At 35.3% G+C, this 72,089-nt stretch overlaps 1 long non-coding RNA gene across 3 annotated transcripts; it reads left to right on the top strand.

Moving 5' to 3' along the window:
• Window positions 1-29,847: 29,847 nt before the first annotated feature.
• LOC149808042 (uncharacterized) lies at window positions 29,848-69,154 on the top strand. 3 transcript variants are annotated; one of them, XR_016418445.1, is made up of 3 exons: window positions 29,848-29,998; window positions 52,315-52,353; window positions 68,614-69,154. It is a non-coding gene; the product is annotated as an uncharacterized LOC149808042 (long non-coding RNA). The 3 variants fall into 3 exon arrangements; XR_016418427.1 differs by lacking the exon at window positions 29,848-29,998 and adding an exon at window positions 30,388-31,325; XR_016418452.1 differs by lacking the exon at window positions 29,848-29,998 and adding an exon at window positions 33,386-33,513.
• Window positions 69,155-72,089: the final 2,935 nt, after the last annotated feature.

Here is a 72,089-nt window from a genome sequence, read left to right as displayed (position 1 = left end):
AAACGCCTATGTGTCTATTTACTCAAAGAGCGCATCATAAACAAGAAAGTTTCAAAAATAAAACGGTTATGTTGACACTTCATGCCCCATCCCAGCACATACAGATTGTTAAGGCATTTGGAGGTGACACCTGTGTTCTGAAGATGTGTTCTGTTGAGTGTGCTTCCCTTTTCTCCCTTTAGCTGTATTTTAAGCTAATATGTATACAATTAATAAAGGTACACATTTGGTCAGGGTTGATCTCTTTCTGTTCTATCAAGCGTTTTGAAGTCAAGTTGTCCCAATAAGCTCGAAGTGAGACTGTACTAAACGATTGTGGAATTTCAAATGACAAGTGACTGTATGTTGTGTGTTTGCACGTTTTTTTTGTTTAATACTGTTTTGATTAGCTGGCTCTGTTAGTTTTGTTACTAAACTAAATGACTTTTTATCTTTTCAACTGTCTTCGATGGAATGATTTTCTCTTGGTTGTTATCTTAGCTCTAATTCATTTTCGAGATTTTGCACGTCACTGAGTTTGCAATACTTCACTTAAAGTTACACTCATATTGATAGAAATACATATTAGGTCATGAAACGATACGTTTAAATGTGTACAGCTCTAGTTATCCCAAAGGATATGTTTAAATGTGTACAGGTTTAGCTATCTCAAAGGATATGCTTATAAATGTACAGTTCTAGTTATCCCAAAGGGATATACTTAAATGTGTACAGCTCTTTTATCGCAAAGGGAATGTTTAAATGTGTACAGCTCTAGCTGTCCCAAAGGATATGTTTAAATGTGTACAGCTCTAATTATCCCAACGGATATGCTTAAATATGTACAGTTCTAGTTATCCCAAAGGATATACTTAAATAAGTACAGCTTAAGTTATTCCAAAGGATATATTTAAATGTGTACAGTTCTATATGTTTAAATGTATACAGCTCTAGTTATCCAAAATGATATATTAAATATGTACAGCTCTAGTTATCCCAAAGGATATGTTTAAATGTGTACAGTTCTAGTTATCCCAAAGGATATGCTTAAATGTGTACAGCTCTAGTTATCCCAAAGGATATATTTAAATGTGTATAGCTCTATATGTTTAAATGTGTACAACTCTAGTCATCCTAAAAGATATATTAAATGTGTACAGCTCAAGTTATCCCAAATGATAAGTTTAAATGTGTACAGCTCTAGTTATCCCAAAGGATATGGTTAAATATGTACCAGCTCCATCTGTTATATATTCTGTAGACTCCATTATATCACATTTTTTTTAACAAAAGAAGCAAGTAAATTGTTGCCAATCTCATTCATTTATTATCTAATTTGCATTTCATTGCCTTCTATCAGAATTTGATTGATTAAAGTGATAGATAACCCGTTGTAGCTTTTTCTGATTCATCTGATTTGCAATCTTTCATGTTTCTCACTGAATTTTTTTTATGGGTTGTATTCAACATTTCACCGTTTTATTCAATAATTCACCGTTTTACATGCATGTTTCACTATCATCTCTTATTATGGCAGTGTTGTCTAATGTTGTAAAGCGCTTAGAGCTTTGAAAGATTAGGCACTATACAAAGTCCTTATTATTATTATTATTATTATTATTATTGTCATTAACGATATTTTATTGTCCATTGACAGCAGCCTATCTATTGCATTGTCCATTGATAACAGCCTACCTATTTTATTGTCCATTGACTGCAGCCTACCTTTTTATTGTCCATTGACAGCATCCTACCTATTTTATCTTTTATCCACTGACAGCAGCTTTCTGCTTCACCAGTTGTTTCATTATTAACTAGTCTTTTCTTACCTTTCTTTTTGTTTAACTCTGCCGAGTGTTTGTATGGATCACCTGGTACTCGGTGTCCTAGAGGAGAATGAAGATGCTTTTTCCTTATCTTTTTGTAAAAATCTTGTTTGACACATACATGGTGATGGTATATCAGACTCCCACATAACGTGATAATAAGTATTCATCGATAATAAAACACTTTTGCAAGGCCCCCGTATAATCACAGCCATCCCCAATTTAGAGAAAGCGTTCGAGATTAATGATATATTTTTTATTGGTCTTTAATGTTTTTGTTGATAAAGTCGTTCATATTTTTTATTGAAGTAATCCGATTCCAATCGAATTCCTTTGACAGGAAGAACAATTTCCTGAGATAGTTTGTTTTATCTGTTTGAAATTATATTGATTTGTCGTGCGTCTAACTGTAATATAAATATGGCAGTCTATTATTATTATCAACTAAAATTTGTTTATCGTGATGAATTGAAAAAGCAACCTTTGTCATCGTGATGCTATATATCACGTGACGATAAGACTCATGTTATTTTCTAAGAGCATTCCTCGTGGCTGAATACTCAATATTTGTATGTATAAATCTAAGATTCGTTTTAATTACGCATTTTTATTATCTTTTTCTTTTCGTGATCAGTCTTAAATGAATTAAGTTTTTATCTTTGTTTTGCAGAATCGTTTAATAGGGGCATATACTAGTTCATTTTGTAGAAAACGCTGGGCATCATTTTTATTCATTTCTGTGATACCAGATATGTTGTAATCTGAATTGTTGCTACTGTCATAGAATTTAATGTTGACTTTTTATTCTTTATGAAAATCATCAGTTTCAACACGGATACCTAGCGAATATGCGTCGGTCATAATAAGTCACATTTTCTGATTTCAGTTTTAAGTAGCTGGATTCGTATACAAATCATTTTGATATCTCCATGACCGTAAAATTGCCATTAATAGGCAGAATATGTGCTATCCTTTCTTTTTTTTCATGCTAAATAAACCAAATCCGCACCTGTTAGTGTTCCTATTGTAAATGAAAGATCATTTTTGCATTTGACAATTTTTATTTTTAGTTCGATATATACGAACTTTTGTTAATTTATTCATATTCTCCGTGTCTCCGGTTCATATTTGTTAATCAATTTAAAATTTAAGTCCCTGAAATCTCTTTAAATAAATCTCTCAAATGGATTTAAATAAGTCTCTCAAAATCGATTTAAATAAATCTCTCTCTCAAAATCAATTTAAAAAAGTCTCTCTCAAAATTGTTCGCATCTTTTTGTCTCAAAATAATTTTGAGGTCAATAAAAGACTTAAGCCACGGTAGTACCTATTCAAAATTCTATGCAATTTTGTTATTTTTTCTCGTATTCGTACACCCCCACACCCCCGTAAGTGTCCTTAGTGTATAACCTACTTGCTATTTGTATATTTTTAAGGTTCTGTGCTTAGGGTAAGTACAGAATGAGATAAATCTAAATCAGAACCAATATAATAAGGTACAGGAACAAGTTTGTTGTGTTCTTTGTACACACCTTTCTAAACTTCTTCTTTAATTTATTCGTCATTATTGTCCAGATAAAAAATCGTTCTCTTTAAACGACTGTTTGATCTTCTATGTTCTCTCTACGGACTGTAAAGTCCTTACTAAATAATGTGTATTGTTTTATTGTTACTTCCTGATCAGGGTCGTGTTTAACTCCTTCTTTGATAAAGAGGTGGCATTCATACCCAGACAAACTTTGAATAAAGAGTTAGGCATTTGTAATTTAAACTGCATTAGTTATATGATGGACCTTTATATTAAGCTGCTAAGTAGTCATGATTTTATATTTTGTTTTAAATTGTTTTGGTTTTTGTGTGTGTCTAAAGCGACGTAATTTGCCTCTACGGAGTCTTGTTCTCTGCCTGCGTTTCAGGAGCCAGGTTGTTTCTACTTGGGGGTTGGGTTTGAGGGTTGAAACAAGAATGTATGTTCCATCGTATAAGATTAATTTTCTCGAGATTTACTGAATATAGTTACAAAATTGCAGTAAGAGATATGAATTGTAATAAGTACATTACGCCAACATGCTTACGTAATTACGACAGGCTATTTTTTTAACCCAGTAAAGAAGAAAGAGAAAGATACCCAAAAAATATGTTTATATAAAGAACTAGAAAGGCAGTTGTAGGTGTGACACTTGGATTAAATTTAGTTGATATATGGAGAAAGTTATATATGGAAAAGTAAAGCTGTACATGGAGACAGTAAAATCCTACGAGCAGGCATGATTGCATGTCTTTGGGATTTGAATTATATACAAAGCAATTTGAATAGCGTAAGGAACAAAAGGTAACACAATGCTTTGTCATTTTGGAATATAGGAATGATCTTTATAAACTCACATCTCCGTTAAAACAAAATGGGTCGACAATAAATTGAAGGAATAATGACATCGGTTGGATTACTGCCCATCCTTAATACATCAAATAAGTTTTCAAATCCAGAATAAGTTGGCATTACCGCAGCATTTTAAAAAACCATTTGTAAGGATTTCTGTATTCATTTTTATAAGGGTGAATTATTAGCTCCTCAAGGGAAGGAATAATAATGTATGTTTCAAAAGACATAAAGAATAATTTAATACTAAAGTATTTGCGACATATGTCTTTATCTAATACTACCTATAACCTCTCCTACGCAACTATTTCGAACAGAATTAAGAAATTTCCATCAACATTTATACACCCATATAATTCGATCTGTGGTTGATATATATGAGAGAATATAAGATTAAAGTGGACTAGCGGGAGCAGTCTAAACTGGTGCCCAATCAAAGTGGACAAGATGACAACTGCCTGAGAGAAATGTCACATGGACACACCATTGGTGAATCCAGTTCCAGCTTATGTCCGTGTACGATCTGCTCCCATCGCCAGCAAAACTGTACGAATATAACCTGACAGATGATCTCATGTGTCTTTTATTCCAAAAACCCCAAACTTTACTCCATCATATTTTATCGTCATGACAGGTTACATTGGCCTACGGGTGATACAGATGGAGACGTGAAAAGGTCTAGGCAGAGACAGTAGATATATTGGAGAATGAACGACAGAAAGCCCAAAGCCCACAGAGGCCAGGTCTCCGATTTTTATCCAGTTTATTAAAGAGGGGCAAAAGAAACCTGCAACAAAAATAAGGCCGGAATATTCCAAAAGCCAAGTCATGGGTGATGAGAGCAGACTTGGAGGAAAAAAACTAATATTTCCGGACGATGTATATACATCACTTTGTCCAGACATCGCGATATGTTCAGAGACTGCAGGGAGGATCATTGTAGTGGAATGAACGTTCCATGGGAAGAACGAACGATAGAGTCATAAGAAATGAAGACGGAAAAGTACCAGGGACCGTCAAACAGCTGAAGTCAATCATGGAATCTTCTCTGAAAAAAATAATGCATGGGATTTCCTGCACAGTCGACTTGGAGGATGCTCAGTGCACTAGGAATAAAAAGAAAAGCGACAAAAAGATCACTGCAAATACCGGATAAGGCAGCACAGCATCCATCTGGATATGAATGAGGGGTGACGAAAAGAACTGGCACCCAATACAGACGGGCTGTGTCTCATCAACACTGTTGACTCGCCATATGGAGAGTGTACCGAAATAAGTGGCAATAACTTGCTTTCCCTCCTACGTTTCTCTCATTCACTCATTATATATATATATATATATATATATATATATATATATATATATATATATATATATATATATATATATATATATATATATATATATATATATATATATATATATATATATATATATATAATTTTTTTTCAACTTATTGTTTAAACAGATGGTTGTATCAAAACACTTTAAGGGGATCTGTGGTAAGGCACCCGACTTATGGCTGCATTTGTTATTTAAAATATTGTTTTAAAATAAAAACTTCGACCCCCCCCCCCCGCCAAGAATAAACACTGAAATGATATAGGGCGTGGTAGGTGTATGACGGAGCAAAGATCCAACGCATCTTAAGGTAAATAATTTCATATATATACAAATTAAATAACAGTTAATAATGGCATAAAATATATCAAAAGTGTCATATTCTATATTATAGTACTGCTTGGTAATATTTCAGTTTTAGATATTGTTGTTCTCATAGGTTTGGAAAGAAGAAGATTCATTTTTATATTAACAGCTTTAAAGGCCTAGTATTAAAAATGTTCATACGTTTAGTGATATTTGCAAATTTAGTCCTTCATCGGTCGGCCTAATGTAATAATAAAGCACGCGAACTCTAGGTAAATTTGCATACGAATCAAATGGAATTAGGCATTAATTGTATCACTGCAATCTTACAATAAACAGATAAACAACAGAGTTCTAACATTTTACATCATAGTAAACGTGTTACATTTTTCTTTGTACTGATTATTTTATACATAGTACGATTATAAGGTCAATCAAACACCCCCACTCCTGAAATCGGTTGTTGTTGTGGGGTTTAACGCCATTTTTCAGCACACGATAGTCTATACATAGCGGCCAGTATTAATGGTAGAGGAACAACCCGGGAAAACCCCGGAAAAAAAACACCGACCCACGAGAAGCTACCAGCAAGCTTTCTCACATACCAATATTGGCCGAATCCAAGACTCGAACCCAGGCAGACAGAGGTGAGATGGCAGTGATCCGTAACGGAGAGCGCTTTAGACCACTCGGCCACTCGGGGACCCTCTGAAACGTTTTAAATCTCGTTCATGCAGTCTGTGTTACGAAGAAGGATTGGGCATAGTGTTCAAATTTAGATTCTAACCAAAACTGAAGACCGAAATGAATTGAATAAATAAATTAACCTCACACACTATTTGTATTTAAAACAATAGCCTTATACGTCAGACTACCTCAGCATTATACTCTGAAAAAGCTATCTGCGCAGCCTAGATTACTTGATGGATCCGAAACTAATGATCTCATAAGTTGTGCCTAATGACAAATTTATGAATAACACATGGCTTAAAAGGCCTTCAATATTTATCTCCAATGACTTGTATTGACCCAAACAGTGATCTTTGACATTTCAATTTATCTTCCCACATTTGACCGTACAGAATAGAGTGCAAACTTGAACATGGGAAGCCGTTTAGCTATACCAGTAATCCATATGGCTGTATGGCTGTACCAGTAATCAGTATGGCTATACCAGTAATCAGTATGGCTATACCAGTAATCCATATGGCTATACCAGTAATCCATATGGCTTTACCAGTAATCAGTATGGCTATACCAGTAATCAGTATGGCTATACCAGTAATCCATATGGCTTTAACAGTAATCAGTATGGCTATACCAGTAATCCATATGGCTGTACCAGTACTCCATATGGCTGTACCAGTAATCAGTATGGCTATACCAGTAATCCGTATACCTGTACCAGTAATCCATATGGCTGTAGGCTGTACCAGTAATCAGTATGGCTATACCAGTAATCCATATGGCTGTACCAGTAATCCATATGGCTGATTTTCAAGTATTTGGTGAAGAAGGTTTCCTGTGTTGACATTAAATTGTAACGAATCAAATGTAAATGGAGGTGGCCGAAATCGGTTTATTAGATTTGTACTAGTTTTCACTTCCGATCAACAGGTTTAATTGTGAACCTGGTGAAATGATTCCTTTCATGTGCCTTGATGGGTAACATATTTGACTCAATGGTGTACAGTCTGCTTTTTATTTCAAAAACATGACGATGAGTTTGATTGTATGTTTTTTTGTGCTTTATTTCAAGAACAAAATAACATACGAATGCAAATTTTAAAAAATAAATTATTTCCACAGACTATTAGCATATAAATGTTGGAGCTGAATAAAGAAATAGAGCTTAGATTTTTGCATTCTTCTAAAAGAATTTTATCTCGATGAAGAATGCCATACATTGATGAAAATATAACGTAAATGTCTTTATCTATATAATAAAAAGTATTTTTTTGCCAGTCGAATCTCATTTAAAAAATCAAACGGAAGTCTTAAGTCCAAGATTTCTAAATCTAAATGAAATATTTTATCCCAAAAATCCTTCCTCCTAATTAAATTGCACTAGAAACCATGGAATTCTTTTTCTTTCTGTTGATGAATTGTGTAATTGTTATTCATTGGTAGACCTTATCAGCTCAGGAACCGTTGCAAAATTATGACACAAAATAACTTTAAGTACCAACAGAAACTGCTAACTATTGACACGGAACTGGAAATTTTACACCCCATGTTTGTAATACCAGGACACTGAAATGGAATATGGCATTTCTTCCGGCATTTTCAGCACCGTTATTAAACAACATTACTCTACATGTCTGCTCATTAAGCTAATTAGTCGATCTAATTATAAATGTATTAACCATCATAAATGTTGGCCTTGAAAACATTGTTTGAGCGGATTTAGCTGAAATCTGGAAGTGGTATTTTCATTTTTGACTTGCTCAAATGTATAAACATTTATTTCCAGCATCGACAAGCTTTCGTTTTGTGACGTCAGAGCCATAACAAAATTTCCTGATGCTTATAACGAAAACCGATGTAAGGAACAAATTTGGAAGGTTTCTAAAGTTTCCTGACATACTTATTAGTATCACCATTTGATGCTGAATTTGCTTAATAAAAAAATTAATTTGTATCGAGTATGAGATCTAGTAATTAGGGGCGGAACGATAATTTAAAAATAAACTGTAGCAAAGAAATAAAATAATTGATATAACTATATTAACCAACAAGAAAATTTGTTTTTACTCCTATCATCCAAAAGAAATAGAAAAAAAACTATTTGACAAACAAATCATAATAAATAAATGATAAATAAATAAATGATATAGATTTTGGCTATTTTGGTTTTTGCTTCAATCCTGTTTGCAGTCGACCAGGACCAGGTATATAGTTTTATGACGATACTCTTTGTCCATTATCAAGGAAAAGGTACAACTACTCAGTTTGGTATAGAAATGCTCGGTTTGGAGTAGAAATGTTCGGTTTGGTATAAAAATGCCCAGTTAGGTATAGAAATGCTCGGTTTGGTATAGAAATGGCCGGTTTGGTATAGAAATGCTCGGTTTGGCATAGAAATGGCCGGTTTGGTATAGAAATGCTCGGTTTGGTATAGTAATAGCCGATTTGTGCTATAGAATGCTCAGCTTGGTACAGAAATGCTCGGTTTGGTATAGAAATGGCCCGTTTGGTACAGAAATGGTCAGTTTGGTATAGAACTGTCCGGTTTGGTGTAGAAATGCCGGGTTATGTATAGAAAAGCTCGGATTGGTATAGAAATACTGTGCTTGGTGTGGACATGCCCCGTTTGGTGTAGAAATGATGGAGTTAGTATAGAAAAGCTCGGTTTGGAATAGAAATGCCGGGTTTGGTACAGAAATATCTGGTTTTGTATAGAAATGGTCGGTTTGGTAGAGAAATACTCTGTTTGATGGAAAATATTTTTATTGATCCCTTGACATCTTTAAATAAGACACATAGCGATGTTATGTAAGATTAGTCCCGCAAACTGAGTGAATTAGCAACCGATCGATAATTTTCCTCATTTATCTAGCCATATACTATGTTCACCTTATGGCGGCCACTTTTGAATAATCATCATATAACATGAAATCAATCAATATTTTGTTAGATTGACTGTTCGATCGCAAAAAGGGCGCATGAAATGCAGGTGAACTCAGGGACAAGTTAAGCGGAAGATTACATGTTATAATACCTTTTAACAGATTTAAGATTCTTTGTGATATATGTTTATGAACTATATTGTTAACATATACATCGAAGACTTAAACATAGTTAGGATTAAATTTGGCAACAGTTTCAATGATTTTTTGGAAAGTTTAGGAAAAAAATTATGTCCTATTTATGGTTTTATCATTGAAGTGCGACAATTTTTAGCATTGTTTGCCTGCAACTATATTTGTAATGCAACGACATAACCAAATATTATAAATTGTTCAATGTTTTCCAATTGTATGAAGGGAGTTTCGTTTCCAATGTTTGGTTGATCTTCAAAGTCGCGTGCAAAGTTGTGCTGTGGTAAAGCAAACCTTGACCCTTATCTTTAAAAATCTTTTTTGTGTACAAAAGACTTGAAATCATCATTGTAAATTTGTCATACAAAATTTTCTTGGATAAACTGTCGGATGGATGGGCTAATAACCACTGTTATGTATATTTTAGTTTAACCCCTTGTACATGATTTTCCAATACCCACTGTTATGCATATCTATTCTTTCTCATTCCTGGTACATGATTATATATATAAAAAAAATTTTTTTTATTCATCACTGTCAATTGTAGTGATTATCTTTAGCTGGAGTTCCTGTCTACTTAGGTCCTATTTTAAGATATTAAAGGAGGCAGGATCTACACAGATACTTACAAACGTACTAATAATAAAATTATGACTAAATATGCTTACGAGATTCGGGCCTTTTCTCAAATGGACAGATCGGTCAAGTGATATGTTAGAAGAATTAAGTTAATTCCCATTGGATAGTATAAATCCAAGGAGTTCTTCCATATGTTGGAAATTTGTCATCTAGTTTATAGTGATAATACGCGTATTTTTGCTTCTCGCCATATAAAAGTAGTTCATACTGTCACTTATCTTGTTTCTTGTGTTTCAGTAGTAACATCAAGTCTGCAGACGTATATTATTAAGCACTTAGATATTTTTTTTAGAGAAAAACCATTTGTTTGGACTGTTCAGTGGCAACAGAAAGCGTTCATTAGACTATAATATAATTCAGGAACTATTGTGAATTATCCATAATGATATATCAATATTAGGTTACTAAATTCTTCAATAATTTGGATGAAGCTTTTTTTTCATTATTCCACTACTCGTGCGAAGGAAGAAAAAAACACATTCGAATTATATGAGATATTCATAGATACTAAATTTAATGATTTACATCAGCCTTCTTAAAACATGTGACTTTTAAATGTTGATGTTGCAATGAGAGCTAATATTCATACATGGTGTAGGCATTCGACGATGAATAACTTTTGTTATGTATATCTATAACTTTTGTTATGTATATCTATAATTTTTTGTAATCTTTATTCATGGCTGTAAACTGCAGTGATTATCTATAGCTGGATTCGGTGTACGTACACAGGGTCTATTTTAATATGTTAAAGAACGTAAAACTGCATAACATCTATAAATAGATGCTTGCGTATGTGTTGACAGTTACTAATAAAATATTTTTAGTACATATATTTAAAAGTTTAGGGCTTTTCTCCCATTGGACAGGTCGGTCACGTAGTATCTTAGAAGAATTATGTTAGTTCCCAGTGGATTGGTAAAATCATGTGAGTTCTTTTATGATGTTGAAAAATTGCGATTAGTCCCGTAGCAGTAGTGTCAATATCAGTGTTTTAACTTTTCGCCTGTATATAAGTAACTCAGGTTGGGCAGTTAGAGATTGTAGTTGTCATTTGTAAACAACATATTACATAGCTAATTTTTGGCTATATTTATATGTTATATTTTAAGATAATATTCATTTGTGAACAACATGTTTACTTGAATTTGAGGTAGAACATTAATGTTTCCCTTGGAAATTCTATGGCCTACCTGATTTTTGTCAATATGTTTGCTAACAGTTAAACATAGGGACCTGACATTGTTCACGAATTTGTTGAAAATTTAAATTGAAAATTACCTTCACCTTAATCATCTTATTGTGCTTTAGTTTTTTATTTAATATAAGGTTCTGAAGTACAAAATTGTTAACATTGTAATATTATTCTTTGTGGAATCAGTTTTATTTGTATTTAGATATAATTTGAGAGGAATGTTTAGTTCAAATTATTCCTTGCAATCTTGCAATTACAAAGTACTAATTGACACTTTGGACTTAAACAATATTTTGTGCAAACATTCAAAGACATTTTGGATTATATCATAGGGATACAATATTGGAATTCATTCTGTAGAGTCTCTACGTTTGGACTTATGACAGAATCACCTGGAGTTTAGTTCACAATAGTATAAGTTCCTACTAAATTTTCATTTTGTAACTTATCTGCTGAATTTTGGTAAACTTGTAGGATTTGGATTTTCTGTTACTTTAAGGCCGTAGAGGCTTAACAATACGTTAATAACATGAATTAAACATCGGACGTTTTATTAAAGATATTGTACAACACTCTGAAAAATCCACGTGTCGTAGGTAAGTAAGCCAAGGCTTAGATATATACTGTGCAGGTGTGTCATATGTCTTTCTTAATTGCTTACATGGTTATTTACTCTTTAACTTTGATTTTTTTTTGAAAACGTTTGCATAAGACATATGTATTAATATAAACATCAATCACAGGCAAGTTCATATTTCTTTTCTTTTCTAACAGAACATAGTTTGTGGACCAATAAGTGACCCTTTTTCATACACTCAATTTGCTAAATACACATTCAAATTTGGAGCAATTCCAGGGTAAATTTCACAGAATAACAATAATTAAATACATTCAATTTGGTACAGAAAGCTCGTTAGTTTACAATACCTTCAAAAACTCTATGTTTATGATTTCATTGCAAGAAATAATTGATGCATTGAATTTAAAGGTGATGATTTAGGCATATGTTTTTTTTTAAACACGTAAATTCGGTTTCTTTCTAGCATCCGGTGTAGATTTTCAAATCATTTGGATATTTTCATAAGAAAATTCTAAACAATATTGTTCTGTTTTTCTTCTGGTTTTTTTTCTACTCGAACAGTCGCAAGAAAAATATAAACAAGGATACAATTCCCTGTTTATGTCCCGTGATGAAAAGTCTCAACAATATTGTAAGAAGGTGCATTTTTTAAAAATTTGCGTTATCGTCAAACAGCTTCTGCTGTATGCAATTCCACTACATATATGTTGCATATGTCTGTCAGTTTTATCCTAAGATTTACGGACCGAATTTATTCCTCAAAAATATTAATTGACAAATTGAACGTTCCCCCACTTGAACTTCATCTTTAAAAGAAAATTGAGAAGACCATATTTTTAAACTCAGAAACTGAAATGATTTTGTGTGAGTTGAGGCTCTTAGATGATTTACATTCGGAATGTCTCTTCTGTTGTCAGTGATACAACTATGAACGCAATCTACGGATGCACGGTTCAAAGGTGCTTGTTCTCCAATTTCTCCAAACGAGGGGGTATTTCTAACATGTATTGAATCTTAACATGACTCTCTGAGTTTTTGTTGCCGTTGTGGATTTAAAAAAAAAACAAAAAAACTTTCAATACAAGATCTCAGCGTCAAAGTACCTGGTCTCTCCCTTCCTGTCATGTTTGGTGTCGTTTTGCACAACAGCTTCATGTGAAAACTCATTGTCAAACATTCTCTCCAAAACATTGTCTTTAACCCTAACTAACTCTAATTTCTCGCCGGTTAAAGACATGAAATATCCATAAAGTGCCCCTCGCTACTTAACGCTCCCCCCCCCCATTATCCCTAATGACAAAAGTAGCCACTTTCAGCCATTAGTTTTAAGCTGTGTGGGTGATACGTAAAAGTTAGGCGTGCGTACGGAATTACAGCCGAACATCCAAATCGAACGTCATATCAATCGCGTAATATTAGATTGATATGTGATAAAATTACTTCCAATATAATGCCTCACTCTATTCAAGGAAAGTATAGCAATCGACTCCCCTTCATTTATGACGATATTATAACAAAAGTCATACTTGACGTATCCGCTAATATAACCTTAACAAATACTATTTACTTTAAACACTGACAATGAGTTAAAAAGGATACTTGATACTATGTCTATAAAACACTGACAATGAGTTAAAAAGGATACTTGATACTATGTACAAACAACACTGACAATGGGTTAAAAAGGATACTTGATACTATGTACAAACAACACTGACAATGAGTCAAAAAGGATACTTGATGCTATGTGCAAAACCACTGAAAATGACTTAAAAAGAATACTTGATACAATGTACAAAAAATACTGACAATGAGTTAGAAAGGATACTTGATGCTATGTACAAACAACACTGACAATGAGTTAAGATGGATACTTGATGCTATGTACAAACAACACTAACAATGAGTTAAAAAGAATACTTGATACTATGTACAAACAACAGTCACAATGAGTTAAAAAGGATACTTGATACTATGTACAAAAACACTGACAATGAATTTAAAAGGATACTTGATGCTATGTACAAACAACACTGACAATGAATTTAAAAGAATACTTGATACTATGTACAAACAACAGTGACAATGAGTTAAAAAGGATACTTGATGCTATGCACAAACAACACTGACAATGAGTCAAAAAGGCTACTTGATATTATGTACAAACAACACTGATAATGAGTTAAGAAGGATGCTTGGTGCTATGTACAAACAACACTGACAATGAGTTAAAAAGGATACTTGATAATATGTGCAAAAAAAACTGACTATGAGTTAAAAAGGATACTTGATGCTATGTACAAACAACAGTGACAATGAGTTTAAAAGGATACTTAATGCTATTTACAAACAACACTGACAAAGAGTTAAGAAGGATACTTGATGCTATGTACAAACAACACTAACAATGAGTTAAAAAGAATACTTGATACGATGTACAAACAACAGTGACAATGAGTTAAAAAGGATACTTGATGCTATGTAACAAAACACTGACAATGAATTTAAAAGGATCCTTGATGCTATGTACAAACAACAGTGACAATGAGTTAAAAAGGATAATTGATGCTATGTACAAACAACAGTGACAATGAGTTAAAAAGGATACTTGATGCTATGTACAAACAACAGTGACAATGAGTTAAAAAGAATACTTGATACTATGTACAAACAACAGTGACAATGAGTTAAAAAGGATACTTGATGCTATGCACAAACAACACTGACAATGAGTTAAAAAGGCTACTTGATACTATGTACAAACAACACTGACAATGAGTTAAGAAGGATGCTTGGTGCTATGTACAAACAACACTGACAATGAGTTAAAAAGGATGCTTGATAATATGTGCAAAAAAAACCACTGACCATGAGTTAAAAAGGATACTTGATGCTATGTACAAACAACAGTGACAATGAGTTTAAAAGGATACTTGACGCTATTTACAAACAACACTGACAAAGAGTTAAGAAGGATACTTGATGCTATGTACAAACAACACTGAGAATGAGTTAAAAAGGATATTTGATGCTATGTACAAACAACACTGACGGTGAGTTAAAAAGGATACTTGATACTATGTACAAAAACACTGACAATGAATTTAAAAGGATACTTGATGCTATGTACAAACAACACTGACAATGAGTTAAAAAGGATACTTGATGCTATGTACAAACAACAGTGACAATGAGTTAAAAAGAATACTTGATACTATGTACAAACAACAGTGACAATGAGTTAAAAAGGATACTTGATGCTATGCACAAACAACACTGACAATGAGTTAAAAAGGCTACTTGATACTATGTACAAACAACACTGACAATGAGTTAAGAAGGATACTTGATGATATGTACAAACAACAGTGACAATGAGTTAAAAAGAATACTTGATACTATGTACAAACAACAGTGACAATGAGTTAAGAAGGATACATGATGCTATGTACAAACAACACTGACAATGAGTTAAGAAGGATAGTTGGTGCTATGTACAAAGAACACTGAAGCTGATCATGAAAAGTATTCTAAAGCAGCAGTAGGAAAAAAATATGTGTTACTTTGGAAGGACAATCAAATATGTTGTATTCACAGGGGAATAAAATGAACAGTTTCATGAAGCAAAGACATAAAAATTTTATGAACCATAGAAACATGTGGAGATTAGTAATATCACAGTCAATAATTTGTTCCTTATCCCCGTTTGTATTATCTTGTTTCTAATGCACAGGTATTGATTCAGAACTTGGAGACTAAAGCCATAACGTTGTGGTCGCTTTTAACTTAGAATTTTACAACATCAATAAATGGATTGCATGATGACAAAATGTGTAATATATAACAAAAACTGATTAATTGATGATACTTTTTAATATATAGAGTTGCAGAAATAAAAACAAATTATTATAACTTGCGAATTGGCATGCTATCAAATATTTTCTAACGTTATACAAATACGACATTAAAATCCAAAATCTATCAACTATCCTCTAACGTTATGCAAATACGAGTAGAAAATCTAAAATCTATCAGATATCCTCTAATGTTATACAAATACGACATTAAAACCCCAAATATATCACATATTCTCTAATGTAATAGAAATGTGACATAACATTTCAAAATATATCAGATATCTTCTAACGTTATATAAATACAAGATAACATTCCAAAATCTATCAAATATTCATTAACTTTATACAAATGCAACATTAAAAGCCAAAATCTATTGCGACATAACAAATCCAAATTCTATCAACTTTTCTCTAACTTCCCTACCGTTGAGAATAACCATTTGAAAGTGTGTTAATTGTTTCCACTAAATATATATTGTCAACATATTAATTTAATGGAACTTTATGAAAGGTTAAAGTTGTAAATGGTGAGCGGGCCATATGTTGGTGACCTAGTTCATTTTCTTTTTTTTTCTCAATTTGAAAACCAGTTTAAAGTGGATTTATTATTACGTTTTCATATGTTACGACTCAAGGTATTAAAATAAGTAACAGAAAGCAATCAAACTAACAATTCCCGTAAACAGAAGATATTTTCTTTTCCTACGTTAATACCGATATATTTCATCGTGAACTACCGAAAACGCGATATTAAAATATCACGTCTTTGGTTCTTCACGATGAAACATATCGATGCCAGCAGTTCGTATATATCGCTGTTGGTACCGCAAAGTGAAATCACCATATCGGATATTAAGGTAGGAAAAGAAAATTGTATTTTTATTATATACCAAACCTGCTCCAGAATAGAAGTTTACAAGATTTAAGTAACTCCTCTTCGGCACAACACACTCACCCCCACCCCCTTTCGTAAATTTACCTCTTTCATAGGCTGATCATATAAATATACGTGACATAAGAAATGAGAAGGATTGGCTTGACATAATCTGTCGCAGTAAATTATATTTTTGTCATTTTAAAAAATATTTGACCCTGATGCATGCACACAGCGGGTTTGTCTTTTTTGTCAAGGAAGTAAGGAGAAATAACTTTAGAGTGACGCGAACGTCGTCTGGTTAACTTCTTTACCAAATATTAATTTCCATGTCTGATATGTTAGGTAGTTGCTATTTTTTGTTCTAGCTCACAAAGTACTTATTTTTGTTGCCGGAGGTACAATTTTTGCAGGCACACACAAGCAAGAGTCGCATGGCATGATGGGAAATCTTAAATTTTCACATTTTAAAATATAGGAATGAAAAAAAAAAGTATTTCGCAAACAAGTCTCCATATTTTCGCACTTAAGTATATAATAAAATTTCTTTCTTTCTCTACAACAGAAAGTTAAAGTTGTAAAAAAATCCCAAATTATCTTTATTGTTCTATCACAAATCCAAAAAACAGAATGTTCTGAATGAATTAAAAAAGTCATGACTGCTCTGATGTACGGGAATGGTGTAATCCAGAATGTCTTTGAATGAGTTCACAATAATCCAAAAAATAGTGTAATAGTTCTAAAATCAATGGACACTTTAGTAATTGCAATTAATGTTTTTAAATAAATAATTCTTATCGAATTATATCTGATGTCAATAACACAACTGCAAATTGTGATCAAGCATTCCCACGAACTGATGTAGATCAGGAACGAATAATTTGTTTGTCAAGTCTCTATTTATATACATTTCCACTTTACATATAACGTGATAGAATGTAAAGATTTCTAACGGAAAAACCCACCCTAATTGTAAATAACACTGACCTTGAATTCTTGCAACGTAAACAAGTTCTTTACAACTTTACACCATGAACAAAAATTACCTATGTACGCATTCTCTTTACATCTTACAACCACAGACAAGAGTTAAGCACACACTATAAATACGATTTACATAACATATCTTCGACGGTCCATTATTTGGAAAGCATTTGCAAGTTATACATTTTAATTTCACTACAAAGTGTTGAAATTAGAGGCGTTGTAAAGTGATGCGATAAAAGCCCAGGCCACATTTAAATGAAATTTAACCATAATTGCTTGACGTTTTTAATGATGACGCAAGTATTGCTAACAAACCATGACTTCTTTAACGGAAACAAAATAAATTCGGGAAATTTTACTACTGCATGGTTTTGGGTCAAAAAGATAAAAAGCCTTCAGAAATTATTTTTTAAGAGAATAATGTTTTTGGGCGTTATTTGTTGTGTGATTCGGCTACTCACTTTTTTACCACGCAGCGAAAACAAACCGCATCGATCAACATTCCACAAAGTAGACGAACCATCGCGTGAAGCGAATTATATTCGAAACTTGACACTCATTCAAGATGAGTTGTGATTCATTCCCCTTCATTGAATAATGGATTAATCACTTATCAGAAATCATGATTATAAATTTTTCGTACAAAAATATAACCAATGAATAACTTCTGTTTGGTCTGCTTAACAGAAGATTATGCAGATATCGACTTCATTTAAGACTTCTACAAATGTATCACTTGTCAAAAATTATGTAACCGCTCCGGTGGCCTAGTGGTTAGAGCATCCGCTTCGGATGCAGGAGGTCGTGGGTTCTATACCCGGCGGAGTCGTACCACACACACTTCAAATCAAAAAGTTATGTCGTCGGTAAAGTTATTAGATTCTATGCAATATAATGACTTATGGAAGACACATGAAAAAGTACAGATATATACAGTGCAACAACTACAAGACAATGTTTCATTATTTTTTTTATTAAGTCTAGACAGCTAAAACAAAACAAGATATTGGCAGATTATGGGCGTCATTTTATATCTACTGGATCGAAGTTCATCGAACGAGATGTATTATGTCAGCAAATATAGCTTATATTTAAAAGATTTAAATATTATTTTGGATTCGTTTCTTTCAAATAAACGACATTGGGCAATCTACTGAACAGCCATTCACATAGACATTTTTAACCTTATGTTCCAGACCAAACATGGAAAAAATATATTTTCAATAGTGAACTGTACAATGTCGCAAATGCAAACAGAAAATTACAAAGTCAGAATTAATTGTGCACCTCTTTTGTATTAATTTCTACCTCTGTTTCGTTTACGTTCCTGTGATCTTCTTCATCCGTGAATTGTTTCTGTTTGTTTTCCTTCCTTCTTTCTTGTTATTTTTTTTTTCAGTGTGTCTTACACGGAGTCATTGTAGCTATGATCTTATATTAAACAACCACCTGTCTTATGGGGTCAATGTTATTACTTTCCTAAGAAACGACAATGAATCTCTGTGGAAATTAATTTATAGTTGATCGTGCAGCCACCCTCATCTTGTCCAAGTCAAACCATACATGATCTGAACCATTCAATGTATTCAATACCTCCAAATATTACCTACAGAGGTATGAAAGTACACCATGTCATGAAAGACCATATTTACAAACCTTTACCTAGAATCTATTTACATCGATCGATCGATCGAGATTGGTTGATGTATATCAATCACTCAACATTCTATCGCCTGATGCTAGAACAGAGACTGACTTAAAACCATTGCAATCGGATCTATAATTTGTTGCTTGATGGAAATTTGTCTGTATCATATTAGTAATTCCATATTACCGTCATGATAGAGATTCAGTTTCGCTTCAAATCAACTAGAGAAAGACAAGAAAAATGAGTGCAATAGTCAAACCTGAAGCGAAATGTTAGACATTAGAATAAAGAAAAAATCCTGAAAATAATATCCAAAAAGTGCGTCGTGAAGGAGGCGATCTGCTTATTGAATCTTTTTTTTTAAATAGTAGTTTTTGTTTCAAGTCGACAAATGATTGCTTTACAACAGTTCTAATCTACCCACACAATATCGCTGGGAAGACAGAAATTCCATCTATTACACACTGCAAAAAAAAGCTCAATATCTGTCTATAAATAAATTCAGGTGCATAATTACCTGGAGAATACTTTATGACGTGTGTATCTTTATTAGGGTAGGTATGGACAGCATCACTGAAGAGTAATCGGTGCAATCTAATCCAAAACTAGGCACGGTAATCAAGGTGTAGGCGTTGTGTTTAATTTATATACTTTGTTATCTATTTATAGGGCATTTGATTGACAGGTCAGGTTAAAAATGTTTTAGGAATCAGACATTCATTAACAAACTTGTAATCTTGGAACTTAATAATCTGTATCAGTCTGATATATCTCTCCTACTTTGATTCCTCATGATAATGCAAACCTCACGTAATGCAGTAGACTTGAAACTCCCCCGTTTCCCTGAAGGATGAAATTTTTCTTGAATACATGATCCTTGTTCTCACTTCTGCAGAGTTATCTCTACACGTAGATTTTGTGACTAATCTAATTCACATTGGCGTTTTGTTGAATTTTAGAAGAGAGAAAACACAGATCTCAACCGTCAAGTGAGGAACAATGGATAAAACATTTGCAATAAGTACAGTATATCGAACATGTTACCGCTGATTGAATTCACTCATCATCTTTAACTGTCTCCAGATGGTGCTATGTACTTTTGCATAGACTGATTCTTGGATTTACAAAGCTCGTGGCCAAATCTTATGAATCATGTGACCATTAGGTCCATAAAGCGCAGTCTTTCTGTAGTCCTGATACACAGGTAACTTCTTTCCAAACCGTCAATAATAATAATAAAAGTAATATATATAACAAACAATTACAGAATTTTCGAGAAAAAAAATGTAAAAGAAAGATTAAAAAGTAATTATACCTTAATTTCTCAAAGTATTTGTTTCACTAAATATATATTATGGACAATCAATTATAACCTCCATGGACGTAGGTAGATCATATTTTATCAGCCAGGTAAGGCCAATTTAATGAAGCCTGCTTACAATGACGTGGTAAAAGTTGAGGTCCCTGAGGAAAGAAAAAAGTATTGTAGTGTCTGTTGTTCAATTTGAGGGAAAGTGACAATTTTTAAAACTGTTTATCATTGGAATAACTAGGATAAAATCACATGAAATTTACGTTTCTTACTACAAATGGAAAATACTTTAGAAATGTATTTTTTTTAATTGTATATATCTAATTTTTTAAAGTTCTAATCATCATAAGGTATGTGGCAAGGAAAATAATTACACAAAACTCATGACCAGTGGTCAAAGTGTTATTATTATAATTCCTCAAAATTTAAGCGAAATTGGAATTAAAGACAAAACATGTGAAATTCCCCCAAAAACGTTGTTGCGAGATTTAAATATATCAAACGAAAATGAAAAGTTATTTTTAAAAAATTCGGACCCCGTCTCCCGAAAGGAGGAATGGATTCACTTTAGTGACATATTTGGCAACAGAAGAATGGACTTACTTTTGGTGACATTTGACAATAGAAGAATGGACTTACTTTTGGTGACATTTGACAATAGAAGAATGGACTTACTTTTGGTTATATACTAAGCAATAGAAGAATGGACTTACTTTTACTTTTGGGGACATATATGGCAATAGAAGAATGTACTTACTTTTGGGGACATATATGGCAATAGAAGAATGTACTTACTTTTGGGGACATATATGGCAATAGAAGAATGGACTTACTTTTGGTGACATTTGACAATAGAAGAATGGACTTACTTTTGGTGACATTTGACAATAGAAGAATGGACTTACTTTTGGTTATATACTAAGCAATAGAAGAATGGACTTACTTTTACTTTTGGGGACATATATGGCAATAGAAAAATGTACTTACTTTTGGGGACATATATGGCAATAGAAGAATGTACTTACTTTTGGGGACATATATGGCAGTAGTAGAATGGACTTACTATAGGGGACACATAGGGCAATATAAGAATGGACTTACTTTTGGTGACATTTGACAATAGAAGAATGGACTTACTTTTGGTTATATACTAAACAATAGAAGAATGAACTTACTTTTGGGGACATATATGGCAATAGAAGAATGGATTTACTTTTGGGGACAAAATAGTCAGTGGAAGAATGTACTTTTATTGGCGATTGCAATGTGTTGATATGAGTATGTAGATATAAGAATTAATTCGCATATCAAAGTTGTCTTACATGTTGCCTCAATAAATATGTAATTTTGTTGTCATGTCAACAAATGCAATCGGTAACTCATCTTACTGAAATACTGACGTGGTCTTGATCACGCGTGCAACAAAAATATCCGATCATGTCGACAACTTGATGCTTTCATAAAGGATATAATATATGGCGCAGGCAAACAAACCAAGAACAATATCTTATTTATCCTCAGCTTAGTCATGTTACTCTAGTACCTGATTTAACCATGTATGACATACAACCATGTTACTCTAGTACCTGATTTAACCATGTATGACATACAACCATGCTACTCTAGTACCTGATTTAACCATGTATGGCATACAACCATGTTACTCTAGTACCTGATTTAACCATGTATGACATACAACCATGTTACTCTAGTACCTGATTTAACCATGTATGACATACAACCAACTGCGTACGGCCTAGACCCATATCCTCCATGACATTACATGCCGGCTGATCAACGTTTACGCTCTTCGTTGGAAATCAGGAAAAAAACACAAAAAAAAACAACGAAATATTGTCCATGTCCGGACGACTGATCTGCATCTATGATGTTCGCAATTTAGCGGTCGATATAAGCAATTAAATATTGTAATCAATTTCAGAAAAGCAAATATAGCCTATAACGCAAAACGGAAATAAAACATTAACATTTAGAAAAACCAGTCGGATATTGCCGAGTCAACAATTCACTACAAAGACACAATTGCATGACAGAATTTCATAATGATAAAGTAAATCTAATTAATTTTATTTCTGCATTCGATTTAATTGACAAGAGATGACATGTACTTTTTCAAGAGATATATGAAATCTGCGCACGGGGAATGAAAGCTTTATTATTCAGTTATTATTAGCCCTTTTCTAGACTGAAATTAAACTTATTGAGGTAAGAACAACACATTCGATTTTTTCTGAGCAAGAAATAGTCATGAGAAGGGATTGGTCTCTGAAGTCACGTGCGGCACGGGGTGAAATGAGATCGGCATGTGTGTGTGTGTGTGTGTGTGTGAGATTGGGATTTTTAGCGTAGCTTTAAAAAAATTTCAGTCAATTGTTACGATGTCTGCAGTGTGGCAGTTTATAGTGATGTCTAGATCTGAGGCATCATGCTGCAGACATGTAGCATGATGTCCCACCCAGTCACATTATTCTGACACCAGGCCGACCAGTCATAACACTAACCTCTTAATGCTGAGCGTCTAGCGAGGTAGCTGTTAGTACCATTTTTGCAAGTCTTTGGTATGACTCGGCCGGGGTTCGAACCAACGACCTCCCGCTTCCGAGGCGGAAGCAGATCGGAATGTAACATTCACGCTGATTCTTTGCACTGTTTGTCAAAAACGTATATTTTTTCTTTGCATAATAATCTGTCATTGTTTCTCTTTGACCACAATGCCTATCTCAGAAATGTGTGAAAATCTGGTCGAGACTCCAAGCATGGGACTACTAATTGTCTCTGCACAAAATTAATATGATGAATTTGATAGTCACACAACTTGATTGTGTCCATACATACTCGAAATTAAATAGGACAGAAATTTCCATGCCGTAAACTATCCATCAGTTGCCGCGAAATCATTGTAGAAAAAGGACGAATGGCGTTAAGCCTCACGCTAAAGTAGATTCAGCAGGAATTCCATTAGTGCCTCCTTTATTTCTCAGCTCTATCACTTTTGGTTCGTTGTTGTTATTGTTGTTGTAGGGTTTAATGCCATTTTTCAGCACACGATAGGCTTTACATGGCGGCCAGTATTAATGGTGGAGGAAGAAACCCATTGGCCGATTCCGAGACTCGAACCCACGCAGACAGAGGTGAGCTGGCAGTGATCTATAACGGGGAGCGCTTTAAACCACTCGGTCACTCGAGGCCCCTCTTTTGGTTCGTGGAATCACGTGCAGTTGCAAATCGGTGTTATCTTTACTTAATCGGATACCGTGAGATTAACAACGAAACCAGTAATTTCCATACAAGCAGAAAAGTTACTATAAAAGCCTTATTGTTTCAAAATGGTTTAAAATCTAGTTTTATGTAATTTTAAATGTCGGATCTCATTTGTAGCCCATTTGTTTTTTTATTTTTTATTTTATTGAAATGCCACGTGACACAAACTTAGACTGAACCTTGTCGTACTATTCATATCCGCCACGGATGTATCTTTTAATGTCAATTTCTCCTTGACCGGTGAGTAATAATAGTAAGCCCAATCGATATCCCGATTCTAGAGTGAGCAAAGTAGACTGGTGAAGTGCTTCCTATATGTTCATAAATATTATGATCAATCCGTTACGAGGTTACAGTCAAACACAGTTTATGCTGTGTCCATCATAAATTGAAGTGACAAAGTTCAAAACATTTGGTCGAAGCAAGCACCAAAGTCGCAATGCAAATGATCTACACTCGTAGTATGTCACTTAAAAGACTTACAATTGTAAATGTTCGAATTATTTGACTCGGAGAGAGAGAGAGAGAGAGAGAGAGAGAGAGAGAGCACAAATTGACAAACGTATTGAGTACTTTTGCATGATGACAACCCCTTACTATGAATTCGGTCTTTAAATTGCAACATTGAGTCAAGTTAACTGGTGTGTCGTTTATTCAGTATTAAGTTCAATTCGTTGTAGTATAAGTAGAATACGCAAAGTACGTAAGGGTGTAGTGCTGATTCGCATGACTACCACTATGGAGGGGGATTGTGTGTGTGTGAGTGATTTAAATTTTTAACGTAGCTTTAACAATTTTTCAGTCATATCGCTAATATATCTACAGTGTGGTAGTTTAAAGTGATGCATAGATCCTAAGTTTCAAAATCATATATCAACTATATCTTTAAACTTGCATATCTGCACACTGTTAAATGTGTACTAGTTTGTATTTCATCCTGACTGTGTGATAATTGTTTCCCAGCTTTAGATACTGAGGTGGACCTCAGATTATGCCGACAAATATTTCGACGAAACCCTGGTTTGAACTGCAAATAACACCGACTGAGGTATAGAGCTCACTGATCTGCAAGTGTTAGTCTGTATCAGCGAGGGATGACCTTGTCATTCATTATTGATCGTCTATCTGTCTGTCTGTGTTGTAGTATCTGCAGCTTGAAACGTACGTATATTATCATGATTTAAATATGATGTGCCAAGGGTTTAATATAGTAGTTACTAACGGTAACTCTTTCAATATTTTCTCAGATTTCATTGCTTAACACTGTTGGACCTTGTAGTAATATGTAACTATGTATGCATAGTGTGTATGTGTATTTGTGTGCGTGTGTGTGTGTGTGCGCGCGCGCGCGCGTGTGTGTGTGTGTGTGTGTGTGTGTGTGATTTGGATTTTTAACGTACTTTAAAAAAAATCAGTCACATCTGCAGTTTATCAGTTTATAGTGATGTCTAGCACTGGGGCATCATGCCGCAGACATGTAGCATGATGTCACACCCATTAACATTATCCTGACACCAGGCCGACCAGTCCTAACACTAACCTCTTAATGCTGAGCGGCAAGCGAGGCAGCTATTAGTACCATTTTTGTAAGTCTTCGGTATGACTCGGCGAGGGATCGAACCCACAACCTCCTGCATCCGAGGCTGACGCTCTAACCACTAGGCCACCGGAGCGGTTATGGAGGGGGATTACGCCATAATTATACGCGTGTATTTCCCAATCTTCCTTGATGCATTATTGTAAATGGCTGCTTGCAAGTGCTACTTTTATAATTCTATCAATGTATATTGTATTTTCTTTATGCAAATTGGACGTGGCAGTTTGCAAGTGCTACTTTCCGTCTGCATTATTGTAAATGACTGCTTGCAAGTGCTAAATTCATTATTCTAGTCATGAATTTTTTATTTTTCATTGATCCAAGCTGTTAATGGTTGCTTGCAAGTTTTTCTATCTACTTTCCTTCTGCGTCATTGTATCTTGCGATTTGCCAACTACTGAATTGATTCTGTAGTTTGTCGTATGACAAACGCTGTCATTTATTACAAGTTTTGTATATTCTGTATATCAACTTTACAATTACATCATTCCAACTTCTGTTTTCATACAGATTTGGCCTTGCAACAATGTAAATACTAAGTTTTATCAGTATCGTCTTTGTTGTCCAACTCGTGTCGCCATCTGTTGTCATAATGGCATACTAGAGATTAAATTTCTAAAGTTTTACCTTTACCAGAAACAATGAATGTTCCCCACGGAGCTTTACGACATTCATTTTGTGTCGATAACTCTTTTAGTCCCTTTTTAAGGTGTACGTTCGCAACAAAGTTTTAATCGTTCTCTAAAACCATTTGCTTTCTCGAAGATCTAAGTGATTTATAGCACATTACGAAAACAAAAATGCATACAGTACAGCAAAGTGGTCCATCTTTTTCAACCCCAGTTTTGACGCACTTAAGTATTTACCTTCACCGTTTAAGAAATCTACTTCTTAGTGATATCGCTCATTACTTTGGAAACATTAGTTATTTTAGTATGGATCAGAAATGACAGTTGTATATTCCCTCGTACTCTTTCTTCTTAACGAGCTTTCATCAGACGAACCCATCCATCTTTTCCTGTGATACGAGGCAGAAGACAAGTATGTTTCTAACAAACTGTGAGCCGAAACCATGGCGTAGAATCAATGGGCCCCTCAGGAAAAGACGGTCATAAAGTTTACGCCCGGGTCATTGTCAGAGGTACAAATAGTTGATTTTGTTACGGTATATTACTAACAAAGATTTAATAGGAACTTGCCAAATACATCCTTACGTTTATCTTCCAACAAAGATTTAACATGAACGTGCCAAATACAATTCAAAATATATTCAAAAATTAAGATGTGCAGAGGTTGCAAGTTCATCTGAGAGATTCATTGTTCCACAAAATTTACGATTATGAAATAACAATTAAAATATTGCCCGCATACCTTTAATCCATACTAGCAAACGATAGACTCCCCGTCTTGCAAATAAAAAAATGGCAAGGATAAGAACATGAAGGTCAATATTATATAATACCATGAATTACTGTAGAAACTAACAAAAGGAAATTTTAATTTGGTAAAAAGTATAAACATCGCAAATCATCGTCCAGAATTCAATATTTTGTTTTCCTCTGGAAAGAAGCTGGTTGCACATATTAGTAGAACTCTGTTTGTTATAATAGAAAGGCTTGAAACTCTGGTACATATCCACGTGGAAGGTAATGAAGTCCCGACACTCTGGGACATATACACACGGAAGGCAATGAGGTCCCGGCACTCTGGGACATATACACATAGAAGGTAATGAGGTTCCGACACTCTGGGACATATCCACATAGAAGGTAATGAGGTTCCGACACTCTGGGACATATCCACATGGAAGGTAATGAGGTCCCGACACCCTGGGACATATCCACATGGAAGGTAATGAGGTTCCGACAATCTGGGACATATCCACATGGAAGGTAATGAGGTCCCGACACTCTGGGACATATTCACATGGAAGGTAATGAGGTCCCGACACTCTGGGACATATACACACGGAAGGTAATGTGTGAGTGTGATTAGGATTTTTGACGTAGCTTTAACGATTTTTCAGTCATATCGCTACGATGTCTGCAGTGTGGCAGTTTATAGTGATGTCTAGCACTGGGGCATCATGCCGCAGACATGAAGCATGATGTCCCATCTAGTCACATTATCCTGACACAAAGGCCAACCAGTCCTAACACTAACCTCTTAATTTATGAGCGTCTAGCTAGGCAGCTGTTAGTACCATTTTTGTAAGTTTTGGTATGACTCGGCCAGGGTTCGAACCCACGACCTCCCGCTTTCGAGGCGGACGCTCTAACCATTAGGCCACCGGAACGGGAAGGTAATGAGGTCCCGACATATTTGTCTAATGCGATTGTCCCTGGAATCTATATATCATCTCAGTACTTGTAAACAATGCAAGTTTTTGTCAGCCATGATCATCAAGACTATATTAAGTTAAACGCCATCTCATCAGAGAACAAAATTTCTTTCAAAGTGCTTTATATATTTACCATTGAAATTTCCAAGAAAGTTTCAGGAATGAAAGCCCACTAAAATGCAGAAGACACACTTCTGCTAGGGTAAGTTATTGAGTATTGAAAACTATTGGACCCGATGTCATGTGACTTAGGATGTCCGACCTTGCGAACTAGGTCCCGATATTTCTTAACACTTGGTCAATAACCTTTTATATTATGTACTTATAAACATACATACAGAGGCGTAGCTGGGGGGATGGGGCAGGGGGGTACATATGTCCCCGGGCGCCAAGGTACAGGGGCGCCAAAATGAGGCTTACAACGTTACATTATAATAAGTAAACAAGGGTAATATTCAAAAATGTGATTAAACGGGGAGGGGGCTGGGGCGCCAATTTTATAGTTCGTCCCCGGGCGCAAAATATCATAGCTACGCCTCTGCATACATATTAATCATTCTGTGATGTTATAAAACTAATATTATTGAAAAAAATATTTCAAAGTTTAATCGACTATTTTAGACGTCGTTCATTTAAGGAATGAAGCCTGAACACTATAGTAATACACGTTGTCTTACTGTTATGGAGACACGCGCGTACATGGGGTAATTATCTTTGGGCACTGAACAAAACTAAGTGTGTTAAAGAGGATAGAATGTTATGTAGCCAAAGAAAAATAATGAAATATACAACAACAACAACAACAACAAAAGAAGACGTAATACACGAAGGAAATTTGAAGATACCATTATGAAAAAACGAGCCAGAGAAATTAAATTTACAGTTATAGTTTTGATTTTCTCATTGTGGCGGGTAAATTTGAAAGTTTAGTGTGCGTCATGTCAGGGTCCATTGTGGTCCATCGGTTTGGATAATACCTGAAATAGGATATAGATATCACTTTGGAGTCGTTTGTTTTTTAATAAATACTTTGCGCAGAAAAAAACATTGAGATTCAGAGTGAATACAAGTGAAATATTTTACGTGAAAGAGAACTTCTTGTCTGATACATTGTATCAAAGTCAGTTTGACACGCACACGCTCGCTCTTTCATAGTAATAGCAGCAACTAGCGATCACTAGCATTCCATTTCAATATATATATATATATATATATATATATATATATATATATATATATATATATATATATATATATATATATATATATATATATATATATATATATATATATTCTTGCAATTTAACTCTTTGAATGTATTCAGCGTTTCTTTATTCCTTTTGTATTATAGATATTTTTTATTTCGATGAGAGAGCTAATGATTAATTATTTTACAGCTCTGGTGTCAAGTAGAAAGGGTGACAGTCTTTGTCGGTATCTGTTGGTCATCAGATTTATCATGTGGTGAGCGTTCCGTGGTTCGGACGCCAGTTTTATTTAGCTGTTGCCAGAAGTAGTTCATCGAATGCGGTCACGTTTTTACCATATAAGGAAACGGTGTTTATGATATAGAAATAGCACAATTCAAATAAACAAATAATTTCTACGATTTATTGAACAATTTTACACGTCGTTAATTCAGTGAACGAAACATGAAAACAACACAGCAATGCACGTAACTTTACTAGCAGCGCGCGTATATGGTTATCCTTATTCAACACTAAGTTAAAACGCATGTCATGTAGTCAAAGAAATATTACAAAATATTGCTAGTAAGAAAAATGAATGACAATTGAAGAAACAATTATGAAAAGATAAACCAGTAAAATTAAGTCTACGTTATCGTTGTGATTGCCTTAGTACTGTTATGATGATGACGAGTAAATTTGAAAGTTCAGTGTGCGTCATAATTGTTGCCAGGGTATTGTGGTCCATCGGTCTTGGATAATACTTCATAGACGGATGTAGATTTATTTTGGAGTCGCTTGTTATTCATTCAGTTCCGCGTACGGGATAAAACATTGCTGTTCAGAGTGGATACAAGTGCACTGTTTACGTGAAAGAGAACTTGTTGACTGATATATCGTGTTAAGGTCAGCCTGACTCTCCGTCTCTGTCTCTGTCTCTCTCTCTCTCTCTCTCTCTCTTGTACTAACAGCCACAGCTAGCGATTATTAGCCGTCCATTTTATTACTTTTATATCATATTTAATTTTTATTTTTCTCTTTGCAACTTAAATCTTTGGAAGTATTCCGAGTGTCTTTATTTAATTTCGATGAGAGATAAGAGCTAAATCTACTGATCCTTTAAAGGAAAGCTTTACGGTTTTTCTCGGCATATGGTGGCCATCAGATGTATGACGTGGTCAGTGTTACACGTTTCCGTCGCCATATTTAGCAGTTGCTAGAAGTAGTTCAAAGAAAGCCGGTACGTGTTTACCATATAAAAATGCGGTGAACATTTTTATTTTAAAAACAGTCAGTACCGATGGATATCGACCGGTAGCTAGAGCGTGAAACTAATGGGACTATTTATGAAGCATCATATAATGTCGCATATTGTTCAATGCCCTTATTTCTCACTGAGGTTAACAGTAAGCCAAAGTTATTTATCACATGTTTACGGAACCAGAGACAGCTCAGATAATACCTATACTGCTTATGCCATTGATTTAGGTCAAGATAATCTTGTGTATTCTAGACAGACTAAAGTGCGCATGGCTGATCGACTCACTGCATCTGTCTGACATATGTTATTTATGGGAACGACAAGAAACAATACCAAGAACTCGCAAAGTGTGTCAGATATTGTAATGGTACAAAACTGTGAAGAGATAATTTAGCAGTACATTCTGTCGTGGTCAGCGTGACACGTAAACATTAAGATTGGTGTATGAACTGGGCACGCAATAAATTGCTGATTGCGAGCGGTGGGATCTAATTATCTGGGGCATGGATTTAATTTTAATTAGACTCTGTTCACATCGGTCAGACACATGGAAGAGACCAACGTTAACGTAAGGTCAATAACGGAAAATGACGAGATTTGAGACAAAGCAGAAAGAATTTTATGAAAACTTGGGCCATTTGAAACAGCTGTCATAAAATGAATTTTTATCAAAATAGTTTTTAATAAATGCAGACAATGTATTATTCTGACCTCGATGGAAGTGATGAAAATTTTGGCGGTAAGAGAAACTAATCATGATTGGCTATGCTAAAGGAGGAGGTTTGGGTTCCAAGACGGAATTCAGGCTTTTAAGAAATTCCCGTCGCGAATTTAGTGAAAGTTTCTTAGGCAAGCAAGAATTAGTAAAAAGTAATTTTCTCGTTAAATTGACTAAGGGACGCGTGTCGGAAAGTGAGGGACACGAAAGGTTTCAACTTCATAGAAAGGTGCGAGCCTCAAATACATCACAAGGTTAGTCTCAGCTGCATACAAGATATGTTCATTGATGTAAGTTTGTAATTTTATTTGTTGAATGTATTCATTTTAAATCAATATATATAAAAATTCCTTGAGTTCCGAAGTAATTATTTCCATGCATTTTGTCTCAAATGTTATTTGACTTATGTATTATATGAAAGAGTTTGGGGTTTAGAGATTTTGTATGGAACATCAAGCATCTAGTGTCGTAATTTATCTCATTACTATGATACGCATTGTGCAAATTAATGTATTTGTCTTAAATGATTTGTATCACGTATGCTGACAATTGATTTTTCTATGTCTGGAAATATATGTCAGTGAATCGCTAATTAGCAATGTCACATAATTTGGACAAAGAGTGAAGTCCATTTATGCGTTGTGTAATTAAGTTGTGAATTCTTTTCAACTGAGATTAGAGGGTGTTAGCATTAGGAGCTTGTGTCGACAGGCATAGTTCAGCTGGTAATTGATAGCCACAGCGGGACAGTGATACCTATCTTAAAGGTCTATTTATGTAATGGTTGTTCTCAGGAATCCGAGGAGCAGCTAGAAAAGCCATTAAGTTATAGTAATAGATCCGTGAGTGTGTATTAGGTGGCGAACTGCCCATATTAACTTTGTTATGTTGAATTGTAATAAGGCAATATCTGATATAAAGAGTGAGAATATTATTTGATCCCAGGAGAAGAAACAAAAACTTGTCACGTATTTAGGCTGGGTATTGGCTCTATAATGCACCGTGGAACGATCACAGTCTACAACCAAGACGATTGGTGACCCGAAGAAGAAGAAGAAGAAGAAAAAGAAGAGAGAGAGAGAGAGAGAGAGAGAGAGAGAGAGAGAGAATTGAAATATGGCAACACCGACCTTTCACCAATAGAGATTAAGAAAGGACCGTAAGCACCAGGTGATGCTGACATGCCGGCAATTTGAGCTCAGTCAGTAATTCGATTATATGATACCGTTTGTTTTATCGGTATAGCAGAACGGCTAATTGAGTTTCGCATAAGTTTTGTAGCTCTATTTTTAAGAGAAAGTGAATCACTCTAATGTCATGTTCAAATGCATTTTTTTAAAATTATATATTGTTATATTATACATACGGTTTCTTGTGCTGTTCTATTCCATATCTCTGTTCCGATCTCTGTTATTCCATCCATTAATTTCATATTTTATTCTATTGTTTTCTCGATCCGGGCAGTAACACCGTGGTCGATCATTTTCCTAGATAGCGATAACCAGAGCACCATAGGGAGTGTGTGCGTGGGGGGTATCTCACACATCATCGTACCACATCGTGACAGATATGCAGCCCTATTTTATACAAAACCATGACTATTTCAACACTACGTCTAACAGAAGTAGTACAATTTACTTAATGCTGCTGGGAAAAATTTGACATTTATTGTTCTTATGTAAGGAGCAAATGTTAAAGGAGCACGTGTTTATTTTTCAGAGCTGTATAACAGAGATATTGTTAACTCTAGATTGCGTTTTAGTGACAATCAATATTCAGCTGTTGTTGGATTTTCATTGCATCAGAGTGCCAGAGGTGCAATCGTTAATATGAAATGAGTATGTGCTTATGTGGTTGATACTGCGGCTGCCAATCTTGCTCTGAAATGTTTTCGGGACTCTTTTCTGCATATTTTATGAATGGATCTAGGAATTTAAACTGCTATAGATTTCGATTCAAAGAGAATTCATTTTGAATCGCTGAAAAATCACGAGGCAAAATTTGTAATAGTAATTTAAGTCAAGCCTAGCAAAGGCGTATTTGCCCAGGATAAAAATTATAAAATCTTTGTATCATCTACTAATTACTATAGCTACATCTGAAAGGTCGAAAGACTTTATCTTGAAAGGCATAATGGTGGTAGCGGGACATCAAAAACATGCTCACCTACATGCAAGATCGCATAATTCCAACATTCACTTCAAAGCGAACAGGGAAAAATAAGATCAATTAAGTGACAATATTAGAAATGACATTGAAGGTCTGATTGCTGCAATTACAGTTAATACGATGATGATTTTGTATTTAATTTGACAGCATTACCTTGAATAAGGCATCGTGGTCGGTGTCATATCACTTGAACCTAAAGACGTTAAAGTTGGGCAGTTAGCACAGAAGCTGGCCAGTTGTCTAGGAATCAACATATTTAGCCTGATACTACTGGTAGGTTTATATCGGATCTTTTTTTATAGATCATAGCTATGGGTGTTGATATGATTGAACGCACCTTTCTTGAATTCGTAGGGCATTTACATAGTTGTCTAGCTGAAACCCCTTCCAGTTATTTGCTTATTTCACGTTTTCCATGATTTCCTGCCAGGAATTACTTGAGTAGAGAACATGAATTATAGAAAATTTAAAATGCTGATTTACACTTTCAAAATCTATCTTTGATAATAGTAATTAATATTCCCAAGTGAACATTTTTTCTACAGGTCAACTCTGAATTGTTTATATATCAGCTGCAGGTAAAGGTCTGTTGTAAAAAGTAAACCACATACCTTTTGAAGACAGCCATTGCGATGTACTATAATTTTTAGACATTAAAGAGCTTCCAGGTCGAAGGTCATAAAAATTTAAACCCGTTAAGAAGGAATATAAACCATCATATTCCATACTAACACTCGTTTTTTCATTTTATTTTCTGTAAAATGGTGCATATTTTGTTCACGTCTGTGCATTTGTTATTACTTTAATCACAACGAAAGTACAAGCCTGAAGTTACTGTATTTGTGATTTGTATTTACGACTTAATTTGATTTTATACTACCTATGTAATTTGGTTTCATACTAGCCATGGAATTTGATTTTATACTACCTATGTAAATTGGTTTTATGCTATCTATGTAATTTGGTTTCCATATGTAATTTGTTTTTATACTACCCATGTAATTTGGTTTTATACTAGCCATGGAATTTGATTTTATACTACCTATGTAAATTGGTTTTATGCTATCTATGTAATTTGGTTTCCATATGTAATTTGTTTTTATACTACCTATGTAATTTGGTTTTATACTAGCCATGGAATTTGATTTTATACTACCTACGTAATTTGATTTTATACTACCTATGTAATTTGGTTTTACACTACCTATATTATTTGGTGTACGTATGTAATTTACTTTTATACCACCCATGTAATTTGGTTTTATATTACCCATGTAACTTGGTTTTACACTACCTATGGTTTACCTATGTAATTAGCTTTTATACCACCCATGTAATTTGGTTTTGTATTTACCCATTTAATTTGGTTTTATATTATCCATTTAATTTGGTTTTACACTACGTATGTTATTTGGTTTACCTATGTAATTTGGTTTTATACCACCATGTAATTTGGTTTTATATTACCCATGTAATTTGGTTTTATATTACCCATGTAATTTGGTTTTACACTACCTATGTTATTTGGTTTTATATTACCCATGTAATTTTGCTTTTATACCACCCATGTAATTTGGTTTTTACAGAGTAAGATGTAAATTCATTAGAAAAGCAATTCTTATCAATGGTCCAGCGAAGGTTTCAGATTTTGAATCTGATTAAATCAGATATCTAAAGATCTGCGCTACTTGGAAGTCTGATGGGTATCATTCAGGGACCATGTTCTGACGACCTCGATAATATCTATAGTAAATGAATTTGTTAACCAGTTAGATAGTCCCTTTTAACACCTTTAATCTTTGTTATTCTTCGTTGTACTCTTGTTTTCAATGGCATTATATGTTGAATGACTCAGAATCTTTAAAATGTCAGTTTTATTTGGAGATGACAAATTTGTAAGAATATAGTACGCAATGGGTGTCTGTCAGATTTACATGTCCTTTATGCCAAGTGACATCATAGCTTAGTCAGAACAATAGATTACAAACAGAATGCCATTTGTATTCCTGCTCGGCTTCATGCATATCTCAAAAAAAAAAAAATTGTTGTCAAAATTATGGACGCTCTACTACAATTACATAAAATTCTGCAATCATAAAAACTAATTTTGTTTCAGAGAATTAATCTTACTGAGTAATACATCGAATGAAATTATCTTCTTTTTCTAATTGGTGTACTACAGTCTTGCTGAGTAATATGTTACCATAGTTTTAAATCGAAGCAAGTTTATTTTTTTTTTTTGTAATTGCTGTACTCTCATCAGGATTCATGGAGAATGAAATCTCAAATGTTCGCATTGGAACTTCCCATGCAATGTTGTCATTTCTTATTCTGTAAATTTTGTAGCACGTTGCCTTTTTGTAACACGTAAGGCAACAGATAATTTTTTTTTTTTGGCATCTAATTGAACATGGAAAAAATGACCATTTTTGTAGAGGGTAAGGATGTTACTTATTATTCCATCGGCTTGCAAAGTTGGTCATCACTTCAATGGTGAAGGAACAATTTGACTTTCGTCTAATGCAAACAGCAGCATGACTTTTGCTGTCGCGTTATTGACTTGGTAATATTTGACTTGCAGTGATAACATATCTTGCTTAGACAATCTGCGCTACAGTTATAAGTTAAGCTTCTGCGCAAATGATTAATTGAACAACATCCATAGGACGTGTGAAAACAAGACATGAATTGTTGAACATCGTGCAAAGGAAATGTGAAAATGAGGCATAATTACAATGTTTCAAATACACCCCCCCCCATATATTCTACTCCATTAATTATAAGAATCACTTGGCAAAAATTATGTTGTCGGCAAAAGTTGCTAGTATCTACCAGACAACGTTTCATTATTTTTCATTTAATCTAGACATCAGCTAAATAGAAGCAAGATTTTCACAGATTAGAGACGTTATTTTGTATCTACTACATCTAATATAGCACAGACAAATTCATCGCACGAACCGTATTATGTCAACAATCATAGCCTATCATAAAAGATTGAAATATTGTTATGGATTCGTTTCTATTAAATAAACGACATTGGGTTATCTACTGACTAGACACTGATATAGACTTTAACAAGGTCATATCCCAGACCAAACATAGAAGAATGTTTTCAACGGTGAACTAACTGTAAAATGTCGCAAATGCTATTTCACTAACAGAAAATACAAAGTCTAAATTCATTGTGCACCGATTTTGGATTCATTGTAAACTATTTTATCATCGTCTACCTTCCGGCTATTTTCTTCATTTATCCGTGAATTTGCTGTTTTTCGTTGCTTCATTCTTTATTCCTTATTACAGTGTCTCTTATACGGAGTCATCATAGTAATAATTATATGCTAAACACCCACCCATCTTATGTTGTCAAATTAATACTTTACGAGGAAACGACACTCAATCTCTGTGGAAATTAGTAATTAGTTGATCGTGCAGCCACAGTCAAACAGTCTAATGGTATTCCAAAGCACACAACACTTTCTGAAATTATCATAAAATTAAATACTTCCACATACTGACGATTGAAGTAGGAAAGTATAACAATCCATGAAAAATCATATGTAAATATATATAAATCCTTACTTTGTACCGATCTGTATATCCTGGAGATAGAGAGAGAGAGAGAGAGAGAGAGAGAGATGTATATCAATCATTCAAAAATTCATTGCCTGATGCTAGAACAGGGAATGACATAAAACCAGTAACCAGTGAAATCCGATAAATCAATTTTTTGATGAAAATTTGTATCGGATTCGTAATACTATATTATCCCTTCATTTCGCTTCAAATCGACTCGAGAAATTGATTGGTTGCAATAGTCAAATTTGAAGCGCGATGCTAAACATTGTTCCGCCAGAAATTAATAAACATACAGAAACTTATAGCTCAAGAGTCGATGATGACGATGAAGGTCTGCATATTGAAACTTCTTTTAGCAATTGTTTCATTTTATGTTCTTCAACACATTATTGGTTGACATTTGAAATCTACTCAAACAATCTCGCTAGATATGGGACAGAAATTCCATATATTACACACTCCAAATTTGACCTCTGTATTTGTCTACAAATTAATTCAGATATACAGTTACCTGGAGGAATAAGTTATGAAGTGTGTATCTTAGTTGGGGTATGTATTGGCAACATCAATGAGGACTGCTTGGGTGCAGTCGATTCCAAAGCTAGGTATTGTAATCAAGGTGTATCGAATTTGTGTACTTTATTATCTTTTTGTACATTGGAAATGATTGACAGGTCCTGTTAGTAAATTTTATTTAGGAATCAGACATTCATTAAAGTGCATGTGAGTTTGGAACTTAATAATCTTGAGTCCATATCAGTCTTACACACTTCTCCTACTTTTTATTTATCAGTGTAATCCCAATAAATGAAGGCTGGAATTTCACCTACTATGTGATGCTGATGGCTTTGTTCCCGTCAAATACAGTAAGATGCTGACGGCTTTGTTCACGTCAGATACAGTAAAATGCTGACGGCTTTGTTCCCGTCAGATACAGTTAGATGTTGATGGCTTTGTTTCCGTCAAATACAGTAAGATGTTGATGGCTTTTTCCCCGTCAAATACAGTAAGATGCTGACGGCTTTGTTCCCGTCAAATACAGTGAGATGTTGATGGCTTTGTTCCCGTCAAATACAGTAAGATGCTGATGGCTTTGTTCCCGTCAAATACAGTAAGATGTTGATGGCTTTGTTTCCGTCAAATACAGTAAGATATTGATGGCTTTGTTCCCGTTATCTGGTCAAATACAGTAAGATGTTGATTGCTTTGTTCCCGTCAAATACAGTAAGATGTTGATTGCTTTGTTCCCGTTATCTGGTCAAATACAGTATGATGTTGATGGTTTTGTTCCCGTCAAATACAGTAAGATGTTGAAGGCTTTGTTCCCGTTATCTGGTCAAATACAGTAAGATGTTGATTGCTTTGTTCCCGTCAAATACAGTAAGATGTTGATGGCTTTGTTTCCGTCAAATACAGTAAGATGTTGATGGCTTTGTTCCCGTCAAATACAGTAGGATGTTGATGGCTTTGTTCCCGTCAAATACAGTAAGATGTTGATGGCTTTGTTCCCGTTATCTGGTCAAATACAGTAAGATGTTGATGGTTTTGTTCCCGTCAAATACAGTAAGATGTTGATGGCTTTGTTCCCGTTATCTGGTCAAATACAGTAAGACGTTGATGGCTTTGTTCCCGTCAAATACAGTAAGATGTTGATTGCTTTGTTTCCGTTATTTGGTCAAATACGGTAAGATGTTGGTGGTTTTGTTCCGTCAAATGCAGTAAGATGTTGATGGCTTTGTTCCCGTTATCTGGTCAAATACAGTAAGATGTTGATTGCTTTGTTCCCGGCAAATACAGTAAGATGTTGATGGCTTTGTTCCCGTCAAATACAGTAAGATGTTGATGGCTTTGTTCCCGTTATCTGGTCAAATACAGTAAGATGTTGATGGTTTTGTTCCCGTCAAATACAGTAAGATGTTGATGGCTTTGTTCCCGTTATCTGGTCAAATACAGTAAGATGCTGATTGCTTTGTTCCCGTCAAATACAGTAAGATGTTGACGGCTTTGTTCCCGTCAAATACAGTAAGATGTTGATGGCTTTGTTTCCGTCAAATACAGTAAGATGTTGACTGCTTTGTTCCCGTCAAATACAGTAAGATGTTGATGGCTTTGTTTCCGTCAAATACAGTAAGATGCTGATTGCTTTGTTCCCGTTATCTGGTCAAATACAGTAAGATGTTGATGGCTTTGTTCCTGTCAAATGCAGTAAGATGTTGACGGCTTTGTTCCCGTCAAATACAGTAAGATGTTGATGGCTTTGTTTCCGTCAAATACAGTAAGATGTTGATGGCTTTGTTCCCGTTATCTGGTCAAATACAGTAAGACGTTGATGGCTTTGTTCCCGTCAAATACAGTAAGATGTTGATGGCTTTGTTCCCGTTATTTGGTCAAATACGGTAAGATGTTGGTGGTTTTGTTCCCGTCAAATACAGTAAGATGTTGATGGCTTTGTTCCCGTTATCTGGTCAAATACAGTAAGATGTTGATTGCTTTGTTCCCGTCAAATACAGTAAGAAGTTGATGGCTTTGTTTCCGTCAAATACAGTAAGATCTTGATGGCTTTGTTCCCGTTATCAGGTCAAATACAGTAAGATGTTGACTGCTTTGTTCCCGTCAAATACAGTAAGATGTTGACTGCTTTGTTCCCGTCAAATACAGTAAGATGTTGATTGCTTTGTTTCCGTGAAATACAGTAAGATGCTGATGGCTTTGTTTCCGTCAAATACAGTAAGATGTTGATGGCTTTGTTCCCGTTATCTGGTCAAATACAGTAAGATGTTGACTGCTTTGTTCCCGTCAAATACAGTAAGATGTTGATGGCTTTGTTTCCGTCAAATACAGTAAGATCTTGATGGCTTTGTTCCCGTTATTTGGTCAAATACAGTAAGATGTTGATGGTTTTGTTCCCGTCAAATACAGTAAGATGTTGAAGGCTTTGTTCCCGTTATCTGGTCAAATACAGTAAGATGTTGATGGCTTTGTTCCCGTCAAATACAGTAAGATGTTGATGGCTTTGTTCCCGTCAAATACAGTAGGATGTTGATGGCTTTGTTCCCGTCAAATACAGTAAGATGTTGATTGCTTTGTTCCCGTCAAATACAGTAAGATGTTGATGGCTTTGTTCCCGTCAAATACAGTAGGATGTTGATGGCTTTGTTCCCGTCAAATACAGTAAGATGTTGATTGCTTTGTTCCCGTTATCTGGTCAAATACAGTAAGATGTTGATGGCTTTGTTCCCGTTATCTGGTCAAATACAGTAAGACGTTGATGGCTTTGTTCCCGTCAAATACAGTGAGATGTTGATGGCTTTGTTCCCGTTCTCTGGTCAAATACAGTAAGATGTTGATGGCTTTGTTCCCGTCAAATACAGTAAGATGTTGATGGCTTTGTTCCCGTCAAATACAGTAAGATGTTGATTGCTTTGTTCCCGTCAAATACAGTAAGATATTGATGGCTTTGTTCCCGTTATCTGGTCAAATACAGTAAGATGTTGATGGCTTTGTTCCCGTCAAATACAGTAAGATGTTGATGGCTTTGTTCCCGTTATCTGGTCAAATACAGTAAGATGTTGATTGCTTTGTTCCCGTCAAATACAGTAAGACTTTGATGGCTTTGCTCCCGTCAAATACAGTAAGATGTTGATTGCTTTGTTCCCGTTATCTGGTCAAATACGGTAAGATGTTGATGGCTTTGTTCCCGTTATCTGGTCAAATACAGTAAGATGTTGATTGCTGTGTTCCCGTCAAATACAGTAAGATGTTGATTGCTTTGTTCCCGTTATCTGGTCAAATACAGTAAGATGTTGATTGCTGTGTTCCCGTCAAATACAGTAAGATGTTGATGGCTTTGTTCCTGTCAAATACAGTAAGATGTTGATTGCTGTGTTCCCGTCAAATACAGTAAGATGTTGATGGCTTTGTTCCTGTCAAATACAGTAAGATGTTGACGGCTTTGTTCCCGTCAAATACAGTAAGATGTTGATGGCTTTGTTCCCGTCAAATACAGTAAGATGTTGATGGGTTTGTTCCCGTCAAATACAGTAAGATGTTGATTGCTTTGTTTCCGTCAAATACAGTAAGATGCTGATTGCTTTGTTCCCGTTATCTGGTCAAATACAGTAAGATGTTGATGGTTTTGTTCCTGTCAAATACAGTAAGATGTTGATGGCTTTGTTCCCGTCAAATACAGTAAGATGTTCATGGCTTTGTCCCCGTTATCTGGTCAAATACAGTAAGATGTTCATGCAAGTTCAAGCATCGTAGGCAGTGACAGTGCGCTATGCACTCCGCGTTAGAGCATATTGGATGAAGTGATTGATTAGTACTTGTGCTTTTATAATCACAACAGATCAGTCCCTGCGGAAAGGTTTAGCGACGTGTTAACGGTATATTTTGTTGTTAGGTAAGTTACCAGAAAATGATGCTATTAAAGTACATTGCAACATTGGTGCAAAATAAAGGGAAAACCACTTGCCTTGTTTTCTCTTTTTCATTTGTATAGAGTTATCTATACACGTAGGTTCTGGTCATTTGATAAATGGTTCTCTAACTAATCTAATTAAGCTGGTTAGGTGAAATTTAGAGGAGAGAAAACGTGGCTCTCAGCGGGAAGGTGAGGAACAAGGGATGAAACATTTACAATACCTATAGTAACTTGTATATCAAACATGGTACTGCTGAAGTAACTTACTCATCAGTTTTGACTGTATCAAGATGGCATCATTGTAATATGTGGCCCAGACTTCTAAAATAAGTGACTAATGGTCCATATACCGCAATCCATCTGCAGAAGTCATAATCGGACGAGTTTCTTTTCAAACTTCGATAACAAGATAAAAATAAGATAGATAACAACATAGTAAAGAACTGCTGAAATGACAATTTTATAAAGATCAAAATGTAATTATGTCTTCGTTTTTAAAAGTATTTATTTCACTAAATGTATATTATGGACTATCCATTATGCCTTCGATGGACGTAGGGTGATTTTATCTTGTCAGTAAGGTAAGACCAAAGGACGTGGCCATGGTAGAGGTCCACGCGAACGGAAGCAGCTACTGTAGTGTTTGTTTTTCAATTTGAGCGAAAAAGACAACTTTTTAAACTGTTTATCATTAGACGATTTTCACATTGAAATCAAATGAAATTTCCCTTTGCTACAGGGAATCGAAGCTATTTTAGAAATGTAAATTTTGATTGTAAAGATCGAAATTTTCAAGTTATAATCATCATGTTATACGTGACAATGAACTTACTGTTATTATTATAATGTTTCAAATTTTTAGCAAAAAGGAAATTAAAGACAAACATAAAATATTCCAAAATTATGTTACGAGATTTAAACAGATATGAATATGAAAAGTTATTTCAAACATAAAAGTTCACAAAACTACAAAAGACTTAATCTTTTTGGAAGAATGTGCCTCGTTTTAGTGACATAGTAGGTAATAGAATAATAGACTTCCTCTTAGCGACATAGTAGGCAACAGAAAAATGGACTTCTTTTAGTGACATAATAGGCAATATAAGAAAGGGCTTTCTTTTAGCGACATAGTAGGCATCAGAAAATTGAACTAGCTTTTAGCGACATGATAGACAATAGAAGAATGGTCTTCCTTTTGGAGACATAGTAGGCAATAGAAGAATGGACTTTCAGCGAAATAGTAGGCCATAAACGAATGTACTTATATTTTTGTGACAAATTTAGCAATAAAAGAATCGATTTATTTCTGATGTCATACCTGACAATAGAACAATAATAATAACACTAATAATAATAACATTAAATAAACTTTATTTAACGAAGAAAACACATCTGGTTATGAAGGACCCATATGCCACGTGGTTCTCATATTTTGTAACCGATTATGTTATTAAAAAACATTTTACAAAAACATACTTACAAACACTCAAGTATTCTTGCACACGTACTCACACATATTTAAATGAATTAATATGCGTAAATATACTGATCAGCTGATACATATATGAACAATATTGTATACACAGGTATATACATTTCAATAATATACTATACACAGGTATACACATTTCATTCAACAATGTACTATGCACAGGTATACGCATTTCAACAATATAATATACACAGGTATACACATTTCAACAATATACTATACACAGGTATACGCATTTCAACAATAGACTGTACACAGGTATACACATTTCAACAATATACTATAGACAGGTATACACATTTTAACAATATCCTATACACAGGTATACACATTTCAATAATATATTATACACAGGTGTACACATTTCAATAATATACTACACACAAGTATACACATTTCAACGTTATTCTACACACAAGTATACACATTTCAACAATATACTATACACAGGTATACACATTTCAATAACATACTATACACAGGTATACACATTTCAATAATATACTACACACAAGTATACACATTTCAACGTTATACTACACACAAGTATACACATTTCAACAATATACTATACACAGGTATACACATTTCAATAACATACTATACACAGGTATACACATTTCAATAATATACTACACACAAGTATACACATTTCAACAATATACTATACACAGTTATACATATTTCAACATATCCGAAGTCGTATATGCTTACATCGAATACAACTTGCTCATATTATTTCTGGACACAGTGATAACTTTCTCTATTCGAAGGCTTTAATATGTAATTCCAGCTTGTCAAGAACGAATTTCTTTAATGATGTTTTAAATGAAGAGGGAATTTTATGAATATTATACGACGCAGAACAAAACATACACCCCAACCCACACTACAACTTAGTAATGTTACTCTAGTACCTTATTTGCCCATGTATAACATCCAACCAACTGCGTACGGCATCGACCCATACCCTACATGGCATAACATTCCGGTGGATCAACGTTTACGCTCTTCGTTGGAAAATCATAAATAAAACAAAATAAGTGTCCATGATCTGTGTTTACAATGTTCGTAGTTAAGCGGGCGTTATAAACAATTAAACAATAAACAATTAAATATTGTAACCTGTTGCAGAAAATAAAATATAGCCTTCAAGCCAATAACGGAAATAACATATTAACATTTAGATAGACCAACTGGGTATTGTCAAGTCAACAACTCACATGCAAAGGCACAATTGGATGACAGAGCTTGATAATGATAAAGTACATCTAATTTATTGTGTAATTGCATTCGATATATCATCCATGTCTGGACCTGTACTTGTTCAAAGAGACTTACGAAATCTGTACACGTGGAATTAATACTTTATTACTCAATTATTATTATTAGCCCTTATTTAGACTGAAATTAAACTTTAATATATAAAAAAATCGCATGCAGTTTTTCTTAATTAGAAATGGAGTCATCAGTAGGAGTTGGTCTCTGAAGTCTTGTACGGCTAGGGGTAAAATGACCAGTACTTAGCGTTGACAGGAATTCGTTTGGTCAAAAACATAATTTTGCTTCGTATCATAGTTTGTCATTGTTTGACTACAACGCCTGATTTTCAGAAATGTTTGAAAATCCTGTTAGGACTCCAAACATGGGACTCTGTTACCAAATTCCTATGACGAATCCTGCTAGCCATGTGAAACAAGAACACATATTGATTTGTCAAGGCATGCTCCAAATAACAAAAGGACAGAACTTTCCTTTTTAGTAAACTGCTCATCACAGAAAGAAAGAAAGACATTTAACCTCATATTCAAGTAGATTCAACAGAAATTCCCCTGTTGCCTTCTTTATTTTTCAGCTTTTTCAGTTTTGGTTCCTGGAGTCACATGGATTTACAAATCGATGCTGTTTTTTGTTTATTCGGACCTCGTGGCATTCTCAACGAGACTAGTAACTTGCATGTAACTAGATAAAAATACAAGCCATATTAATTCAAAACTATTCTTAAAAACCTAAAATGTTTTTCAAATCTCTAAGTTTTAAATGTCTGATCTCATTTGTAGCTCATTTGTTGGAACTTTTTTTTTTTACTGCTATGCGACCCCGAGTAAGACTGAACCTTGTGGCGGTCTCTATTTATATTCGCCACGGATGTATCTTTCAGTGTAAATTTCTCCTTGACTGGTAAGTAATATTGGGAATCGTAGTCGATATCCCGAAGCTAGGGTCAAAATCATTTTCACACCGTGTCTGTCATGCATGGAAGTGACAAAGTTGAATACATCTGCACGTAGCAAGCACATGAAGTTGAACTGCAACGGTATCTATCATAGATCATTTAAAGTGCTTACATTTGTAAATAATGAACACTCATTTTTCCAAATTCACTGGATTCTAGGAACAGAGAGAGAGAGAGAGAGAGAGAGAGAGAGAGAGCACCAACTGACCAATGTATTGACTCTACTTTTGCAGGATGATAATTATAACAGTGATTGTAGGTCTTTCAGTTGCATTATTGAGTCAAAGTTAACCGGTGGGAAGTTTATCGAAAAGGAAGTTCAGTCACTGTATTTTAATTAGATTCCGCAAATGATGTAAGGGTGTATAGCTGATTCGAGTGACTAAAAAAAGCTTATATAGAATCCGTTATCGGGTCACAATTATTACTTCCGGTTAAGTACCCACGAATGTAGTCCAAGTCTATTTTCAGAGCAGTTTTACTCTCTCCTTTTGGTGCTGATACAAGAGTTGGGTTTAGGCCTGATTGACTGGTTATTCTTTAGACTTAAAGCACTATGATGTGGTCGTCTCTGTGTATTTCGGCGCCCCCGTCTTCGAATAACTTTCAATGAAATACAAACTTTTTCTAAATAAGAAGTTCATAATGAATCATCAAAAACAAATGGTACGCTGCAAATAATTCATCTTAACTTATCAACCTGTAATATCTTGCAAGTAAAAAATGGAGTGTTACCCACATATAGATCAATATTATATAATCCTATGAATTACTCTTAAAATGAACAAAAGGAAATTTTAATTTGGTAAATATTATAAATTTCACAAATCATCGTGCAGAATTTAAAAATTTTTACCTTGAAAGAAAGTGGTTTCATAGATTAGCAAATTTATTTTGTTGTGGTAGAAAGGCTTGAAACTTGGAACATATCCAGATGGAAGGTAATAAGTCATTACATCCTAAAGCGATTGAGCCTGCAGTCGATATATCGTCAAAGCGCTCTTAAACAATTCAAGAATTTTTAGGTCAGTAGCAACAAGGGTCCCTAGTCAGCAGAGAACGAAATTGTTCTCAATGTCCTGGTTATATTTACCACCGAAATACGAAGAAAGTATCCGAAATGTCCTGGTTATATTTACCATCGAAATAAGAAGAAAGTATCCGAAATGTCCTGGTTATATTTACCATCGAAATAAGAAGAAAGTATCCGAAATGTCCTGGTTATATTTACCATCGAAATAAGAAGAAAGTATCCGAAATGTCCATGTTATATTTACCATCGAAATAAGAAGAAAGTATCCGAAATATCCTGGTTATATTTACCATCGAAATCCAAATCCGAAATGGAGCTTACTAAGGTTGTTCTCTACAGTTCCGCATTTAGCGCAGGGTTACAATTGTAAAGAAGAAGAATTATCAGGTTTTCCTCGCTGGTTAAACTCTCGATTTAAAAAAGATCTTGTATATCTTAGGTATTGTTTAAAGAACGTTTAGTTCCCTTTATTCTGGCGTATGATTGATGGGTGTAATTTGGGTTATAGGGTGTACAGCTTGGCCTTGACCTTACTTAAGGTAAAAATGTACTAATTCTACATTGTCATTTTCACTCCATGGACTTCATAGGTAAATTGTCCAAAAATGAGCCGATAACTTTTTAAAAACATTTTATGTATTCTCTAATTCATTCATTGCACTTCCAGAACCTCTTATGGTCTAGTCTTGCAAAATTTCTTTTCCTTATTTCATTAACTGCTAAAGAGAGTGTATTTTATACTAATTCTGACTGATTTTGTAGCACAAAGAACTGTCATTTTAATTAGCTGTGTGCTTAGATCGTGTACAATATCTACCAGTACAATATCCAAATGAATTTCAGTCACAGTAAATGAAAGTAACATGGAGGTATGCAAACATTCTCTCCAGTGTTCATGTTGCAAATGCAAACAACGTCTCCTTACACCTGCCACTCTCTCAGAAGATCATATTATCTGTAAAACGCCCACTAAATTGAATAAGACAAACAGTTCAGTTAGCATAGTTACTAACTAAATATTTAAGACTATTGAACCCGAGGTCATGTGGAGTAGGATACACGACCTAAACACTGCGCAGTAATACGCGTTAATTTACGGCTGTGGAGGCATGCGCGTACATGGGATGATTCTCACTGAACACTAAACGAAACAAAGTTTGCTAAAGAGGATGAAGTGTCATGTAGTCACATAAACATTACGAAATATTAATGATAAGAAAAATGACGAAATATATAAATGAAATTGAAGAAAACATTATGAAAAGATGAACCAGGAAAATTAAGTCTATATTATCGTTGTGATTGCCTCAATTCTGCTGTAATGATGGCGATTAAATTTGAAAGTTCAGTGTGCTTCATGATGTAAACAGGGTACTGTGGTCCATCGGTCTTGCATATTATTATATGCTCATTTTTTCTCTGTTAACTTTTCATTGTCAGAATCGTTCAGTATTTTACGATACTGAACTCGCGCGCAACTTCATATTGCGCTCATAAAGGAACTACTTTCTATTGTAAACATACGATGGGCGCAGATGGCCAGCACATTTTGTAAACAAATTATGTACACTCACATAGGTGATTTACGTTTTGGTAGATTACGTTTGTTTCTGAATGAACTAAAGCAGATGTTTCGTGGACTGTCACATTTCAGCTGCCTTGTTCATTCCGCGTTAACTCTTTTGATACAGTGTTTCGGATTTAGGCGGGAGATGCCAGATTTCATAAAATTGCTGGGTACCTACAATAACATGCAAGTGACAAGGCATAAACTGCTTTTGTTTATATAATTAAGTCTTAGGTAGAATAAGAAAAATGAGCATATCATAAAAAGGTTACTGCATTCGTATGGGAAAATATGAACTCGTTTTGTCGGATGGATATAATGCACTCCCAAGGTCGTGCAGTATTCCATCCGAAAAACTCATTCATATTTCCATACAAATGCAGTAACCTATAAATACATTACAGAAGAATGTAGATTTATTTTGGTGTCGCTGCTGATTTATTCAGTTCCGAGTACAGGATAAAACAATGCTGCTCAGAGTGGATACAAGTGTAGTGTTTACGTGAAAGAGAACTTGTTGACTGATATATTGAATCATGGTCAGCTTGACTCTCTCTGTCGGTCTGTCCCTCTATCTGTCGTTCTAATAGCAGAAGCTAGCGATAAGTATGCGTCCATTTTCAATATCTTTTATACATTATCAGTTTTTGAAAAGTTCTTCTTGCAGTTTGAATGTTTGGATGTATCCAGATTATCCTTGGATGTATCCAGATTATCCTTTATCCAGATTATCATTGGATGTATCCAGATGATCATTGGATGTATCCAGATGATCATTGTATGTATCCAGATTATCACTGGATGTATCCAGATTATCATTGGACGTATCCAGATTATCATTATTTAATTTAGATGAGAGATGATAGCTAGATCTACTGATCCTCTATCAATGATGTCAGGTAGAAAGGGGGTGACAGTCCTTGTCGGCATCTGGTGGCAATCACCTTTATCATATGATCAGCGTTCCCCGTTTTCGTCGCCATTTTTTAGCTGTTGCCAGAAGTAGTTCATCGAATATAAGGAAGCGGTGCATACTTTTACTTAACTGCCGATGGATATTGGCCGGTAGCAATGACATGAAACTAATGGGACTATTTATGAAGTATCAAATAATGTCGCATACATTCGTAATGCCCTACTTAGCATTGAGGTTAATAATAGGACAAAGTTCTTTATCTGATGCTTACGGAAGCAGAGTAAACTCGGACAATTTACGTCATGCTTCTGTCATCAATTTAGGTCAAGACAATCTTGTGCGTTCTAGACATACTAAAGTGCGCATGGCTGATCGACTCTTTGCATCCATCTAACATATATTATTCATGGAAACGATGCTGTGGCTGCATATTTCGCTCTGAAATGACATGGGGACTCTTTCTGGATATTTATGAATAGATCTAGGAATGCAGACTGTTATAGATTTGGATTAAAAAAGATTATTTTCTTCTTCTGAAACGCTCAAATATCATATGGCAAAATTTGCCTCTAATTTGTAGGAAACTGGTAACATTCCCATACTAGAATCCTACAGTACTTAATTTGGTTGTATGCTACCCATGTGATTTGGTTTTATACTACCCATGTCATCTGGTTTGATACTACCGTGTAATTTGGTTTGATTCACCCATGTAATATGGTTTTATACTATCCATGTAATATAGTTTTACACTACCAAAGTAATATGGTTTTATACTACCCATGTCATTTGGTGTTATACTACCCCTGTCATTTGTTTTTATACTACCCATGGAATATGGTTTTATACTACCCATGTAATATGGTTTTATACTATCCATGTAATATAGTTTTATACTACCACATTAATATGGTTTTATACTACCACTGTAATATGGTTTTATACTATCCATGTAATATAGTTTTATACTACCCATGTAATATGGTTTTATACTACCCATGTAATATGGTTTTATACTACCCATGTGATTTGGTTTTATACTACCTATGTAATATGGTTTTATACTGCCCATGTAATATGGTTTTATACCACCCATGTGATTTGGTGTTATACTACCCCTGTCATTTGTTTTTATACTACCCATGTAATATAGTTTTATACTATCCATGTAATATAGTTTTATACTACCACAGTAATATGGTTTTATACTACCACAGTAATATGGTTTTATACTATCCATGTAATATGGTTTTATACTACCCATGTAGTATGGTTTTATACTACCCATGTGATTTGGTTTTATACTACCCATGTAATATGGTTTTATACTACCACGTAATTTGGTTTTCTAAGCAAGCTGTAAATCCAATAGGAAGGCAACTCCTAGCAATCGTTCAGCGAAGTTTTCAAATTTTGGATCTGATTAAACCAGATATCTATAGGTCTGCTTACTTGGGGGTCTGATGGATATCATTCAGGGGTCATGTTCTGACGATCTCGATAACATCTAATGTAAGATAATTTGTCAACCAATCAGACAGCTCTCTTTTAATCGCTTTAAACTTTGTGATTACGTATACTCGTACATTTGTTTTCAATGGCAATATATATCGAAAGACTTGACGAACTTTTAGAATCCTGAGAACAGCAGCTTTATTTGGGAAATAACAAGGTCTTATTAATGTAATATCCGATGGGTATCTGTCAGATCTACATGTTCGTTATGCCAGGGGACATATTTCAATCAGAACAGTGGATTACAAACAAAATGCCATATGTATTCCTGCGCGGCTTCATGCATATCTCACAAAAAATTTGTTGTCAAAATGATGGACGCTCTGCTACAAATTATATAATTCCTGCAATCATAAAAACTGTAATTCTGTTTAAGAGAATGAATCTTATTGAGTAAATACATCGATCGACATTATCTTCTTTTTTAATTGCTGTACTGCCGTCGAGATTGGCGAAGGATGAAATCTCAAGTGTTCACATTGGGACTTCTCATGCAATGTTGTCATTTATTATTCTATATATTTTGTAGCGTATAAAACAAGATTTTTTATGTGTAACTTACATCTGATTGAACAGGAAAAAACGACCATTCTTTATAGAGGGGAAGGATGTTACTTCTTATTCCAATGTCTTGCAGAATTGATCGTCAATTCCTTGGTAAAGGTACATTTTGACTTTGACCCAGTATAATCAGCAGGTTAAATTAATCTTGGCGCGGTACTGAGTTGGTAATGTTTGCCTTGCAGTGATAACATATCTTTCTTAGATAACATGCACTGCAATTAGGAGTTCAAAAAAAAATCTGCGCTAATTAATTATTGAACACGTTGCAAAGGAAATGTGAAAAGGAGTCATTATTTATTGAACATCATGGAAAGGAAATGTGAAAATGATGTATGATTTATTGAACACCTTGCAAAGGAAATGTGAAAAGGATGCATGATTTATTAAACATCACGGAAAGGAAATGTGAAAATGAGGCACGAAAAAACCTCATTGATATATGTACATAATGTATGTAAAAGGTTTTAATGGCACGTCAGCACAATCATTTTAAACAGTGCCGATTAAAATAACAGCTCTAAAAATATAAAGGGAAAGTTACAAAACAACTGAGAAAAATAATACGTCAAAAATAATTATGACATGTAATAGTTGTTAACTGTATAATTTTTCACAAATTTATTTCGAATGGAAATGTATCTATTTTTTTTTTACAAAGGTATGTTGCCTCTTCCTTTCTGAACAACAATAATCTCATTAGCGTTTTTATTCTCATCTTACTTGATTTTCCGTTATCCATACAAACCGTTTATTTGAACAACTACTTCACATTAACGTTTTCTTTCTTTCTCAGTCTTACTTGATTACTAGATATCCATACAACCCGTGCTTTGAACAACGACAACTCCTTAGCGTTTTTATTATTGATTACTAGATAGCCATACAACCCGTGCTTTGAACAACGACATCTCCTTAGCATTTTTATTTTGTCTTACTTGATTACTAGATAGCCATACAGCCCGTGCTTTGAACAACGACATCTCCTTAGCATTTTATTCTGTCTTACTTGATTACTAGATAGCCATACAACCCGTGCTTTGAACAACGACATCTCCTTAGCATTTTTATTCTGTCTTACTTGATTACTAGATAGCCATACAACCCGTGCTTTGAACAACGACATCTCCTTAGCATTTTTATTCTGTCTTACTTGATTACTAGATAGCCATACAACCCGTGCTTTGAACAACGACATCTCCTTAGCATTTTTATTCTGTCTTACTTGATTACTAGATAGCCATACAACCCGTGCTTTGAACAGCGACATCTCCTTAGCATTTTTATTCTGTCTTACTTGATTAACAGATAGACATGCAACCCGTGTTTAGAACAACGACATCTCCTTAGCGTTTTTATTCTGTCTTACTTGATTAACAGATAGACATACAACCCGTGTTTATAACAACGACAACTCCTTAGCGTTTTTATTATTGATTACTAGATATCCATACAACCCGTGTTTTGAACAACATCTCCTTAGCGTTTTTATTCTGTCTTACTTGATTACTAGATATCCATACAACCCGTGTTTTGAACGACGACATCTCCTTAGCGTTTTTATTCTCAGTCTTGCTTGATTACTCGATGTCCATACAACCCGTGTATTCTCTGCCTTCTACGTATTTAGCACAATCTCACGCGCTTCATGCACGCTTGTTTGGTGCAGTGACATATTTTGCATATTTTCTTGCGCATACATTTTATACATTTATTTGTATTGTCTTCTATTCTTTTTTCCTTTTCAAGGTGTAGAACAAAGGTCTTGCGAAACCATGAAGACAAAAGGTAAGTCCATGTATACTAGGGGTCTCAAACTGAAACCACTCCGAGGGCCGCATGAAGGCATTTTCGATGGACCAAGGGCCGCACCAACTTTGTTATCTCTCATGATACCTTGTGACGTCAATCATTTTAGCGGTCCACATGATACGGCTTGGAGGGCCACATGATACGGCTTGGAGGGCCACATGATACGGCTTGGAGGGCCGCGTGTTTGAGTACCTGATGTATACAATAACAACAGGTCAATATTAATGCATCCTTGTACACAGGAGAGTATAGTGTGGTACAGTACTAAAGAGAGAGTGTTTGAGTACCTGAAGTATACAATAACAACAGGTCAATATGAATGCATCCTTGTACACAGGAGAGTATAGTGTGGTACCGTACTCAAGAGAGCTTGTTCAGTACATCGTCGCTTTCATGAAATTTAAAAAAGATCACGTTAAGTTGATAATTTTATTTTTATAAGGAATCCATACATAAAAGCACCCTGTTTCGGTGTCAAATGTTGCATCGCATATCATCGATTATGCGCAATGCATTTTATCTTTCTTTTCGCACAATCAAAATGAGAGAACACCCCCCACCCAAAAAAAAATACCCAGCAAGGTTTTGTTAAAATATATAAACGACAACAGTGAAAGGCATGGTTTGAAACCCATCAATCGAAGTTTCTCTTACAATCCTCCAGTATGCATGTAGTATATTTTTGTTTGTTTAAGACCAACAATTTCTTATATAGGTACATATTCTGGTACGTTAGAGTATCAATTGCTTTTTAAATTTAAAATTTAAATCCTTCAGAAGCGAATATTTAAAAGAAAACATGATATTATTCATGCGTGTCATAAATCATAAGCAGTATATTTAAGGGAAATGTAAGGAATACAGAACTTCACAAAAAATCATCACATATTTTCCACAGAAAAATATTGATATACAAAGGACATATACAAATTTATAATATAAACAACCATATTTGAAGGTTGTATGAACTGAGTTGATCTCTAATATCATTGTATGTGCATTTGTCCTTGATGCATATATTATCATCATCATTTTTTTTACAAGGGATCAGCAAAAGGAAAAGGGTCCCTCGAATTAATGAACCATACTAAGCTCTCCCTTTCTCTTGGCCGGCTTCCATGGACACCGGGCCAACCGGTGCTGCGCATAGAGAGGCAGCTGTTAGTGCCATTTTATAAATCTTTTGTATAACTCGGCCAGGGTTCGAACATCAAAGGCGGACACTCTAACCTCTTGGCCACCGGAGCGGTCCAATTTGTATAAGGAAAATGCACTGTCAGCTAGCTTATAAATATACCAATACACGTCCGACGATAATTTAAGCACAGCATTTCTAAGAAAGAGATCTGTTGGTAACGAATGCTCTTTATTTCCATTGTTTGATTGTCTAGTAATAATCATGGAAGAAGAACCCGGGAAAACCCCGGAAAGAACCACCGACCCACGAGAAGCTACCGGCAAGCTTTCTTGCATATCCACAATGGCCTAGCCCGAGACTCGAACCCACGCAGACAGACGTGAGATGGCAGTGATCCGTAACCGTGAGCGCTTTAGACTACTCGGCCACTCGGGCCCCTATACGTTTGTATTCGAAAATGTATTGTAAACCATGCAAGTATGAGTATCGCTTTATCATACTGATTGATTCTGAAGTTCATATTTACAGTAAACGCTTCACGAGACGAGAGTTCTTGAGAACTGATATAGTTTGGGGTCAATTCGTATGCAGAATGCAAGATTACATCAAAACCCTTTAGGTTAAGGCTCGCATGGCGGAATATGCAATCCTTTCGGATTCTTCAGTCAGTATTCAACACCAAAACTGTCTCACTAAAACATTACGACCAATCAAAAGGCCAGAATTTTCAAGTCTGTAGTAACATTTCTTGCTCAAACTATTGAGATACAATGTATTGATTCTACCATGAGAAATTCTTTCTGGTTTCATTAGTGAAAAACCGTATTTTTCTGGTAATTTCTTTAGTCTTCCAATGTCCAAACCTGGCATAAAATATTATATCATACTTTGATAGGATATCACTTGAGAAATGAAAACAAAACTTTTAAGAATCGCACATTTGTGAGCTGCGTAAATACATTTTCTGGGGCCTAAACTCACGCTTGCAAAATTTATTTCACCCTCTTGATCGATAAATAAAATTGTGAAAGTTCTATAATTTACAATCTATTAGACTGAAAAACCGGAGTAAGCCATTCATAGATTCAGGGCCGTTAATCTAATAACACATCAGTGCATAGAATGATTTCATAGATACCAGATACAAGCTGTATTTCCAAAGAAAATCGGATTTATGACTGTTTCGTAGAGAACTTTCTGAAATCATTCCATTGATTACCTGTGTATCATTTAATACTAAACTCTTGTACATGTTGAATGCATCAGACGAACAAAACAGCTGGAACAATCTGATAATTAATACAACTGTAATCTTAGCAGCAGGATGCTTGGCCAATACAAACTACCATGTTCGCTGATTCATTATTTAAATGAAATTGCTCATCAGATGTTACTTGAGATAGCATGAATAAAAAGTACATGTTTCTATAGATACAATCAAGGTGATACTTTGTAACAGACAACTGGATGTACGAAATGGGAGAAATTAAATAAGGTTATATGTATAAAAAGATTAGCAACAAAAAAATAACACAACAGAACAATAGATGGATAAAAATACTTAACGTCAGTACTCCAATGATAAACTTTATTTCAGTGAAAAATATTGTATGTTTAAATAAGAGTGATGACATGTTTAACTGCAAACGATGACATGTTTAAATTAGTGATGACATGTTTAACTTCGAGCTATGGCATATTTAAACGCGAGCGATGACATGCTTAATTGCGAGATAATGACATTACACGTTATGAGGACGTTTTGTACTAAAATTTATGTTACATAAACTAAACTTTACCTATCCTACCGTATTCATAAGTAGTACGCGAATGGGGGTGTGCCCCACTGGCCCGCAGTGGCCCTGTCGTCCATTATCGCCTATAACCACATGACAAAGTTAGCCTATATGTGATCGTTGCATGTCTAACAGTTTTAGGTTTTGCACACACGCATGTGACGTGAGTGAGACAATCATGGGTGTGTGTGTGTGTGTGTGTGTAGAGTCTTGTCCGGATGGATATACCCCAAAGGGCTTCGACAAAATGGCAAACCTCCGCCATTTAATACTACTGATACCCCTCTGCTGTGACTGTTGAAACGAAATCCCGCACAGTGTACTTATGTAGGCAAGCCTATGGTATTGAATAAGTCTACATCATAAAGACAGGCTTGCATTATTATATTAACAACAAAACCCCACCTGTATTGATTTTACTCCACTCAATATTATGCAATGCGTTATAGTCTCTATAGCAATGAATTTTTGCTGAAAGAGAGAGAGAGAGAGAGAGAGAGAGAGAGAGTCAAGTTGCGAATATTTCTGTATTAAACGATATCAGCGGTTTATGTACAAATGTCAAGCAATATCTAGGCCATTGACTCCCAAAGTATACTGAATGAATTTATAAAAATTTCAAACAGAGGCGTAAACCTGCAAAATAATTGGAATATCAAAAATGTTTCAGCTAAATTAAGGTCGTTGTATCGTTTGAATGCATTATACAGGTTCATTAAAGAAACATAAAATATGTTGTACGCATTCTTCGAAACATATGCAGTACACATTGATAAGCTGGTGAATCTCTGAGTGAAATTAGAAATAGAATAAAAGAAACTTCGTCAGAGTTTTGAGGCAAATAAAACTTAAAAGAATCTTCAGGATATCGTGAATGAAAGAGTACACCCATAAAAGGAAAATATCTCGACCTCTGCGTCTGAAGCGAGTGACGTTTTAGATGATGTCAGTGACGTGGAGTTTCAAGACCAGGCTACTTATACAAATGCTTTTGGGTCATAAGTATAAGAATGGCATCCGAACTAACCAAACGCGCATATGTATAGGAAGCTCAATCAATGAACGGACAAATGAAAAGCTGTCTACCTTGGAAACTACGAACTCAGTGGTAGACCCTGCTATTATAAGTACTGTATCCTTATCGTGCCCCTGGTACTCCAGACACAGCTGAGGTATTTCTGAGATCGATCGAAGTTACCGCAAAATGGATCCGATAGCAGTTCTACGCACCAGCATGTATAAGTATGACTGGTGATAACATTCGTGAGCATTCCACAGCCACTCACTGCTCGATGTGTGAAAAAGCTTTCACTCAAGAGCAAAGTCCTTCCACGGATTAACAGTAATGTCCTTCCACCGATAAAAGAGCAATGCCCTTTTTCCAAAGTTTGTTGCCATTGTCATGTCATTTGTATATATAGAGGTGCCGCACACAACACATAATTTACACTTGAGAATTTATCCTAACAAAATACAAATCTCTGTGGTACTTCATAACCTGCGTGGGTATGATGGCCACTTAATGATTCAAGCAGTAGCCACGGAATTAAAATCACCGATAACCATGAACCTAACAACATGGAAAAATACATGACGTTTCGACTGGGTAAATTGCAGTTTATCGGTTCCATACAGTTTATCAATTGGCCCCTGGACAAATTAGGGAACAATCTGACAGCGGAGAATTTAAAAATCACTCGTCTGTACTTGCAACCAATACAAACCTGCTGATGAAAGAATGTATTTATTCATACGAGTACATAAACGACTGGAAAAAATTGCCGAAACTCGGTTGCCGGAACGTTTTATTCATTGCTGTCACGTGAAGGTATCTCAGAAGAAACTTTTGAACATGCAAAGAAAGTTTGGTCAGCATTCGAGTGCTAAAACCTAAGCAACCATTCGATCTGTATCTACGCACTGATGTGTTTTTGCTCGCTGATGTGTTTTTGCTTATTGATGTGCATTTGCTCGCTGACGTGTATTTGCTTATTGATGTGCATTTGCTCGCTGATGTGTATTTGCTTATTGATGTGCATTTGCTCGCTGATGTGTTTTTGCTTATTGATGTGCATTTGCTCGCTGACGTGTATTTGCTTATTGATGTGCATTTGCTCGCTGATGTGTATTTGCTTATTGATGTGCATTTGCTCGCTGATGTGTATTTGCTCGCTGATGTGTATTTGCTCGCGATGTGTTTTTGCTTATTGATGTGCATTTGCTCGCTGATATGTTTTTGCTCTCTGATGTGTTTTTGCTCGCTGATGTGTTTGAATAATTTCGTGATACTGCCATGCACGTGCACAAGCTCGATAGCGCACATTACTTTTCATCGCCAGGTATGGATTGTGATGCATTGTTGTTCAGAATCAAAATCGAGCTGGAACTGCTCACTGACGTTGATCAGCATCTGTTTATTAAGCGATCACTTCGTGGCGGAATATCCAAGTCAAGTCACAGATACGCTAGTGCCACCAACTACCGAAACGTGAAATAGTAAGAACCCACTGACCCCAACAGTTCCATCATGTAACTAGGCACGAATAACCTTATTTGATCGATGCTGCGCACTTTGATCTACAAAAACACGTGCTCGATCACAACATCAACAGTGACCATGGATACTTCTTTTAAGTTGATGTGGAATATTTGAGCATCTGACGCACACAACAATTATTCGCTGGCATCAGAAGTGCTGTCGGTAACTAATAATGATTGTTCCCATATCAGTGCGCGATCGTTGAATACACTAAACTGGTACAAAGTCTTAGGACCAAACACAATTATATATTACACATAAAAATTTACAGTTGAATTAACATTGGGTATGCAGGTTACCAAAATCCATCTTGTGCTTGAATTTCGTAGGAAGGCTTGTCCGTGATTGTGAGAAAGACAAAATTCGAAGGATCATCGCTGACCTGGTCTTTGAATCCAGAAAGCTCTTTGATGGTGGACTTATTGTCGTTCACAGTGATAAATCAAAACTAACGCTGACAAAACCAATATATGTTGGTTCGTCCGAGCTGAACTTGTTGAAGCTGCTCATGTATGAATTCTACTATGACAAGATCAAACCGTTCTATCAGGATCGGTTCAAGAAGCATAAACCGACACTGACTCGCAACTGATGCATATCACAACCGACGTTAGTTGCATAATGTTGATGTCTACCTTCGAACCCTCCAGATGTATACAAATACCGAACAAACTTGTCTCTGAGTGGTTGTAACGGTGCAGGCTGTAAAATAATTTTCTGAGTAACACTGATGGTCTTTTGTCGAATCGCATCGACTAGTTTTATTCCAGTCGTGCCTGTGATTTCATTGTTCAGTGTTGATATGACCAATAGAAGACGTGCTACCCAATCCTTTGACAGTGCGTGACCCGTCAGCAAATCCTGTTCATAATGATGTACCCACTCTACAAGTGTGCGACTAAATCGTTACACAATGGCTTGGTCATGATGTACACTGACATGGTGTTTGGCCCCCATCATAGCCACAGATCTGAGAAATTCTTTGCCAGGATCCACTTAAGGCAATTTGAGCCATGTGAGTGGGTCTTGTGCATAAACGCGCTCGAGTGCATCTGCGACTTTGGCAGAATCTTTTGATGTGAACGGCTAAGCTTCTTTGTTTCTGCTGGACACATCGACAACGGTTAGTGCATATTTATAGGTGCGCAATCGGCCTTATCGCTCACGGCCACGGCCATGTGGAAGAAATAAAAAATTAGCTCTATGGACCTCATTAGGTATTTCGACATCGAACCAACTGCGTGAAATCTATTTTGTTACTGGCAAATAAATTTTGCCACAACGCTTGTTTGGTCAACCATGTTCGAGCAATCCCATGAATGACCCTGGCTGCACTTGCTAAATGTTTCAAGGCGGCTTCACCTCTCCAATTCCAACGGGACTGTGGCATATTTTGAATAATGTCCGGCTTTTTTGTGTCCATTGTGTGTTTGTTTGATATTAGTATAATTTTTATTTTTAATAAGTGACTTTGCCTTCAAGTGCAGTCTTGGTTTTCATAAAATCCTTTGACGATCCATAAGCAAGGCCATATCGGTAACATGTAGCATCAACGCGGTTAATAGGTGCTTATCCTGGCCTTAGTTAGTTACTAGAATCGAGTCGTATATCAAACCAGTTACCGGGTCCACAGTAATTATCCCCAGAAAGATGCTTTTCACCAGGATATTTACACCATGGTGTCCCTGGTAACTTTTTAATGCAGCCGAGATATCACAGGTGCCGACTTTAAAAAAAGTTTGCCGTTTTCCCGGTGAACATGAACTTCTTTAGTACAAGTCCCAGTAATTGCTGCTCGTCTATGAAGTGTTTGAGCTCCGGTACGTGTTTTTGCCGACATAGTACGCAAAAAAATCCATGATGGTATACAACAAGCGTATTATTCAATGGCATCATGCAAGAGAAAATTTGCAGACGGTTTTGAAAAAAGTCAAAACACTTTCACTTCATTTATTTTTTCCGCAGAAACAAAACTTCAAACGCTCAAGAATGGTAATCGAACGGTATTTCCAAACTCAGTACGTACGCTAATCATTGGCCAAGCTGGATCAGGAAAAACTCAACTCGTGATGAAAATGTTTGTACGATGGTCAACCTGTGATCAATTGTACGTGATTGCACCATCAGCTGATGATCAAACGTGTTATAATGTTTCAAAGATGTTCAAAAAGCAGAGTTATAAAAGATGGCTGAGAAGTGGTAACAACGCTTCCATCGATTTTTTTCTCTCACTATTGACGAAGCCCCTACCAGTAACGATTTTGATTCAAATTAAAACGGTATTGTGGTGTACGATGATGTGATGCTTGAAAAAAAAGCCAGTACCGCACTAATATTTTCACGACAGCACGGACGTGAGTTGTTTGACTAAGCGAGACACACATGTGCCTAAAGTGATCTGTGACAACTGTAACATGTTGATGAGACATTACCTGGCATGGATATATTCACTGGACTTGGGGTGCCACCGACCACACGTAGGATAAATGTCGTGTTTGCGCGGATTACCTCAGATCAGCATAGTTTTCTCACCATTGATTTAACTTGAACTTGTAGTAAAGGGGATAAATATGGAATGGGTCTGTACATGAACGTGTCTATTGCAGCAAGTTAGCAATCAAAAACAACAATGATATAAAAATGTCCGGTTGTGATAGCATAAAAGAGTACGAAAAGTGACGCCAGGAAGCTGTTCAGCAATATCTGGAATTGATTCAGAATGTGATAGAAGGCCGCAAAAAGTCAAAGATATGATAGAGTCTTGACAGGCTGCACGAGAAGATCTCACAGCCGTGTTTGAACAAACATTTGCGCCGCTGATTAAACCCACAAAAGAAATAGCCGAACGTGTCAAGGTTATTAAAAAGGCTGCAAGAGCAACCATACAACAAATGGCAGCGCCTACTGGAACAGATTAAGCACCTGGTCAAGTTTGTAAGATAGTCAAAAACACCAAGGATATCAAGAAAGAAAACGTAGAAGCGGTGTCAGCGCTAACTTTAACATAAAAAGAACCGGGGCCAGATAGTAACATAGCTAAATGCAACAAAGATATTAAAAGAACAACACAGACAATCACACGCTTGTCATTGGATATAGCTGAAATCAAAGAAGACTTTGAACAGGTGCATATGCATCTTCCGCAAGAAAATCCACCCGAATATAAATCAATGCTAAAAGAACCAAAAGATAAGAAAAATTAAGGAACCGTCGCGGCAGGACATCTATGACGATCCTATACGGTTTGCCTCATTCTTACCTAATGAAAGACAACGGAGTATTTGCAGGAAAAAACTACCAGCGAATAAAGGTTGTATATGTAAAATCTATGCATCAGTACAACAGGTGGTTGTAAATACAGACCTGAGCGTGACCTCGATGATCGACATTTCATCCACAAAACCAGAATTCAGTGTGGCTTTTCTGCACCTGTGACTGCTGGGGAATTACACACACTTTAGACTGCACTAGCATCGTTGCGAGTGTATTACAGTTGGCCTAATATCAGATCCCAACCGTTTGGTGGTCGGCCCACGAACAATTCATTTGTTTTTTCAGCAGACATGGGTGCGAACTGGTATACTATTGAACTTCCCTCTGGGGCGTACTACGCAGAATCAATCAATGAAGAAATTTGACGAAGAAGATTGGTGGTGACCTGGCAAAGAATTTTTACACGTGGCCATGAATCCAAGCTCAATTATGTCATCGCAATTCAATCTCAAACGTATGCAGTTGATATTGTACGGTCGTCAACGAGATCAGTTTTAGGTTGGCCTGGCAACATTACAAATGATAAACTATTTTTACGCGTGGGATATCATATCGCGCCTGACATTGTGAGAATTAACTCAATCACGCAAGTCAACTTGACATATGACACTATCAGTAGTAGTTATGAAAGCAGGTCCGAAACGACAGGCGTAGTTGTGCAGGGTTATATTCTGTTTGGGTTTTCACCAACCGTGGAACCAGGTGACTTGAAATCGATCACGCCCGCAGCATCTGTGATCTTCCATGCCATACTAATCGGTTGACACATATTCCTCTGCTCCTTGTAGATCAAGACGGACACGTTATTGATCTGTGCAGCGAAACATTGTCTATATATATACATCTGTACATTAGAGATTGACCTGCCATTTAATAAAAACAATGACAGTCGTGCGTGTACCTGTGAAACCCGTCTGTGTAGTTAATGTAAGAAAACCATTATGCATGACATATTACGGAACTTTGCTTGATGGTGTTATTCGTAGATTATTTACGATTGCACCAAAATCATTCACACCTTTATCATCGCGAGCTACACCCATCGCTAAGCATGTTACAATGCAAGTTGTAGATTTTACTAAAAGTACCGCTGTGGATCGACTAAAACAACTCGACTCGCAGGCATCTCAGTTGTTTCAAGATCGAACTTGCCAGGTATAGCGAAGATTACAGGAGAATGTCTGTCCTAATAATGAGGTTTGTCAAAGATCAATTAATAATGCAGATCATAAACCAAATATAATTAGACTAGTTCGAAATTTTGCTGGCGATGCTGATGCAGCTGTAGAAAATGTACTGTTTCATACTCCTAATTTCTACTTTTTATTTTAACAGCGTCGATCACAACCTATTGGTGATCCACTGAAGTTTTCTTGCGCACTTCTCAACAGTCTTTGCTTTCTGTAGATACGTTAGCAAAGTTATATTTGGAGCTAAACCCACAGTAACTGTGTTTCGTAAGAATAATTCCAACGATGCAGTTTGGTGTGTAGGAGGTGATGATGGTAAAGCTTTATTAGAAACGTTAAGATTGTGGATGATAGTGTTATCCCTTTTACTTTCTATAGAATCACGTTTGTTATTGTTTATGCAGTCGGGAACTATGTCAGTGTTGTCGTTTCTAGCACATAATATAGACGCACACCCACCAAATACTTGGCAAATAAGCACACAGCTTGGTCTTACTGCACCAAAACAGGTGTTCGTGTTGTTTCAAGATGTAAACTGAGATAATAATTTTAAAACCGATAGGAAAATGATACTTGACACCTTAGAAAGGACTAAGGTTCTCTGCGATTAAAAGGTCATCAGGAACGTTCTGAAGAAAATTGGCTTTACGATGCAGAAGCCACTCCACATAGTGTACCTGGTCCTACATGGGCAGACGTTTAAACATTGATTCTAATCTGGACATTTCCCTACAAGACTTTCTTACATTGTACCCGCTTTATTACTTTTCGATGCAACATCTGTAGTTTCTCAGACAGTCTGTAGTAGACATGTGTTCTCATGCAAATCTAGTTCCCCCTGGTGCTAATTACAGATGTTATGCTGTGTTACTTTCTGACAAGAGTCTTGGAGGGTGATTGTGGCCGAATGGAAATGATCGGTGCACCTGTGGAAAGTTCGCAGAATTCATAATTAAACCGGTTACGTATTTAGATAATGAACAATCAAAACGTAAAGGTCGCATTTACTGAAAATCAGCTTGCAATAATCAGAAACAGTTTGGGGGCACACTAAAAGTTTCTCCGGTAAAATTAACAGGAACTTTCCGCGTGTGCTTGACCCAAACACAGCATGTTCATCTTAATGCGGCCAAACACAATAACGCCACAGTGATATTAAAATTATCGAAATCAGAGGCGACACGGATGCAAAAGCCTGGTGGAATATTTTCATTTTTGCAGCGATTCCAACACTGTTGGCGGCAGAGCTCCATTTGTCTCAAAATCAACAGCGTTAGGAGCTATACGAAATACATCAGAAATGGCTTTAAAAAGGGGGTTGGTGGTCGTATAAAAAGGAAGAGGCCTTCGAGTGTCAGGCACGAATCGACGAATACCCTCGGGCAGAGGTCTTCAATTACCCAGTCGCATAAAATCGTGCTGTTGACCTGTCCATTGACCAGTCTTTATTTACTCGCGATGGTAAAGTTAAACAGTTTCGTGGTGTTTTTATGCGAGATATCTTGTATTGATTGTGCCACGCACACGTGAAACTGGCATCGTCAATCTGGATTTATCAACAGGCCCCAGCACTCACTTAATTGCATACGTGGTAAGACCTCAACATAGTTTCGAGTTTGACACGTATAGATTTACAGCACCAGTTGAAGTTAATTATTTATCACGGTGGATATGAACAAAACCCATTTTATTCAAATTTGCTATTACAGACTCATTTGGATGGTCCCATATGCGGTCATCTTGTCATTGAAGCGTTGCGTGCACTGGAGTGATAACTAACACCGCAAACACTTATAATATTCACATTAAAATACGTGTGATATTATACAATAATGTCTATTAATATTAACGGACGTTACTGCTCGACGACACAGTGCTGATGTGGATCTCACTCGATTCTCTACTAAAACGGATTTGTCTGAGTTTACTAGTCGTGTTGTTGATGGAGTCGATCTAGGGAAGCTTTTAATTTTTGAAGACCAAATTGGCAAACTCAAAACATCAAGCGTAGACCTTTCTGAAGCTACTCAAAACGGTGGAATCAGAGACAGTAGTGTATCAGTTGCGATTATCAATGACTGTGCTGATACTGAAAATATTTCTACAAGACACTGTATACTAAACCAAATCGCTGTCATGCCCGCACCACCACGCGTAGTAACTTCATGGAACCGTATTTCAGGAATATTAATCAAAGAACGAGAGGAAGAAACTAACGTTAGAACCTTAACAAATAACTAACTTATTTTCGCATATATTGTTGAACATGCTTTTGACAGAACTAAACGTCACATCTTAAAGGTGCGCGAGTCCGGATCTTACTTATTTATCATAACTGGAACTAAAGGAACGTGGGGTCGAATAGGAATGCTGATAAATGATAAGCGGTATCTTGTTTTTGATTTTGTACCACTAATATCACAAATAACCAAGCCAGAAAGTAATGTTCTAAATTTCTACAAGGTTTCATTATCAGAATCATTAGTCGCTGAAAATTAAACCCAGTCTCAGGCGCTCAACATTTATCCGGACGCATTATTGACCGTGTTTGGCGTTTATGCTTAAGATTAGATTTTATCATTAGTGTGTACATAATGGAAACCGCCCGCGTTGGTGTGGTTGCGGAATTTACCGTCGGGGTGTTGGACCACTGGCAGCGGATGTTAATATCGATACCAAAAAAAATTTGCTTTTTTGTAAAGGAATATCTTCGTCAGAATGGCATTTCCAAACCCTCGTATGAATGTTCATATAATATTGTTAAGAGTCGATTGCTATTTGGAATTACCCTGATGTACCACAACCAACTCGAGACCAGCTTGGAATCATCGCACTTGCACGTGAAAACGCTAACTTCGATCATTGTACGTGTACCAGTCTGTATTATTGTCGGGCTATATCGATAATAACCGGTATCGCTGATGGTGCTAGCAAATTAATTTCGATTCGACAACATTCATGAGTACGTGTCTTTTCCGAATTGCTTGCAGCTGCACAGAGCAGTCTCAATACAATCAATAAATTTTATTTCATAGCAATCGAGGATAAAATAATCATTGCGGTCGAGTTTGAGATTATGTTGGCATAAATGGAAAATCACAGAAAGTTGCGAGCACAAATAAGAAACAGTGCTGATTTACAAAAAGTCAAAGTCGAATAATAAAAAAAAAAACATGCAGAGAGATGGTTGATCACTGGGCTCTCAGTGTGTATATTAATCGCTATTATAGACTAACATGAAGAAGTACACTCTGCGAGATTTCGTTTCTACAATCACAGCAAAGGAAAATCAGTAGCAGTAAATAAGCTGGGCGTGGGAGTGGCGTGTGTGCTCATTTTTGGAAATCATTTGGGGGCATTTCCATCCGGACAATACTATCCCCCCTCCATGATTGGCTCGCTCACATCAGGTGCGTGTGTGCAAAAATAAAAGTGTTAAACATGCAATTATCACATATAGACTAACTATGTCATGGGGTTAGTGGCGAAAATGGATGGCAGGATCACCAAGAGGGTCAGTAGGGAAAAATTCCATTCTCATACTAATTCATATCAGGGAGCACTCTAAGTACTTTCGAATCCTGCAAACGCTTAATTATTTCTCCTTTTGTGTCACATACAGTTTCTGGTACTTGGCCTAACTTTGCAAGGCAATATCAGGTTCTGGTAACTGTTATAGTAGATTAGTCAGTAGCTTAATTCCAATACGGCTAGTTTAGAATCCCCCCTCCCCCAACTGCGGTGGTTGGCTGGTAACTTCATATCGGAACGGTGCACCATAGTAAACAATTACCAAGAGTCCGTACTTTCACTACGATGGAGGACGATGGTTATATGCGGCCTCATGAGAACCATTCTTATACAGTGTTATCAGATGAACATTGCTAAGCTCAGTAGTATGCGCGATGACCTAATCGTTTACACAAATCACTCAACAGTATTTCGGTTGTAGCTGTAATCTATGGCACCTATGATTCACCTGATAAACTTAATCTGAATTTTACTGATTTGAATCAGGCATAAATCTTCTAGTGGTGTTAGAATGAGAGAACATTTTTATACAGTTTTTATTATTTAGAACAAAACAACAACAACAATTGGTATTTTTTAAATATTGCACACAGTATAGTCATAAATCGATATAAAATTGATATCAATATTCCGACGAAGCACATTATATTTGAATTGTGATGCTTTATGAATTTAAGTATTCGTTTGTTTTCAAAATAATTTCTCATGCATATTTGCATATCAGAGAATATTGCACAATTATTTAAAATATTTAGTGACGTTGTTTCGTAACTTTCTTTCAAAATGGTACATGATAGCTCTTTAATGGTCAAGTTGTATGTTAAAAGAATACAGTCAGTCAGAAACAACTATGTACATATTATGGGCTGATGATTTTGTTTTATAAATACGGTATATTTAACTTTGAAATATATATATATATATATATATATATATATATATATATATATATATATATATATATATATATATATATATATATATATATATATATATATATTCATACGCCAATTCAATTTGTGTTTCGCCGATTTGAAAAGAAACATGTATATAGTTTTGTGTGCATAGTGCCATCTCCATACACACACACACACGTGAAGAGAAATTAAAAATAATTTTAAAACATAAATATGTCAAAAGAATACTTAAGACAGTATCTACTAAAAGGTGAATTTGTCTTAGTAGGAAACTGCAGTGACTGGTTTACGATTGCTTTATAGTCTGCAATACCAAAAATCAACACTTTTAACACTTCGAGGAACCACATCCGATTTCTGTTGAAAAGCAGTCAAGGAATAGTCAGTTAAATGAAATAAACGAGCTTCAGTACATAGCGGTCAGAAATATTTATCCCCATATTGACATAGCACTTAGGCAGCTAATAAAGAAAGCAATGCCACAAGAAAAGTTGGACACAGATACCCGTCCAAAATGAATGCAGTTGTTCCATGAACAATATAATACAAATCTGGTCGCAAATGTTTCTATAATGGTAATACCCATTAAAACTATTTTGCCATTCATATTGGTAATACCCATTAAAACTATTTTGCCATTCATATTGGTAATGGCCATTAAAGCTATTTTGCTGTTTAGTTAAAGAACTAGATTATTGACTTAGGGAAATTTTTAACGATTGCAAAGGTAGCAAGTGTGAATAAATGCGTTATGTCTCGTAAAAGTAACTTAAATACATTTATAATTATATTAGATACTCTAACGAATACGATAATATATCTGCGTTATATTTATTATTATTATTATTATTATTATTATTATTATCACAGCACGGTAGATGAGCCATATTTTTCAAAACAGCTGTCTGCGATTTTGTGAGTGAGAAGCGGCTGCTGTGAAAGGCAAATTGTGAATATGCTTGATACACAGTGGAAAATATTCCTGTCATCACCAGCATTAATTCGTCAGCTGTTTTAACATAATAAAATTTCATTTGAAGCTCAGACATGTCTTTACCAGATGGGTCCCCGCATTTGTTGACGTTTGGTAAAAAACTGGCTGGGGTTGAAATCTCCAAAACAGCTACTTTCGAAACTTTGAAAGAGTAACCACAGATGATTACATGATATATTTACAGGCGATGAAATATGGGTTTACTTTTTAGAACCCGACTGTATTATCGGATATAAATTGTTTTACTATCACATTTATCTTGGATTTTAGTAATTCCAACTTGTGTCGTACAAAGCAGTGTTATAGTTTGTTTTCTTGTTTACCTGTATGTAACTTAACAGCACGATTATATTAGCAATAATGTTGTATTTATTAAGGATTTTTGTTGTTGTTGTTGTTGTTGTGGGGTTTAACGCTATTTTTCAGCACACGATAGGCTATACATGGCGGCCAGTATTAATGGTGGAGGAAGAACTCGGGAAAACACCGGAAAGAACCACCGACCCACAAAAAGCTACTGGCAAGCTTTCTCGCATATCCACATTGGCTGAATCCTAGACTCGAACCGCCGCAGACAGAGGTGAGATGGCAGTGATCCGTAACGAAGAGCGCTTTAGACCACTCGGCCCCCACTCGGGGCCCCATTTATTAAGGAAGAGAAGGGGCTACGCTGAGTACTATAATATTTTTGTCAGACGCAGGTTCACTTCTGAACCTGATTATCACCTTGCATAGTAATCCAGATAATATAATTTGTATAAAGTAATCAAGTCAAGTTGAAATAACATAACGTCATTACGGGCTGTTATACATGACCGTGCTTTTTGTAGTACACGGATTCGAATATTATTTTTTCAGCTGAATGATTGGTGATTGACTGATGGCCGGTGACTTGTGAATGCTGAGTGTAGTGCTGAAGGAGTGAAGGAGGGACGGAGTGATAGTTATGCTGCATCTCCGTATATGCACCGTATTGTAGGTGTTGCTTGGCAGTGGTGCTAATTTGGGTTGTTATACCCAGTGTGCTGTTGTCGGGGTTGACGTAAACCCGGAAGAAGATAAAGGTCATTATGTGGTGAAGAACCAAGGCTTCTGGACCAACGGGTCTGCAGAGAACCAAGAGATTTTAAGGATCTTTAGGTAGACCAGGAGCGGCAGACCGTTTGTGGTGGCTCCTCAGCCATTCGACATAGCGCAGGGGCTGAGAAGACCTTTCGGATTTGTGTTCGACTCCGCAAGATATGTCCCAATGTTTCATATCATATTTCACTATTTGAGTGAAAACTCAAAAATCATATTTCACTATTTGAGTGAAAACGCGTCAATCATATTCAATATATGAGTGAAAAAGTGTCATATTTCATTGTTTGAGTAAACTATATCATTTTCGTGTGGAAATTATCAATGTTTGCGTATTGTTTTTTCCCCATTGCCTGTGTGGAATCACTTTGAATCATTAATCATTGTATCTTTTTACTATTTACGTTTTTTATTTGCATATCAATACCCCTTTCATTAAAATCGCAATATTATCCGCGTCGTGCATATTTTGTTTAATAGCCAATATTTTGATTTTTTTTGACGCACGAATCAAGCATAAATCTTTTCTTTTCACTGAATCATTCATAAATAAACATTGTATTTTTTTCACCATCAAAAGTGTTCTATTATGATCCGACCCCAATCCAGTTATCTTGTTACACAGTGTATACCATGCATTCTTGTAGTCTTTGGAACTACATAATCATATTTTGACAGTGTATACCATGCACTCTTCAGTCTTTGAAACTGCACAATCATAATTTGACAGTGTATACCATGCACCCTTGCAGTCTTTGGAACTACATAATCTAATTTTGACAGTTTGTACCAAATGCTCTTTTAGGCTTTGGAAATACATATAATATATTGACAGTGTATACCAAACACTCTTTTAGTCTTTAGAAATACAGAATCATATTTTGTCAGTGTATACCATGCACTCTTTTAGTCTTTGGAACTACATAATTATATATATATATATATATATATATATATATATATATATATATATATATATATATATATATTGCATATTTAAATGTTATTTTCATACTTGTGGACTAGTGGGAGAACAAATCTGTCAACAGAAAGTAAACTCAAGCAAAACGCTGATTTGATGAAAAATTGCAGTATAAAAAGTAAAATCAACTGATTTTATATTGACCATATAACAGTCAGTACCTACAACATTTTATGCTTCTTCAAGTACATTTTCCTAATTCTGAGAATTGCCTTCAGTTCTGCACTCGCAGAACAACTGTAATTTTCCCAAGCGGTGATCGACTGTAACTTTCCCAAATGGTGATCGACTGTAATTTTCCCAAGCGGAATACCGCGGATGCTTCTTACTAATATCCTAATTCCCTCAACAACTGGGTATTAAACATAAAATTGGTAACGCGTATATAACAAAGAGTAATGCCACTATTCTCTCTCTCTCTCTCTCTCTCTCTCTCTCTCTCTCTCTCTCTCTATATATATATATATATATATATATATATATATATATATATATATATATATATATATATATATATATATATATACCGCTCCGGTGGCCTAGTGGATAGAGCGTCCGCCTCGGATACGGGAGGTCGTGGTTACTTTGAAACTGAATACAACATTCACTGGTATCCCACTGCTAAGAAGTTAGGGTTATTCTGGTACAAGTACATCAGTGGAATGAACGTAAGTATATTTAGCCCAAATCCTAAAATGTTGGCGACAATCCATACATAAATGAGAACAATGCATTTCTTGGTACTTGCGTGATTTTTTTTAATGAGAGCATTGCGCTCCTTAACCCATGACGGAATTATTGGCTGACATTGTAAATTCGATTTGATGAATACGTGCTCTTGTAAACTCTTATTTATTTTCGATCATTTCTTACATCATTCATGAATTAATGTTTTGTTTGCTATTTCTTTCATTCCCTTTTCATCATCGATGTACATTTATATTTTTCTAAGAATACCTTCCATGGCAATATTCCACTGGAGACTTTCAGAGATTTAATTTATACCTATTACATTTGACACGGCTGATTTGGCGTTTGATATACATTTTAAATATATATTACATTATCACACACTCACAGTTGAACTATTTATGTATAGTGAGTGACATTTTAGTTTCGTTATTCCTCCATACTTTTGTAAGAATTTTTTAAAATTCTGTTTACACTGTATAGCTAAAATATTTGAAAACAATAAAGAGGTTGTCTGTAAATGATGCCATTAAAAGATGTATATATCAAAATAGCTTTAAAATACTTTACAATTAAAAGATGACCACGGCAAAATAAGAAATATATGTCAGGATGCATCGTATTTAGTATTGTTTTGTTTTATAATAATTACAGTGGCTCGTTTTGGGGAGTTTAATTATCTAATTAAGATACCATCAGATATATATATATATACATACATATATATATATATATATATATATATATATATATATATATATATATATATATATATATATATATATATATATATATATATACACACACACACACACACACACACTTACACAAAATAATTTTTATTTCGAACCACAATACAACAGCCTCAATTTCCATGTTGTAAATTTGGTTCACGGGAAGAAGCTTTTTGCTGATTGTTGCGTTATTCTTAGAAAGATCAGTTTAAGAGGCTTTCGTATGAAGTGATGAATTATTAATGAAAATGAGAAGAGCAAAAGGCCAAGAATCCAGCCTTGAGGGACATCATGCTTGACGCATTGTAACGAAGATATTGCATTGGCCAAAAATACGCAGTTGCCCTCCAGTTAGGTAGGAATCAAACCAAGTATGTGAATTATGACCGAGTTTTAAATCTAAATCAAACACTCTTTTCAAATCTAAGAATATTGCTCCGATTATTTTTCAGTCACCTATAATTGCTAGCAATATATCAACCAGCTATGTTAGGGAAGTTTGTCAGGAATGCTTTTCACCGAAATCTGATTGTTATGTAGAAACCTAATTGTAGTTATGTAGAAACCTAATTGTAGTTATGTAGAAACCTAATTGTAGTTATGTAGAAACCTGATTGTCGCAGTAGATAATTCATTTTCAGAGCTATCAAATAAAGACGATAACGAATTTAGAGGACTATCGAGAGAAAACAGAAAGATAGGCTTAGACGATGGTTGTTTCAGATCAATGTAGCTAGACCATCTCTAAAACGCTATCATGACGGGTTTGTATTTATAACGTTGGTCTACTAGAAGAAAAAAAACGGCTTAAACAACTATTTGTATTCAGTTTGTAAAAGGAACAAAGC

This window comes from Sinohyriopsis cumingii, chromosome 1 (assembly GCF_028554795.1).
Source record: "Sinohyriopsis cumingii isolate HCF-2022 chromosome 1, ASM2855479v2, whole genome shotgun sequence".
In the NCBI taxonomy this organism is placed as follows: Eukaryota; Metazoa; Mollusca; class Bivalvia; order Unionida; family Unionidae; genus Sinohyriopsis; species Sinohyriopsis cumingii.
Note: the sequence above shows the minus strand (reverse complement) of the source record. Positions and strands in the feature narration are given on the sequence as shown.